Genomic DNA, 72,089 nt, shown 5'->3' on the forward strand with positions numbered 1-72,089 from the left:
AAATAGTCTGTTACTAATATTGTTCAGGTCTTTTCAAATGAGTCAGCTCTTTGCATCAGATGGCCCAAATATTGGACTTTCAGCTTCAGCATCAGTCCTTCCAATGAACATTCAGGACTGATTTCCCTTAGGATGAACTGGATGGATCTCCTTGCAGTCCAAGGAACTTTCAAGAATCTTCTCCAACACCACAGTTCAAAAGTATCAATTCTTCTGCACTCAGCTATCTTTATAGTCCAACTCTCATATCCATACATGACTACTGGAAAAACCATAGCCTGACTAGATGGACCTTTGTTGATAAAGTAATGTCTCTGCTTTTGAATACACTGTCAAGATTGGTCAGAGAAGGGAATGGGACTCCACTCCAGTACTCTTGCCTGGAAAATCCCATGGACAGAGAAGCCTGGGAGGCTGCAGTCTGTGGGGTCGCTAAGAGTCAGACATGACCGAGCGACTTCACTTTCACTTTTCACTTTCCTGCATTGGAGAAGGAAAAGGCAACCCACTCCAGTGTTCTTGCCTGGAGAATCCCAGGGATGGGGGAGCCTGGTGGGCTGCCGTCTATGGGGTCGCACAGAGTCAGACACGACTGAAGCGACTTAACAGTAGCAGCAGCAGGTTGGTCATAACTTTCCTTCCAAGGAGTAAGCGTCTTTTAATTTCATGGCTGCAATCACCATCTGCAGTGATTTTGGAACCCCCCAAAATAAAGTCAGCCACTGTTTTCACTGTTTCCCCATCTATTTGCCATGAAGTGATGGGACCAGATGCCACGATCTTAGTTTTCTGAATGTTGAGCTTTAAGAAAACTTTTTCACTCTCCTCTTTCACTTTCACCAACCCTGATGTTGGGAAAGATTGAAGGCAGGAGGAGAAGGGGATCACAGACGATGAAATGGTTAGATGACATCACCAACTCAACGGACATGAGTTTGGGTAAACTCCGGGAGTTGGTGATGGACAGGGAGGCCTGGCCTGCTGCGGTTCATGGGGTTATAAAGAGTTGGACACGACAGAGCAATTGAACTGAACTGAATATTGTTCCAATAATAAATCAATAAGGATACTTGGTGATTTCATACCTGCCAATTTTTGTAGGTAATATATATATATTTTTTGCCCAACAACTTACATTCTGTTGCTAGAGAACTTTGTCAGAGTAGCTGATTTCCCTTCTCTGGAGCCATATTAAAGTGTTAATTGGTTGATTGATTAATGCTGAGCAGCTTTGGTGAGGGAGATTTATCCTGCAGGAATCTTGCAGACCAGAGTCATCAGAGAGACATAGGAATCCCTACAAGTTGGGGGAAACTAATTAGTGTTAGCATCAGTCCTGACCTCATGGTTGTCCACACACTTCCCTCCTCCTGGGAAATCGGGATTAAACACAGCTCACTTTTTTTTTTTTGCAAGACCAGTGTTTAATCTCACATGATTCTCACAGAACCGAAAGGCCTTCCAGCCACACTCTCTGAAACATACATTTGAATTCTATCCCCCATCAGAAGCTGATTTTCTTAAGCTGAGATGTTTAAACTTTCTAAACTAAGTCAGTCTCAGAAAACGACACGGATCTGGGGTCAAGTGTGAGTTTTAATTTCCTGTCGAATTAAAACATGAAAGAAAAAAAGCAAAGAAAAAGACTAGCTTCCAGGTGAGTATGATAAGAAAGAGGTGCTGTATATATGCAATGGAATATTACTCAGACATAAAAAAGAATGAAATCATGAATGTGCACCAACATGGATGGGCCTAGATATTGTCACACCAAGTGTAGTAAGTCAAAAGGGAAAGATAAATATCACTCGATATCACTTACATGTGGAATCTATAACATGACACAGAGGAACTTATTTACAAAAAGAGAAACAGACTCACAGACGTGGAGAACAGACTTGTGGTTGCCAAGGAGAAGAGGGTTGGGAAGAGAAGGGAGGGGAGTTTGGGGCTGGCAGATGAAAACTATTACATACAGGAGGGATAGACAAGAACTTTCAACTGTAGAGCACAGGAATGTATGTGAAATACTCCACAAAACCCTAAATAGGAAAGGAATCTGAATAAGAATAGATATTAATGCATGTGCATAGAAACCACACTTTGTATTAGTATAAACTACTCAGTCTGCTGTACCCCTGAAACTAATACAGTATAATGAATCAACTATACTCCACTATAAAATAAAAATTAATAAATTGATTCTTGAAGCCCCAAAGGACAAAAGTTATGGGATTTAAGGTATATGCTCCCATCCCAGAGTATGAATGTGCATTCTGAAATCATAGCTCCTAGAATACAGCCCAATGGGAAAGACCACCCTGTAAGTACATCCTTGGGAAAATTCCACACAGACCCCCACAGCACAGAGGTGTGGAGTACCGAGGTCCACCAGGATTCTGTGCACTGGATCAGCTACCAGCTCCCTGTACCCTGGACAGCCTACTGCCTGAGGCTCACCCTTGTCAGACGTCTCACAGTTGACTCTACTAAACTTTTGGTCCTGTTCTATTCACCTAGAGAAAGAGTCCCTGAGACCATCTCATCTCTCCTGGTCACTAATCGTGTCTGGTCTGGTGGTGTTTTATTTCTGAGGGTTTAAATACATTGGTTAATTTACAGTCCACTTAGGTGTGTTTGTTCCTAAAGCCCCCATTGTCTAACACACAGAAATGCATATTAAACTTAACCATCCAAAACATATGCCTCAAATAGGTTAGCTGTCCCACCAGAGACAATGATGGAGTAAATAGAGATGTCCTAGAGGTGTCCAGGGGAGAAGGAGAAAAAGGACTGAGCAATCAAGGGTCAGGGGAAAGGGTTCTGATTCTCATACTGCAGTGGGAGGGGGCAGTCTGGTCAAGAAACACGTCCCCAGAGAGCATCTCATTCATAACAGGATGGGAACCTGAATTCCAGTCTCTGAGCTTCATAGACAGGAAGGGTAAGAAGCCATGGGCCACAGCTGAGAAAAAATGTGAATTCTGACAACACCAGCACTTATGCAGTTGAGCTGAAGGATGGATACTTCTTGACCTTTGGATCACTGGGAATCAAAGGTGGAGCAGCCCCCGAGCCTTGGTCAATTCATAGGACATGACCCAGGGCAGTGTTCACAGGTACCAGATGATTGACAGCTCAGTCAGGAAGTTGTGAGTCTTCATAGCATTTAAAGATGGTCTTCCCACCTCTTATGTTTCCAACACTGGTGGATGCTAGGATTTCCGAGGACTGGCATTCCCACCGTCCTGGGCAGAACACACTGGTCAGCTCCCCATGATGGTTGAGCTGTTTGCAGTCTACAAGAACTAGCCTCCTCAAGATACAGAACCGTGTCCAAAGGTTGGGGCCACAGCTCCAATATTTGATCTAAGAGATGGGAAAATAATACTAGAATTAACATAACAGAATAAATCCTTCTGATTTATTTCAGATCCTATATACACATAGCCTCCAAATGGGCTACAGCTGGCTGGCCGTTGTCAAAGAAACCAGTAATGAATCTTTGCATGGCTTCAGTTCAGTTCAGTGCAGTCACTCAGTCGTGTCCACCTCTTTGAGACCTCATGAACTGCAGCACGCTAGGCCTCCCTGTCCATCACAAACTCCTGGAGCCTACCCAAACTCATGTCCATTGAGTTGCTGATGCCATCCAACCATCTCATCCTCTATTGTCCCCTTCTCCTCCTGCCCTCAATCTTTCCCAACATCAGGGTCTTTTCAGAGTTAGCTCTTCACATCAGATAGCCAAAGGTTTGGAGTTTCAGCTTCAGCATCAGTCCTTTCAATGAACATTCAGGGCTGATTTCCTTTAGGATGGACTGGTTGGATCTCCTTGCTGTCCAAGGGACTCTCAAGAGTCTTCTCCAACACCACAGTTCAAAAGCATCAATTCTTCTGCACTCAGCTTTCTTCACAGTCCAACTCTCATATCCATACATGCCTACTGGGAAAACCATAGCCTTGACTAGATGGAGCTTTGTTGGCAAAGTAATGTCTCTGCTTTTGAATATGCTGTCTAGGTTGGTCATAACTTTCCTTGCAAGGAGTAAGCGTCTTTTAATTTCATGGCTGCAGTCACAATCTGTGGTGATTTTGGAGCCCAAAGAAATAAAGTCTGACACTGTCTCCACTGTTTTCTCATCTGCTTGCCATGAAGTGATGGGACTGGATGCCATGATCTTACTTTTCTGAGTGTTGAGCCTTAAGCCAACTTTTTCATTCTGTTTCACTTTCATCAAGAGACTCTTTAGTTCCTCTTCACTTTCTGCCATAAGGGTGGTGTCATCTGCATATCTGAGGTCATTGATATTTCTCCCAGCAATCTTGATTCCAGCTTGTGCTTCTTCCAGCCCAGCGTTTCTCATGATGTACTCTGCACAGAAGCTGGAGAGCTAAAATCACACATGCCTCAGAGGCAGAAAAACAAAAGATAAAACAGAAGCAAAATTGCCACAAATTCAATAAACAACCTAAAAATGGTACCTATACAAAACTTTTTAAAAAAGTGAACAAACTTGTAGAATTTTGATAGATACAACCAACCAAGGTGAACTTTCAAAACACGTGTGTGCTTTGTGTGTTTGAGTCGTGTTGTGGTCTTCTCACAGATACACACTAAACTCTCTCTTCTAACTATAGTCAGAGCATCACTCAAAACCTTCTCTATGGAAATATTCCTTCTTTCCAAAACAAGATCCAAACTCACTCAAAGTTTCCACCATTTTTATTCTTCACCCTACAACTTTGGAAACTGTTTCTTAGCTTCTGTTCATCTGTATCTGACTCCTTTCATGGAAAGATTGCTCACTGGACAAAGTACTGAGTCGCTCTGCTTCCTGCTGAATTCTGAGGCTTGGGCTCTTTTTGGGCAGTAAATCTGTATTTACTGAATTTAGGACAAAGTGGGACATGAGGAATCTTACAGAACACACGTTCTTAATGATGCCCATGTAGGTAAACATTTGCAGCACGTGGTACTGAACTGATTCTCCAGTCTGTTCCTGTCAGACAAGGGAGAAATCAAGGCCTTGTGCAGAGAACGAAACGCTTCCTTCACTCCGTGCACACACCTTGAGAAGGCCGGGTCTCAGATTTACTGCTTATATTGGCTCTTGTTTCCAACCTAACACTAGTTAAGACTCACCCTTTATTACATAGGTTGGAGGGTGGATAACTTGAATCTCTATAAATGGATATTAATAACACACTTGGATCAAGGAGTGAGTCACAAGGCTGACAGACTGAAATTTCCACAGAGGAATTAACTGTCCATCATTCAGTAAAACTAACATGCATGATGCAAAGAAAACAGACACTGACCCATAAATACCAGTACTGGAGCATAGAAACAAAGGTGCCCAGTGGCGAGGTACAATGGGACCTTTCTCTATGGGACCGGTCCTCTCTGACACGTGCAGGAAATTTCCTCCTGTCCACGTCAACCTGGAAGCCGAAAATTTTCCAAAGTATTAGGAAGGTCGTGGATTTGTCACTTTTTATTCACATCTCTCTGTTCCTGTCTACCTGGAGAGGTTCGGGAGGTTCGCAATGGCAAAAGGAGCTCAAAGGAAGCTCCGAGCGGTGAGAATTTCTAGCAGGAAATGTTGAGCTAAAGTATAGATGTTATCTCCTCTGTTCATATTGAGTGCTGACCTGTCTTTTATTGGACTCTGTAAACCTCAAAGTGTTTCCCTGATATTTAGTGGAAAACATGATAATTCTGTCCTTCGCCTAATGGGGAACCCTTGGAAGCTATGCTGAGATGTCCAGCCTGGTAACCATTTCAGGGGAAACTCTACTCTGTGCTTCTTGCTTCTAGGTGGGCACTCCTTAGAGAACACGATGGATGTCTTCCTTCTGTCCTTATACAATCCTGTTTGTCTAACGGGGCTTCCCTGGTGGCTCAGATGGGAAAGAATTCGACTGCAATGCAGAAGACCCAGGTTAGATCCCTGGGTTGGGAAGATCCCCTGGAGAAGGGAATGACTCCCCACTCCAGTATTCTTGCCTGGAGAGTCCCAAGGAGTAGAGCCTGGTGGAAGACAGTCCATGGTGTTGCAAAGAGTCGGACACAGCTGATGAGAAACACTGTCACTTGTCTGAACCTTTGATGACTGTCTTTCCCTGGTGTCACAGGCCTCAGGGACAATCAGTCAGTGTCAGGGTGCTGGGTATCTTCTAGAAACTCCTGGGCCAGTGTCCCCAGCCTTCTAGATCCTTCTTCTTTGTCTACTGGACAGAGCTGACCAGGACCCCTACTTTTGAATCCGCACTCCCATGAGTGTGCCTGGATGAACCTTGGACATGGCTCTGGATTCAGTGTCATTCACAGGTCCTTTGGTCTTTCTTTTCACCAAGAAATGGTCCTGTTATTCCCATGGCTGCCCAAATTTGCTCACCAGGAACAAAACCCCCAGGAAACACCCTGAATCAGGACTGCCCTGGTGGTCCCGGGGTGAAGACACCACACTTCCACTGCAGGGGCTGCTGGTTCAATCCCTGGTCAGGGAACTAAGATCCCTGCTTGAGAAAATGAGTAAGAACAGGTTCTTTGACTGTTTGAGTAACCTTGAAAATAACTAGGAATTTAGAATTTGCAAAATATTTTTCTTCTTTAAGGGAGAGGGTGGGATGATTTGGGAGAATGGCATTGAAACATGTATAATATCATATATGAAACGAGTCGCCAGTCCAGGTTCGATGCACGATACTGGATGCTTGCGGCTGGCGCACTGGGATGACCCAGAGGGATGGTATGGGGAGGGAGGAGGGAGGAGGGTTCAGGATGGGGAACACACATATGCCTGTGACGGATTCATTTTGATATATGGCAAAACCAATACAATATTGTAAAGTTAAAAAATAAAATAAAATTAAAAAAAAATCCTAGATATCACAAGAACTTCTGTCTTGCATTCTCACTTGCCTGAGAAATAACTGAGTCAATGAGTGAATGATACATTACACATATGATGGATTAAGGTGTGTCTGGGAAGAGAGAGATGAAAATGCTTTGCTGACATACCCTTTGAGAGCACATAAGGGGCAGTGCTCAGATCATCCTCTTGGTTACAAGGAGGACAGAACCCACTGTGGGGCAGGAGGGGGTGATTAACTTTGTGCTGATGTCCTCCTCACTTCAGAGAAGTAGGAGTCTTTCTAAGGTTCTCTTAGGAAATCATTTAACTTCATGAAACCACACACTCAGTTTTACTTTAAGAAAATAAACTTTAAACCACTTGCTCAGTGTTAAGGAAACATTAGGAAGCAATACAGCAGTAGGGGATGTGTGTCCTGGACACTTTATCCCATTTTGGATCTCAGAATAGAAAGGAAAATACATCCTCCTGACCTGAAATATGGGAAGTGTATTGTGATTTCTCACTCACTCTAAAGGTCAAATGTCCAGATTCACTCAACCTTCTCCTAAAGCAATATGCATGATTAAAATTACAAAATGTCGTTGAAGGTCATCCCTACCAAGGAGAATATTGAAGATGACTTCTGTGTAACCCTGGGCTTAGGAGGAACAATCATTGGTTCATGACGTCAAGCCAACGTGACGATCGTATAAAAAGTGACACCAATTCTCACCCTCTCCAACCACTGGGACACCCTCAGCCTCAACAGAAGAAAGTCCACAAGAGACACAAGATGAAGGTTGTGTTCCTGACTCTTCTCCTTGGTCTGGTTTGTGCTGCTCAAGAAGAGGATACTGCGGAAAGTGCCTCAAAGGTAGCAGGGATGGTCTGATCTGGGAGGAGGTCATGTGTGTGTGTGTGTGCCCTTTCTCTGGGTTTGTTATGTTCATCCATAAGCAAGTCGTGTGCCTCCCATGCAACACTGCTCCATTCACTGGCTCTATACCTGTTCTGTTTGGTCTATGCTCTCTGCTGTTTATTAATTGACTCGTACATTTTTTACTGCTCTTGTAACAGAGAAAGAGGATCAGAAAACGACTGTTGGATTTGAGGTCTTGCATTTGACATCAGAGCTTAAGCTATCTCTCAAATGTCTCAATTCCTTCTTTCACCCTGATTTCAGTTTTTACCTTATTTTATACATTCTGTGTTATTCAGTCAAGTTAGATACTGCCTGCTGATTTGCACAAAGGGTGGGAAACTCAAGAGGGAGGAGTCTGGATGAAATAAAAAGACAAGGAGGAAAGTCTCCAAGGTGAATTTTCTTGTTAGCTTTCAGGACAGTGGAGCGCCACGTACATTGCATCCAATGGCCTAGCGACGGCCGGTCAGAAAGCCTTCGTCATACCTCACAGGCTTTATATTGTGTTTTGCGGGAAATGCTTCATACTAATGTTCTACGTTTATGACTGGTAAGTAAAAATAACCTGCAAAGAACACACACAAACCCAAGGCTGAGGGAGGCTGTGGCTTCCCCGTCTGCAGGGAGCTCTCTGGGTGATGTTGAGAGCAGGACCTCCTGAGCTGTGGGGGTGAGCGGGGTCTCTGAGCTGGTGGGCAGCTCCCCTGAGAGCCTCCAGGTGATGTCCTGGAACCCACAGTCCCCGCAGGGACTTGACCCTTCCTGCGGAGTCTGTAAGAGACGGTTCCCACTGAGCGCAGAAGCTGAGGGCGGAGGGAGATCACACAGTGAGCTCTGCCCGTGGGGCACTGGGTGTACCAAAGCCTCGCTGCCCCAAGGACCACTCAGGGAGGATTATACTGCAAACACTTCGCTAACAACGTGGATGTGTATTGAGGAATAAACATATTTGTAAGCAAGGAATTATTACACAGCACAGGAAATGCAGCTCAATATTCGTCTATGGGGTCGCACAGAGTCGGACACAACTCAAGTGACTTAGCAGCAGCATTCTGTCGTAATGTAAATGGGAAAAGAATTTAAGAAAACAACAGATACGTGTATATGTGTGACAGAAACACTGTCCTCACATCTGACACTAACAAAGCATCCTTAATCAATTATGCTGCAGTATAATGAAAAAATTAGCCTTCACAGGTAGTTCCAGAGGTAAAGAATCCACCTGTCCATACAAAAGATATGAGAGGTGCGGGATTGATCCCTGGGTCGGGAAGATCCCCTGGAGGAGGGGATGGCAACCTACTTCAATATTCTTGCCTAGGAAAGCCCATGGAAAGAGGTGCCTGGTAGGCTACAGTCCATAGGGTTGCAAAGGGTCGAGCATGACTGAAGACATGCAGCCTGCATGCATAAAAATAAACAGAAAAATAAAAGAACTGAGAGGGTTATGCAATGAAAGACTGGTATATAAATAGATCTATAATTCATTATTTGTCACACATGAGATACAGTTGGGGCTTCCTAGATGGCTCATTGGTTAAAAAAAAAAAAAAAAATTCTGCTTGCCAATGCAGGAGATATGGGTTAGATCCCTGTGTCAGGAAGACTCCCTTGAGGAGGGAAATCGCAACCCATTTCAGTATTCTTTTTTTTTTTTTTAATTACTTTTTAACTGAAGGATAATTGCTTTATAGAAAGTTGTTGTTTTCTGTCAAACCTCAACATGAATCAGCCATAGGTTTACATATATCCCCTCCCTTTTGAAACTCCCTCCCATCTCCCTCCCCATCCCCTCTAGGTTGATACACAGCCCTTGTTTGAGTTTCTTGAGCCAAACAGCCAATTCCCCTTGGCTCTCTATTTTACATATGCTGATGGAAGTCTCCATGTCACTCTTTCCTTACATCTCACCCTCTCCTCTCCTCTCCCCATGACCATAAGTCTGTTCTCTATGTCCGCTTCTCCATTGCTACCTGTAAATAAATTCTTCAGTACCATTTTTCTAGATTCTGTATATATGTGCTAGAATATGATATTTATCTTTTTCTTTCTGACTTACTTCACTCTGTATAATAGGCTCTAGGTTCATCCACGTCATTAGAACGGACTCAAAGACGTTCATTTTTATGGCTGAGTAACATTCCAATTGTGTATATGTACCACAACATCTTCATCCATTCATTTGTCAATGGGCGTCTGGGTTGCTTCCATGTTCTGCTGCTGCTGCTGCTAAGTCGCTTCAGTCGTGTCTGACTCTGTGTGACCCCGTAGATGGCAGCCCACCAGGCTCCCCCGTCCCTGGGATTCTCCAGGCAAGAACACTGGAGTGGGTTGCCATTTCCTTCTCCAATGCATGAAAGTGAAAAGTGAAAGTGAAGTTACCCAGTCGTGTCCGACCCTCAGCGACCCCATGGACTGCAGCCTTCCAGTCTCCTCCATCCATGGGATTTTCCAGGCAGGAGTACTGGAGTGGGGTGCCATTCCATGTTCTAGCTATTGTAAACAGTGCTGCAGTGAACAATGGGGTACATGTGTCTTTTTCAATTTTGGTTCCCTCAGCGTATATGCCTAAGAGTGGGATTACTGCGTCATATGTGGGTTTTATTCCTAGTTTTTTAAGGAATCTCCATACTGTCTTTCATAGCGGCTGTATCAATTTACATTCCCACCAACAGTGGAAGAACATTCCCTTTTCTGCATTCTACACCCTCTCCCGCATTTATTGTTTGTAGACATTTTGATGATGGCCATTCTGACCATTATTTGACCTCATGTGAGGTGATATTTCATTGTAGGTTTGATTTGAATTTCTCTAATAATGAGTGATGTTGAGCATTTTTTCAAGTGTTTGGCAGCCATCTGGATGTTTTCTTTGGAGAAATGTCTACTTAGGTCTTTTGCCATTTGATTGGGTTGTGTGTTTTTCTGGTGTTGACTTGTATGAGCTGCTTGTATTTTTTGCAAGTTAATCCCTTGTCAGTTGTTTCTTTTGCTATTATTTTCTCCCATTCTGAGGGTTGTCTTTTCACCTTGCTTATAGTTTCCTTTGCTGTGCAAAAGCTTTTAAGTTTAAACAGGTCCCACTTGTTTAGTTTTGCTTTTATTTCCATTGCTCTAGGAGGTGGGTCATAGAGGATCCTGCTTTGTTTTATGTCATGGAGTGTTCTGCCTATGTTTTCCTCTAAGATTTATAATTTCTGGTCTTACATTTAGGTCTTTAATCCATTTTGAGTTGATCTTTGTGTATGGTGTTAGGAAGTGTTCTCCTGCTGCTGCTGCTAAGTCGCCTCAGTCGTGTCCAACTCTGTGTGACTCATAGACGGCAGCCCACCAGGCTCCCCCATCCCTGGGATTCTCCAGGCAAGAACACTGGAGTGGGGTGCCATTGCCTTCTCCGAGGAAGTGTTCTAACTTTATTCTTTTACCTGTAGTTGTCGAGTTTTCCCAGCACCATTTACTGAAGAGTCTGATTGTCCCGTTGTATATTACTGCCTGCTTTGCCAATAATAAGGTACCCATAGGTGCATGGGTTTATTTCTGGGCTCTCTATCTTCTTCCATTGGTCTGTATTACTGTTTCTGTGCCAGTGTCATACTGTCTTGATGACTGTATCTTTATAATGTAATCTGAAGTCAGGAAGGTTGATTCCTCTGGCTCCACTCTTCTTTCTCAAGACTGCTTTGGCTATTTGGGGTCTTTTGTGTTTCCACCTGAATTGTGAACTTTTTTGTTCTAGTTCTGTGACAAATGCCATTGGTAATTTGATAGGCATCACTTTGAATCTGTAGATTGTGTTTGGTAGTATAGTCAATTTCACAATATTGATTCTTCCTACCCAAGAACATGGAATGTCTCTCCATCTGTTTATGTCATCTTTGATTTCTTTCATCAGTTCAGTTCAGTTCAGTGCTCATTTGTATCCAACTCTTTGTGACCCATGAACTGCGGCAGGCCAGGCTTTCCTGTCCATCACCATCTCCTGGAGCTTGCTCAAACTCCCGTCCATTGAGTTGGTGATGCCATCCAACCATCTCATCCTCTGTGGCCCCCTTCTCTTCCTGCCCTAAATCTTTCCCAGCATCAGGGTCTTTTCTAAGTGCTCAGTTTCTTCAGTAACTTATCCAATCCTTTTTGGGTTCTTTCTGTTTGAATATTTGTTTATTGTGCATTTTTCATATGCACCAAATATGTGTATTTTTCTCATGTACGTGTAGAAAGAGATATATAAGACCACAAAGTTCTTTGTTATACAGGTGATATGCACATAATTATCAGATATTTGACTATCATTTACTATGTGAAATGTCATATGTACTTGGTATGTCTGTGTGTGTATAATGGGTCTGTACACACAGGTGTGTATAATATGTCTGTACACACAGACGTCCTTTCGTGTTAATTCTTCTTGAGCTGTTTTATTCATTTATTTCAAATTATTTTAGTTGTGCTGGGTGTTTGTTGCTGCACCCAGGCTTTCTTCAGTTGCTTTGAGTGGGGGCTACTCTCCTACTGTGATAAGCAAATTGCTCACTGCATCAGCATCGCTGGTGGGGGAACACAGGCCTAGGTAAGCTGGCTTTGACAGCTGTGCTGCCAAAGGCCTAGTCTGTCCTGCAGCACATGGGATTCTCCCTGACCAGGGTCAAGCTGTGTCCTCTGTATTGGCCGGCGGATTCATATCCACTGGACCACCACGGAAGTCCTCTTCTGCTGTTTTTATACAAGCAGAGTCTGTTTCTGATAAAATTTAGAAATGTTTTCTCCAATTTCTTGTACTTTTGGGCTATGATATCATCAAAGAATACACGGTCAGGGTTGCCACTCACCTAAGGTCTGTCTAGGTAGCTGTGCTTCTCAGGGTAAAGCAAAGGATTAAAGGCAAGGTGTTAACTTTTTTTCTTCCTTCCTAAAATTCTGGGTCTCTCCGTGTTTACTTGTTTGTAAACATGACTGAGTTTGTATTTGGAGTTAATCTTTGGAACTATGCTCAGATTTAATGCGTTGACATGACAGCATTGTCATTGGATACTTACTTGATGATACACATATTTCTTCTCTGGTGAATGTCATACTGTTCAGAGACACAACATGATATATGACACGGGGCGTTAGAAGGGTGAAACAAAGGACTTGTCATATTTTTATCAGTTTCATCCACCAACTTAAATATCTTTTGTTTTTAAGCAACTGGCACGTGTGGAGACCAGTATTCATTTGTGGAGTATGGAAAGGACCTTATACTTACACATATGAATGTAAGTATGAGTATTTCAGTGGTAAGCAAACGTTTGGCTGAAATCTTGGTTTAACTTCCCCCAGGAACTCCATATATCTGAATTCTAGGTTTACTCATGATTACAAGTTGCACCAGGCGCTGGTCCTAAATCTTCTGAGCACCTGATTTGTCCTGAACACAGTGTCCACTCTCAGAACTTGGACAGCCCCTCACAATGATGAGGGACCTGTTGCTGTTGTGGCTTCGTCTCTGAGTCATGCCCAACTCTTTGTGACCCCCTGGACTGTAGCCCAACAGGCTCCTCCGTCCATGGGATTCTACAGGCAATCGTACTGAAGAGGGTTGCCGTTTCCTCTTCCAGGGGATCTTCCCCACCCAGGGATCGAACTTGCCTCTCTTGTCTCCAGCCAGGTTCTTTACCACTTGTGCAACCTGGGAAGCCCATGAGCAATCTGAGGACGTGCATAATCTGACTTCAATGGTCCCAGTGTTACCCAAGCCTCATAGGCTCACTGCGGCCTTGGGCCAGCTGCATACACCTTGCTGGGGCTATGAGACTATAAAGCAGCTTCAGCTACTCATTTTCTCTTTCTCAAGTAGCCTAGCGAGAGTGTTTATAAACTGAGCAGTGCTGTTTCCATGTTTCGGGAACACAGGCGGGCGGTTTTTCTTCTGATCCTGCTGAGTGTTTGCGGGGAAGGTGTGGTGGACGCCAGGAAAGAGAGAATGGATGTAGACGGTGTAGAGGTGACACGCAGTAGGTCACGGTTGCTTCCTGTCCAGATACACAGCACTAAGCAGCTGGGCAGTGCAGAGAGGAGGGGCGGCCCTTCAGGTGGGGACGGAGCTCACCGCTAGGTGGTCACTGCCTGCATTTCCCAGCAGGTAAAATGTCTTCACACCAACACACAAGGCCGTGGGCTCTGTCATACCCCAGACTGAGGGGCAGAGAAAACATATCAATTAAAATAGTGTTCAGAAGGTTGCCTGGTCCAACATAATCGTGCAGGAACACAAGGTTAGGAATGGTAAATTGATTTTGGCCAGGAGAAATCAATTTCATGGCTGGGAAATAGAAATACAAAGACATTTTGAACCAGGTTTCGATAATATGCACATGCTGTTTAAAAAGCTGTTGGGAACTTCCCTGGTGATGCCGTGGTGAAGAATCCACGTGCCAGTACAGGGGAGACAGGTTGGATGCTTGGTCCGGGTAGATCCACATGACTTGGGGCAATGAATGCCGTGCACCACGGCTACTGATCCTGTGGTCTAAATCCCGGGGGTTGGGAATACTGACGCCCAACCCACAGCTACTGAAGCCTACGAGCCCTAGAGCCCATGGTCCGCGACAAGGGAAGCTCCCGCAAGGAGAAGGCTGTGCACTGCAGCTAGAGAGTAGGCCCTGCTTGCTGCTATCAGAGAAAGCCCGCGCAGCAGCAGAGGCCCAGGAAAGCCAAAAATAAACAAACCAACCGAAGACATTTAAAAAAGCTGCTAGGTCCGTTACACGTCATGTTCTAGAAAGCATCCTACAAGATAGCAAGAAGTCACTGGTTAACTGTAGGATTAGGTGGGGATGAGGAAATGTATTGCCTGCTCTCCTGTTGTCGTAAGAATGGTACTGTTCAGAGCACCCTCGAATTGACACACAATCGATAGAGCACGGACTGTTGCTAATGCCTGAAATAGGTGACAATACATCTAAATGACAATAAATTAATGCTGTTGTGCATATCTGACTTTTCTCTCTCTCACAGATAATGGTACAAATCAAATTGAATTTATTCATGTTTCCGAAAAAGCTCTGGTAGCAATCAATGTCAACTTGGATGAAACAAGCAAGAAGACGCAACAGATTCTACTATTCGGTGGGTATGACATCCCATAGTTCCCTCTGCCATTGTCACGCAGCAGGACCGCTGTCAGGACTTGAATTCAGAATCTCAGGAGGTGCTGCCAATATTCAGTATTCAGTGTATAAGACCTGCATCTTTCACAGTTAAGGATCCGGGAAGGTAATCTACCAAGAAACAGGTCATACGGTGCGGATGTCACATCATCAAACATTTCCAAATAGTTCCTACCTGTTGAAACTAAAAAAATTGATTGCTACTAGAAGTTGTTTTTAACATGTCAACTAATTGCAAGTTGTGACTGTAACGAGTCTGACCTCAGAGGCTTTATTTTACACAAGTTCCCCCGTGTACTCTAAGCCTTGGAATACAACCTTTTTATTTTTTACTTCTATTTTTTTAATGTTGTGTTTTTTAATGACAGTATTTTGATATTGAGGTATCATTTACATGTCACAAAATTCACCCTTTTAAGTGTACAGTTTTAAGTAGTTTTTCAGTGTATTCACAAAGGGGTGCATCCATCACCACTATCCAATTATCGAACATTTTCATGGCAATCACTTTCCATTCCCTCCTCATCTCAATAAAACCTTTTAAAATTAATCTTTATCCTGTTCAATTATCCAAATACAGTATCTCGTCCACACTGACATAATCTCAAATAACCACAAAGGAGCCTAAGTGGTGTGTGAACCAAAGGGCTATCAGGTGTCTATCAGAAAACGTACTGGATAGAATGCTGCAGTATTAAAGAATAAATCATCTCCCACGACTTTGTGTAATGTAGTAAATATGTCTGTCAGGGGAGAACCCTGTTTCCTATTTGTTTGGATTCAGAACAAGACCTGAGTGGTAGGTACAGACACTAGGAAGTTGGTCAAGGAGCAAGTTGGTTCCTTACCATGACAGAAGGAGCCCCAAATTCATGGAGCCCTATGAGTCTTTGAGGTCCTGTTTCTGATGCTGGGGGAGGGGAGGACTAGTTACAGAGCTGGATAGGGATTAATTTTTCAGAGAGACACCAGACATCTGTGTCATGGGAAATGGTAACTGAGACTTCTTAAACTATTCCAAGTGGAATCTGATAGGCACATTGTTTTCATTCTGTATGAAGACATTTTTAGGACTTTTAACACGCAAATTTCTACCTCTTGTATGTTGATATTCAGGCAAAGAAAATGAAGTTGATGAGGAATACTTAGAGATATTCAAGAAGGAGGCTCTAAGTCGGAAGATTTCAGAAGAAAACATTAAGGATTTAACCGAACCTGGTAACGGAAGTATATTTTTTCTGAACATACCTTTCACCTCATATGTAAATATACTGTCAGGAAACAAATCAAGTTACTGACAATATGTTCTTCCATAAGTAATCATTTATATAATCTCTAAATAAAAAAAAATCACTTGCAAAATTTAGGGAATGGTATTAATTGGTGGATTGTTTCTTTTTTTCCCCCCAGATAAATGTCTTGCTGTGGCATGAAAATAACTTCGAAACACCCTAATTGTAAGTAAGCATAATCTGTTATTTGTGCTGTTTCATCAAATAAATCACCAATTACACTTGGTGATTTCATACCTGCCAAATTTTGTAGGTAACACTCTTTTTGGTCCCAATAGCTTACATTCTATCACTAGAGACGTTTCTCTTACATTAGGTAATTTCTCTTCTCCTGAGTTATATTAAATCACAAAGGAGTTGGTTGATTCATGCTGAGCAGCTTTGGTGGGAAAGCCTTCACCTGCAGGAAGCTTGCAGACCAGGGTCATCAGAGAGAAGCAGGAATGGCCACGAGCTGGTGAAAACTAATTAGTATTACTGTCAGGCCTGACCTCATGGTTGTCCACACACATCCCTCCTTCAGAAGAACTGAAATTAAAGAGCTCACGTTTTCTGAAACACCTGTGTGTAATCTCACATGATTCTGACAGAACCTGTAAAGTCTTTCCAACTTCACTGTCTGAAACATGCATTTGAATTACATTCCCATTCAGAAGGTGATTTTCTCCAAGTGAGATCTTTAAACTTTCTCAACTAAGACAGCCTCAGAAAACAACACTGATATGGCTAAAGTGTGGCTTGTAATTTTCTGTGGAGAAAGAAAAATGAAAGAAAAACAGCAAAGGAAAACCATTGCTTCCAGGTGAATATGAAAAGAAAGGTGTGGTACATATATTCCATGTAATATTACTCAGCCACTGAAAGAATGAAATCATGCCATTTGCAGCAACATACATCAGCCTAAGAGACTGTCATACTAAGGGAAGTCAGTCAGACAGAAAGACAAACACCGTGTGATATCACTTATATGGGGAACCTAAACTGTGACGCAAAGGATCATATTTGCAACACAGAAGAGATGCACAGACACAGAGAAAACACTCGTGGTTACCAAGGGGGAAGGGTAGGGCAAGAGAAGGATTGGGAGTTTGAGGTATCAAATGCAAAGTATTATATGCAGGATGGAAAGACCAAAAACTCCTCCAGTATAGTACAGGGAGGTATATGCAATACTCTGAAAAAACCTAATTGGGAAAATCATCTGAAAAAGAATAGCTATATGTAGGCAGAAACTTCACACGATGAACACCTAAAACTCATACAACATTAATAACCAATTAGACTCCAATGTGGGCCTCCCTGAGAGCTCAGTTGGTAAGAATCAACCTGCAATGCCGGAGACCCTGGTTCAATTCCAGGGACAGGAAGATCTGCTGGAGAAGGGATAGGCTATCCTCTCTAGTGTTCTTGGGCTTTTCTTGTGGCTCAGCAGGTAAAGAAGAGTTAAAAAATTATAATTCTTGAAGACCCAAAAGACAAAACGTGTGTGATTAGAGGCATGTATTCCAATCACAGACCTGAACTTGCGTTCTGAAATCAGTACTCCTAGAATCCATCCCAAATGGGAAAAGTTGCCCCATATGTACATCCTGGGGAAATTCCACATGGACTCCCTCCTACATCACAGAGATGTGGAGTGTGAGGTCCACCAGGATTCTGACATTGGATCACCTACCAGCTCCTGTACCCTGGACATCGACTTCGTGAGGCTCACCCCTGTCAGCTGTCACACAGTCGACTCTACTAAACCTCTGGTTCTGCTTTTTCACCTACAGAGAGAGTCACTGAGACCAGACACATCCTCTTCCCCATGGAATCAAGAGCAACAACATGAAGATGACTTTCCTGGTTCCTGTTTATCATGATCCTTCTCTCTTCACACTCACACTCCTTTCCCATCTCATCTCTCCTGGCACTAATCCCATGCTTTGTGGTGGTATTTGATTTCTGCAGGTTTAAATAAATTGGTTGAATATAGACCAGATTTACTTGTGTCTTTGCTGAAAGTCTCTGTTTTAAAACACACATATATGCACAGTTAATTTAACCATCTGGAAACATATGCATTTCCTAAGATAGGTGTTTATCAGAGTCAATTCTGAGAAGGATTAACTGGATATGTGCTAGAGGTGTCCAGGGAAGAAGGAGAAAAAGGTCTAAAACCATCACAGGACAAGGCACAGAGATATGAACCTCCTACTGCGGAGGGAGGAGACAGTCTGCTCAAGAAGGATGTCCCTAGAAAGCAGAGTGCTCATTACAGGGGAAGGAGGTGGTGTCCTGCTCTCTGAGCTTCATAGAGAGGAAATGTAAGGTGCCATGGACCACAGCTGCGGGGAAACGTGTATTCTGGCAGCACCAGCTCTTCTGCAACTGAGCTGAAGGACTGATACTTCTTAACGATTGGATCAGTGGGAAGGAAAGAGTCCCTGAGACCAGACAGGTCCTTCTCTGCACAGAGTGGAGATTAACAACACAAGGACGACTTTCCTGGTTCCTGATCAACATGATCCTTCTCTCTTCACACTCACACTCCGTTTCCCGTCTCATCTCTCCTGGTCACTAATCACATCCGGTCTGGTGGTGTTTGATTTCTGAGGGTTTAAATGACCTGGTTAATTTACAATCAACTTATGTGTGTTTGTTCCAAAAGCCCGCATTTTCTAACACACTAAAATGCACATTAAACTTAACCATCCAGAAACATATGCCTTGAAGAGGTTAGCTGTCCCACCAGAGGCAATGATGGGGTAAATAGAGATGTCCTAGAGGTGTCCAAGGGAGAAGGAGAAAAAGGACTAAGCAATCAAGGGTCATGGGACAGGGTTCTGATTCTCATACTGCGGTGGGAGGGGGCAGTCTAGTCAAGAAACACATCCCTAGAAAGCATCTCATTCATAACAGGATGGGAACCTGAATTCCAGTCTCTGAGCTTCATAGAAAGGAAGCGTAAGAAGCCATGGGCCACAACTGAGGGAAAATGTGTATTCTGAGAGCACCAGCACTTCTGCGGTTGAGCTGAAGGATGGATACTTCTTGACCTTTGGGTCACTGGGAATCCAAGATGGAGCAGCCCCTGAGCCTTGGTCAATTCATAGGACATGACCCAGGGCAGTGTTCACAGGTACCAGATGATTGACAGCTCAGTCAGGAAGTTGTGAGTCTTCATAGCATTTAAAGATGGTCTTCCCGCCTCGTACGTTTCCAACGCCGGTGGATGCTAGGATTTCCGAGGACTGGCACTCCCACCGTCCTGGGCAGAACACACTGGTCAGCTCCCCATGGTGGTCGAGCTATTTGCAGTCTACAAGAACTAGCCCCTTCAAGATATAGAACTGATTTCAAGGGTTGGGGCCACAGCTCCAATATTTGATCTAACAGCTGGGAAAATAATACAGAAGTAATGTAACAGAATAAATGTTTTAGATCCTGCATAGACATGGCCTCCAAATGGACTATGGCTGGCTGACCATTTTCAAGACGCCAGTAATGAATCTTTGCATGGCTTAGTTGGTAGTAATGGAGTTCAAAGGCAGTGTTTAAATTCTCCCATTTGTATAGCACAGTGTATGCAGTTGGATTGTGACTATGGTCTTCACAGAATGTCTGGAAATGCTGGACTGGATGAGAGCATACATACAGAACAAATGAAGGTAAAGAAAGGGGCTGAGTGTCTTAAGAAACTTTGAAATGCAAGACCTGGCATGAACAGGTCAACAACTCTGAAATATCATATACACACATCTGTAATTATGTGTGTATATATACATACACACATCTATATGTATTTGTGTGACTGTGTGTATCTGTAAAAACTATATTAATAAAAATGGATTATTACCACAAACTTGAAAGATAGAGTATCAGTTCAGTTCAGTTCAGTCACTCAGTTGTGTCCAACTCTTTGTGACCCCATGAATTGCAGCACGCCAGGCCTCCCTGTCTGTCACCAACTCCTGGAGTCGAACAAAACCCATCTCCATCAAGTCGGTGATGCCATCCAGCCGTCTCATCCTCTGTCGTCCCCTTTTCATCCTGCCCCCAATCCCTCCCAGCATTAGAGTCTTCTCCAATGAGTCAGCTCTTCACATCAGGTGGCCAAAGTATTGGCATTTCAGCCTCAGCATCAGTCCTTCCAATGAATATTCAGGACTGATGTCCTTTAGGATGGACTGGTTGGATCTCCTTTCAGTCCAAGGGACTCTCAAGAGTCGTCTCCAACACCACAGTTCAAAAGCATCAATTCTTCGGTGCTCAGCTTTCTTCACAGTCCAACTCTCACATCCATACATGACTACTGGAAAAACCATAGCCTTAACTAGATGGACCTTTGTTGGCAAAGTAATATCTCTGCTTTTTTTTTTTCCTGTTTTTTTTTAATTTTTAAATTTTATTTAATTTTTAAACTTTACATAATTGTATTAGTTTTGCCAAATATCAAAATGAATCCACCACAGGTATACATGCTTTGTAATATGCTGTCTAGGTTGGTCATAACTTTCCTTCCAAGGAGTAAACGTCTTTTAATTTCATGGCTTCAACCAGCATCTGCAGTGATTTTGGAGCCTCCCAAAATAAAGTCTGACACTGTTTCCACTGTTTCCATCCACTGAGAATGGATGTAGGCAGTGTAGAGGTGACATTCAGTAAGTCAGAGTTGATTCTTGTCCAGATACACGGTGCTGAGTAGACGGGCTGGGCAGAGAGGAGGGGCAGCCCTTCAGGTGGGGATGGAGCTCACTGTTAGGTGGTAGCTGCCTGCATTTCCGAGCAGGTAAAATGTCTTCACACCAACACACATCCTCTATTGTCCTCTTCTCCTCCTGCCCTCAATCTTTCCCAACATCAGGGTCTTTTCCTCTCCACCTGGAGAGCTTCGAGAGGTCCTCAATGGCAATACAACCTCAAAGGCAGCTCTGAGCGGTGAGGATTTCTAGCAGGAAACTTTGAGATATAAAGTATAGATGTAAAGCGTAGATGTTACCTCCTCTGCTCACATTGAGTGCTTACCCTTTGCTTGGGCTGTGTCCACCTCAAAGTGTTTCTCTGACATTTACTGGAAAATTGTAAATCTGTCCTGAGTGAGACTGATGAGGTACCTTTGGAAGCTATGCTGAAATGTACAACCCGGGTAACTATTTGTGAGGAATTCCTACTGTGTGTTATTCTGCTTCTAGGTGGGTATTCCTAGAGAACAAACGGAGGTCTTCCTTCCATGCATATACATTCCTGTTTGTCTAACTGGGCTTCCCTGTGGCTCTAACGGCAAGGAATCCTCCTGCAGTGCAGGAGACCCAGGTTCGATTCCTTCTTCCCTTGAAGAAGGGAATGGCAGCCCACTCCAGTATTCTTGCCTGGAGAATCACATGAGCAGAGGAGTCTGGTGGGCTGCAGTCCACAGGGTTGCAGAGAGTCAGACATCACCGAGGGACAAAGGCTGTCAATTGTCTACCTGAACCTTGATGTCTCTCTTTCCTTGTCACCACAAGTCTCAGGGAAATCAGTCGTCGGGGTGTAGGGTGTCTTCTAAACACACCTGGGCCAGTGACCTTGGGCTTTCTAGAGACTTCTTCCTTGTCCACTGGACAGTGCTGATCTTAACCCCGTCTTTTAAACCCACACTCCCCTGTATGTGACTAATGACTCTTGGACATGTCTCTGGATTCAGGGTTCTAAACAGGCCCTTCAGTCTTTCTTTTCACCGGGAAATGCCCTGGTTATACAAATGGTTGCCCAAATTTGCTCATCAAGAACAAAAAAACCCAGAAAACACCCTGAATCAGGAATTCCCTTGTGGTTCAGTGGTTAAGGTGCTGCACTTCCACTGCAGGGGCAGCTGGTTCCACCCCTGGTCAGGGAACTAAGATCTCTGTTTGAGAAAAATGACGAAGAACAGATACTTTGTCTGTTGGAGTGACCTTGAAACTAACTTTCAGGTCTTTAGAGTTAGGAAATTTTTTCTCCTTCAAAATTCTAGAAATTACAAGAACTACTGTCTTGCTTTCTCAGTTGCCTGAGAAACAACTGAGTCAGTGAGTGAATGATACATTACAGATTGGATGGGTAAAGGGATGTCTTCACAGGGAGAGATGAAAATGCGTTGCTGACATACCTTTTCAGGGCATGTTAAGGGGCACTGGTCAGATCATGCTCTTAGTTATGAGGACAGAGCCTGCTCTGGGGCAGGAGGGGGTGATTAACTTTGTGCTGATTGATGTCCTCACTTCAGAGAAGTAGGAGGCTTTCTAAAGTTCTCTGAGGAAATCGTTGAACTTCATGAAACCACACACTCACTTTTACTTTTAGAAAAGCAACGTTAAACCGCTACCTCAATGTTAAGGAAGCAATACAAGAGTGGGGGGTGTGTGTCCTGCACACTTTATCCCATTTTGGATCTCAAGATACAAAGGAAAATAAGTATTCCTGACCTGAAATATTGGAAGTGTGTTGTGATAACTCACTGTAAAGGTCAAATGTCCAGATTCATTCAACTTTCTCCTAAAACAATCGGCATGATTAACACAGAAAATGTCATAAAAGTACATCCCTGTGAAGCAGGATATTGAAGATGACTCCTGTGTAACGAGGCCTCAGGAGGGACAATCATTGGTTCATGACGTGTCACGCCAACACGCAATGATGCTATAAAAGTGACACCAATTCTCATCTTCTCCAACCACTGGGACACCCACACCTTCTGCAGAAGAAGGACCACGAGAGACACAAGATGCTGGTTCTGTTCCTGACTCTTCTCCTTGGTCTGGTTTATGCCGCCCAAGAAGGTGACACTCCGAAAGACGCTGCAGAAGCACCCAGGATGGTCTGCTCTGGGAGGAGGTCTTGGGTGTGTGTGTGTGTGTGTCTGTGTGTGTATCTTTTGTGGTTTTGTTGTGTGGATCCATAAGTAGAGCCATGTCCCTCCAACTGAACACTGTTCCATTTACTGGCTCTACACCTGTTCTATTTCGTGTCTGCATCATCTCTACTGTGTATTAGTTGACTCTTAATCACTTTTTCCTGCTCTTGTAACAGAGAAAGAGGATCAGCCAAACAGCTGTGGAGTTCTTGCATTTGACACTGGAGATCAAGCTCTCTCAAGAATGTCTCAATTCCTTCTTCTATTCTGACTTCAGTTTTACATTATTTTATCAATTCTGCTTTGAACAGTCAAGTTAGAAAATGCCTGCTGAGTTGCACAAGGGGTGAGAAACTTAGGTGGCATGATGCTAGATGAAATAAAAAGGTGCAAAAATTTCTGGTGGGATTTTTGCTGTTAGCTTTCAGGAAGATGGAGAGTCATCTACTTTGGATCCAGTAACCCAGAGAGGGGGCCAATCAGGGGTTTTTTTTTTTGGTATCATCATGTGTTTGATGATGAAAAAAAGGGCACAATAGAGTTCAATTTATGTGACAGGTAAGTAAAAGCAATCCAGAAGGAAAACAACTGCAAACCCCAAGCATGAAGGGAGTATATGTGGCTTCCCGGTCTGCAGGGAGCTTTCTGGGTGATGTTGAGATCGTGATGCCCTGAGCTGTGGGGATGAGCAGGGTCTCTGAGCTAGGGGAGCAGTTCCCCTTTGAACCTGCAGGGAATGTCCTGGAATCTTTGCCTAGATGGGGGTCCCAGAAGCTCCACTGGCATCAACTCATTACAGGAAAGAGGGACGTGGCAGCGGGAAGAGGCTTGTGTCCTGGAGCCCACAGTCCCCACCAGGGGCTTGACCCCTTCCTGCAGAATTTGTAGGAAACGGTTCCCACTGAGCACAGAAGCCAAGGGTGAGGGGAGAGCATACAGTGAGCTCTGGTCTCGGGGTTCCTCAACAGAGATTTCATCAACGCTGAGTTTACTGAAGTTGTCAGAGTTCCAGGTAACACTCAGGGAGTGTCCACTACAGTGCAGACGGTTTACTAAGAACATGCAAACTTGGGGATGTATTTTGAGGAACAAAAGCATTAAGAAAAAACAGCTAAGAAGTTTATGCTTGGATAGATTGGTTTATAGATATGTAAAGGTATAAATGTTTATATGTTGTATTTGTATATATTTGATAGCATACTTATCATCATGTTACAACCACACGTATAGATACAGACTCACAGACACACAGACAGGTATATATTCTATCCCAGGAGACATACAAGTCCGTTTTCACAAGTTCTTTTAAGGAAACCATGTTATCTTCCTCTGCCATTTTTACAGTTTTTGAAATCTATGTTTGGATTTCTAGTGGCGACTCTGAAATCGACTTTACTCAAGTATATTTATGTGTATGTATATACATCATTGTGGAGGGCATAGTTCAGTGTATTTCTCCAGAAGCATACCTTTTTCACCACCTTCACAGTCCAGATCTAAAATTCCTGTATCTTGGCCAAGAATCTCCTGATCCTCAGCATTAATGTCTACCCCTTGAGCCACTGGTAACATGGATCTGCTTATTCTCTCCTGTTATAGAACTTTAGATCACAAGATTTTCAGTCTTGTATCATATCCCCCTGTTCCTATCACTCAGCATAATGCTTTAAAATTTTATCTCTGGATCTGCATATGCAGGGACTCACATCTTTCAACCCAAGTGAAAGGATATGGCTTGCATATAAGAAATTCTGTATATTTTGCAATTATTGGAAAATGGTTTTGTTCTGGGTTGTTCTTTTGAGTGACATCAATGCAGTTTAATGACTAAGGACAACGAATGCAATTCATTTTGGACACTCTTTTTCCACTCTGTCCAAAAATTAACCCAATTCTTTTTTGGGTTATTTCGCTTTTGATATTTCTTTCATGTGCCTGCTTCCTATGTGACAAACATAGCTTTTACACACATGATGTAATGTCATATATGAAGTCAGCGAAAGTCTCCTGTTACTTGGCAGGCAACTTATGTATAATATATATATTATACTTATATATATAATTTCTTTATCTCATGTAAGCATATCATGTTTGCTTCTGTGTGTATATTTGTTGATATAGGTGCATACATTCATACGTCCTTAAGTGTTTAATCATCTTATGGCGTTGTAATGGAAAAAGAATGTGTGTTTTGATTACAATGAAACATTTTATCTTAATTTTTAGTGATTTTTCCTATCATATTATCTAATGAGTCATTGCCAAGGGTTTTTAGAATCCACAAGGTCTGTCATGATGGCTTCACCTCTGTTTCCAAAGTGTTTTTTATAAAAGGTGTTCTTATTTTTTTCCTAAATTCTAGATTTCTCCATGTTTATTTGGTTTTCAACATGACTTGCTTTGTATTTGCAGTTACTATTTGGAGCTACTGCACAGATTTAAAGTGTAGACAAACCATCCTTGAGCCTTGATAATGACTTGACCTTAGAGAACATATTCTCTTCTGAACATCACATTGCTCAAAGTCACTAAAGTGACATCAAACACTTAATCTTTGGGGTTAAACAAAGAAAATCCTCTTTATACGTCAAATGTTTTCATTATTTTAATTACCCACCTTGAGTATATATATATATATATATTTTTTTAGGTTGAATGAAAACCAGGAAGTAATACACATCACGGGAGCAAAGCAAGATGATGGAACTTATGTTGTTGACTTGTAAGTAAGAGTGTTTCACTGATCAGAGTACGTTTGGGTGGAAATCTTTGCACAACATCCTTCAATAACCCCACACACCTGAATTCTGCTCCAATTAACAACCAGAGGGGTGAGCAGGCTGCAGTTCCCAAGTTTTCCAAACATTTTTCTTTGTCAGGAGCAAGCGGTCAAGCACACAGCTTGGAGGTCTCCTCTCAATTGTGAGTGTGACTCAATGAGACAGAGGAGCCTGGTGGGTCACACTCCATGGGGTCAAAAAGAATAAGACATGACTGAGCGACTAAGCACTCATGTACTCAATGAGAAGAACACGTGCAGACCTGTATTTCATATCGTTCTAACAGCTAATTTTTTCCAAACCAAAGTCTCAAGGGTGTATCATTGGGTCTCCTTTGTGGCTCAGTTGATAAAGAATCTGCCTGCAATGTGGGAGACCTGGGTTTAATCCCTGGGTTGGGAAAATCTCCTGGAGGAGGGAACAGCTACCCACTGTAGTATTCTGACCTAGAGAATGCCATGGACTGTAAATCCATGGGTTCACAAAGAGTCAGACATGACTGAAAGACTTTCCCTTTCACTTTCTTTCACTTACGAACCTGTCTCAAGAGTGTATCCTGAGTCTGCATATCCATGTCATTCACTTTTTCAAAACAATCTTAAAACATCTTAATGCTCCCAAGGTATGGTGGATGAAGTTGAATCCAAGGAAATCATCCTGAGTTCAACCATAAAGGCAGCTTTTGTTCAGAACAATGGGAATGCTGCTAAGATTTATATCTCTAAAGGCTGATAATGGACCTAAGCAACATTTCTGATTTTACACGGCCTGTATTTGACTGCATTTAAATGTATCAGATCTATTGTATGAAGAGGTGGGAATAAAAAATTCTTGCCTGCTGTCCTAGCTGTCAGAACAACTGTAGCATTCAGCCCATCGACGGCGTGAGGCACAGATCAGTACAGGATGCCCCATTGCTAATGCCCTCACTTGGCCACAGTAAATAGAATTGGCAATACATGGAGACGGGCTTGTATGTAAGTATCTTTTCTCTCTCACACAGACGAGTGGATAAAAGAACTTATAGTTTGAGTGCAACACTGTTCAGATACAGTGTATTGGATACGTGAATGAAGAAGGCGTGGAGACACAGCTGGTTGAAGTATTTGGTATGTATGACATCCTCATATTCACGTAGACATTACCATGTGTCATTTCCACTGTCATCACTTTTGTCCATAAAATCAGGATGTGGGGACAATATCCATTATTCAGTCTGCACACCTCGGTCTTTACGTTCACTGTGTTAGGACCCTGGAATGTAATCTACCAAGAAAAGAGAGGTTTGTAGGGGTCAGGGGGCTCAGATCATCAGACATTTACAAAAAACTCAAACTAGTTGAACGTTTTTTAAAAAGTTAGTTCTACTAGAAATAGCTTATTTTTTTGTATCTTTAATTAGAGGAAAATTACATATTGTGTTGGTTTCTAGTTTCTTTAAAACAACTCAGTTTCTAGCCATGGCTATAATGAGGCTGGTCTCAATTTCTTTGGTTTATACCAGTTTCACAATGCACTCTAAGCCATGGTATAGACACTTTTATAATAAGTCTTCATCCTGTTCAATGTTTCGAATGCTTTGTTCTTACGAATGCTCTCGTCACCCCAAATCCCCACATACAAGCACTGAGAGGTGTGAATACCATTGGAACAACATGCATCTATTTAAGGCAAGGTACTGGATACAATCTTGAGTGGCTTAATTAAAGAATAGATCCTCTGCCATTATTATTGGAGGAGGCAATGTCAACCCACTCCAGGATTCTTGCCTGGAGAACCCCATGGGCAGGGGAGCCTGGCAGGTTACAGTCCACGGGGGTCACAAAGAGTCAGACACGACTGAGCGACTACGCACGATTATTATGTGTGCCGTGGTGAGTATGTGTCTGATAGGGGAAAACCCTCTTTCCTATTTATTTGGGTCCAGAAGAAGACCTGAGGGCCAGGTACAGATACTAGGAAGTTGGCCAAGCAGTAGGTCCATTCCATACTGTGATGGATGGAGCCCCAACTTCATGAAGCTCCTGCAAGTCTTTGGGATCCTGCTGCTGCTGCTGGCAGGAGTCTGGTTACAGAGTTGGATGGGGATTAATTGTTAAGACAGACAACAGACATCAGTGTCATGGGAAATGACTCTTTATAACAAGTGAAGATCTGACTTGCACACTCAACTTCCTGTTCTGTATTCAGGAATTTTTCTGAGTTCTAAGGTGGCATGCATTCTACTTTGTGCATGGTGCTTTTCAGTTAAAGTAAATATTGAAGATGAAGCCTTGGAGAAGTTCAAGAGAAAGGGATTGGAGAGAAAGATATTGTGAATTTCATCAAAAGGGATAAGCGGATTATGCATTTCACAAATATATTGTTCCCCTGATATGTAAATATACTATCTGGAAACAAATCAGTTTATTTAAAATTTCTATCTCCATAAATCATGTTTTATATGAACCCTTACTTCAAAGAGAAACATCCTTGAAAATAGAGGAGAATGGTTGTAACCGCTGGATCTCTTTTTCCTGTCCTTTTGATCTTCCCCCAGATGTCTGGGCTCCCTGTGGACAGCAAGGGCCATAACAATAACGTAAGTGACAGTCATATGTTACTAATGTTGTTCAATTAAATAAAGCAATAAGGACACGTGGGGATTTCATACCTACGAAATTTCCTAGATAATAATGGGTTTTTTTGTCCCAACAATTTACATCCTACCACCGGAGGACTTTGTTATATTAGGGACTTTCTCATCTCTTGGGACATTTTATATTGACAATTGGTTGATTTATGCTGAGCAGCTTTGAAGAGAAAGCCTTATCCTGCAGGAATCTTGTAGACCAGAGTCATCAGGGAGAAACTCTGGTCTTGTAGACCAGAGTCATCAGGCCACAACTTGGTGGAAATTAATTAGTGTTCCCGTCAGTCCAGACCTCATTGCTGTCCAGGTGAATGGGGATTAAAGAGAGTTCACCTTTCCGGCAAGTACATGTGTTTATTCTCACGTGTTTCTGACAGAAACAGTAAAGGCCTTCCAGCCACACTGTCTGAAACGTGCATTTGAATTATATTCCCCTTCAGAAGGTGATTTTCTTACAGTGAAATCTTTACACTTTCTAAACTAAGACAGCTTCAGAAAACAAGACTGATCTCAGCTAAAGAGTGGGTGTTAATTTTTTATTGAGAAAGAAAAATGAAAGAAAAAGTACAAAGAGGAACACCAGCTTCCAGATGAATATGATAAGAAAGATGTGGTACATATATTCAATAGAGTATTACTCAGCCACAATAAAGAATGAAATCAGGCCATTTGTAGCAAAAATACATGGACGTAGAGACTATTATACTGAGTGAAGTAAGTCAGAAAGAGAAAAACAAATACCACATGTTGAACAGTGCTGTGATGAGCATTGGGGTACACGTGTCTCCTTCAATTCTGGTTTCCTTGGTGTGTATGCCCAGCAGTGGAAGCAACCTAGATGTCCGTTGGCAGACGAATGGATAAGAAAGCTGTGGTACCTATACACAAGGAAATACTACTCAGCCATTAAAAAGAATGCATTAAATCAGTTCTAATGACGTGGATGGAATTGGAGCCTATTATACGGAGTGAAGTAGGTCAGAAAGAAAAAAAAAACCCATACAGTATATTAATGCATACATGTGGAATTTTAGAAAGATGGCAACGATGACCCTATATGAGAGACAGCAAAAGAGACACAGATGTATACAACAGACTTTTGGACTCTGTGGGAAAAGACGAGGGTGGGATGATTTGAGAGAACAGCATTGAACCATATATACTACCATACGTGAAATAGACCACCAGTCCAAGTTTGATGCATGAGACACGGCACTCAAAGCCGGTGCACTGGAACAACCCTGAGGGATGGGACGTGGAGGGAGGTGGCAGGAGGCTTCAGGATGGGGGACACTGTACCCCTGGCTGGTTCATGTCAATGTATGGCGAAAAGCACTATAGTATTGCAAAGTAATTAGCCTCCAATTAAAATTAATTAATTAATTAATCAAAACCACAATGAGTACCATTTCACGCCAGTCAGAATGGCTGCGATCCAAAAGTCTACAAGGAATAAATGCTGGAGAGGGTGTGGAGAAAAGGGAACCCTCTTACACTGTTGGTGGGAATGCAAACTCGTACAGCCACTATGGAGAACAGTGTGAAGATTCCTTAAAAAACTGGAAATAGAACTGCCTTATGATCCAGCAATCCCACTGCTGGGCATACACATTGAGGATACCACAATGGAAAGAGACACGTGTACCCCAATGTTCATCGCAGCACTGTTTATAATAGCCAGGACATGGAAGCAACCTAGATGTCCATCAGCAGATGAATGGATAAGAAAGCTGTGGTACATATACACAATGGAGTATCACTCAGCCATTCAAAAGAATACATTTGAATCAGTTCTAATGAGGTGGATGAAACTGGAGCCTATTATACAGAGTGAAAACACCAATACAGTATACTAACGCATATATATGGAATTTAGAAAGATGGTAACAATAACCCTGTGTACGAGACAGCAAAAGAGACACTGATGTATAGAACAGTCTTATGGACTCTGTGGGAGAGGGAGAGGGTGGGAAGATTTGGGAGAATGGCATTGAAACATGTAAAATATCATGTATGAAACGAGATGCCAGTCCAGGTTCGATGCATGAGACAGGGTGCTCAGGGATGGTGTACTGGGATGACCTAGAGAGATGGGATGCGGAGGGAGGTTGAAGGGGGGTTCAGGATGGGGAACACATGAACACCCATGGCAGATACATGTCAATATATGGCAAAAACAGTACAATATTGTAAAGTAATTAGCCTCCAATTAAAATAAATAAATTTTTTAAAAAGTGAACACATTTGTAGAATTTTGAGAGATACAACCAACCAAAGGGACCTTTCAAAACACATTTGTACTTTCTGTTCTTGATTTGTATTGCGTCCTTCTCACAGATACACACTAACCTCACTCATCCAACTCTCCTCAGAGCATCACTCAAAACCTTCTGTATGGAAATATTCCCTCTTTCCAAAACAGGACCCCAAACACACTCTAAGTTCCCACCTTCTTTATTCTTCATCCTGCGACTTATAAACAAGGATCTATTTGTCAATTCTTTCTTTCTTCTATTAATATTTCTTGTCTCCATTCGCAGGAAGACTGGCCGCTGTACGATATTCTGAATCTCTCTGCTTCCTGCTGAATTCTGAGGCTTGGGCTCTGGTTGGCACTAAATCTGTCTTTACCGAATTCAGGCCAAAGCATGGACACGAGGAATCTTATAGAACATACATTTTTTTATGATTCCAGTACTTTGGCCACCTCATGCGAAGAGTTGACTCATTGGAAAAGACTCTGATGCTGGGAGGGATTGGGGGCAGGAGGAGAAGGGGATGACAGAGGATGAGATGGCTGGATGGCATCACTGACTCGATGGACATGAGTCTGAGTGAACTCTGGGAGTTGGTGATGGACAGGGAGGCCTGGTGAGCTGCGATTCATGGGGTCACAGAGTTGGACACGACTGAGCGACTGAACTGAACTGAACTGTAGGTACACGTTTATAGCACATGATACTGAGCTTATTTTCCTGTCTGTCCCTGACAGATAAAGGAGAAATCAAGACATGGTGCAGAGGATGAAACTCTTCTTTCACTCAGCACACACAGCTTGAGAAGGGCAGGTGTGGGATTTCCTGTTGATATTGGCTCTTGTTTCCAACCTAACATTAGCTAACACTCACCTTTTATTACGTAGGGCATAGGGGTGGAAAACTCGCATCCCTATATACTTGAAAAATAACACACTTTGATCAAGGACTAAGTCAAGCGACTGACATCTGAAACACCCACAAAGGAATTGACTGTCCATCATTTGGTAAAACTAACACACAGGATTGAAAGAAAAGAGTTGCTCACAGATGAACATCAGTACTGAAATATAAAAACAAAGGTGCCCAGTGGCAAGATACAATGGGACCTTTCTCTACGGGACCGGTCCTCTCTGACATGCGTAGGAAATTTCCTCCTGTCCATGTCAACCTGGAAACCTCAAAGTTTCCAAACTATGAGGAAGGACATGGATATGTCACTTTTCTTTTTTTTATGTCACGTCTCTGTGTTCCTGTCTAGCTGGAGAGCTTGGAGAGGTTCTCAATGGCAACATGAGCTCAAAGGAAGGTCCCAGTGGTGAGGACTCCTGGCAGGAAAACTCGAGACAAAATATAGATGCTACCTCCACTGCTCACATTGAGTGTTGATCTGTCCTTTGCTTGGGCTGTGTGCATCTGAAAATACTTCCTAGACATTTAGTGGGGAAATTATACATCCATCCTGACTCAGACTAACGGGGACACCGTTGGAACCTATGCTGAGATGTGCAATCCAGTGACCCATTTCAGAGGACTCCATACTCTGTGTTACCTGCTTCTAGGACAAACGGATGTCTTCCTTGCATCCTTATACATTCTTATTCGTCTAACTGGTCTTCCTGGGCGGTTCCAACAGTCCAGCAGTAAAGAATCTGCTTGCAATGCAGAAGACCCAGGTTCGATCCCAGGGTTGGAAAGATCCCCCTGCATGAGGAAATGGCAACCCACTCCGATATTCTTGCCTAGGAGATCCCATGGACAGAGGAGCCTGGCAGGCAACAGTCCCTGGGGTCACAAAGAGTTGCCTACCAGGCAACTGTCCTCTGTCGTACACAACTGCAGACCTTGTCCTACGCAGCAATGTCACTTGTCAGACTGAACCCTGATGCCTGTCTTTCCCTGGTGTCACAGGTCTCAGAGACAAGCAATCACTGTCTGGGTGCTCAGTTGAGTTCAGTTCAGTTGCTCAGTTATGTCCGACTCTTTGCGACCCCATGGACTGCAGCACACCAGGCCTCCCTGTCCATCACCAACTCCTGGAGTTCACTCAAACTCGTGTCCACTGAGTCAGGGATGAGTTCAAGACCTGCCTGGGCCAGTAACGCCCTGGCTTTCTAAAGCCTTCCTCCTTATCCACCGGACAGTGCTCAGGACTCCTTCCTTTGAACCCACACTCCCATGCATGTGCCTGAATAACCCTTGGAAAATGGCTCTGCATTCAGGGTCCTTAACAGAGTCAGACCCGACGGAGTGACTGAACAACAACAAAAACATGTCCTTTGGTCTTTCTTTTCACCAAGAAATGGCCCTGTCACATACATGGTTGCCCAAATCTGCCCATCAAGTACAAAATCCCCAGGACACAACCAGAGTCAGGTCTACCCTGGTGGTCCAGTGATTAAGAGTCCAGCCGTTCACTGCAAGGGTGCTGTTTACATCCCTGGTCAGGGAACGAAGATCTCTGGTTAAGAAAAAATACAGAGAACCGATTCTTTGACTGCTTGAGTGACCTTGAAAATAAGCAGGTGTTTAGAGTTAGGAAGCCTGCTCTTTTTTTCCTTCAAAATTCTAGAAATTTCAAGAATGATTCTCTTGCTTTCTCGCTTGTCTGAGAAACATTTGAGTCACTGAGTAAATGATACGTTACAAAGTGGATAGGTCAAAGGGTGTCTGGAAAAGGAGAGACAGAAATGAACTGGTCCCCTGGCTTCTTCAGATGAAGTTAAGTGGCCTTAACTTCACAGAGGAATGGATCATCCTCTTACTTAAAACAAAGACAGAGCCTGATGTGGGGGAGGAGAGGTGATAAACCCTCGGTGGTGATCTTTTCACCACGTCAGAGAAACAGGAGGCTTTCCAAGGGTCTCGAAGGAAACCATTTAACTGTGTTAAGCACACATTCAATTTTTGAAATTCAATATATAGGAAAATATATTTAAAAGTATCCCTTCAATGTTATAGAAAGAATACAGGGTCAGAGATATGTCTCCTGGGCAGTTTATCCCACTTTGGATTCCAAGATATAAAGGAAAGTAAATATCCCTGACCTTAAATATCAGACGTGTATTGTGATTTCTCACTCACTCTAAAGGTCAAACGTTCAGATTCACTTAAGCATCTCTTAAAACAATCCCCATGATTACAGTGACAGAATGCCATGAAAGTTCATCCCTGCCAAGCAGGATATTGAAGATGACTTCTGCGCAACCTTCCTGTTAGGAAGGACAACCATTGGTTCATGACGCAACATGCCATCAAAGCAATCCTATAAAAGCGGCACCAACTCCCATGCTCTCCAACCTCTGGAACACCCTCAGCTCTTCCAGAAGAAAGACCACGGGAGACACAAGATTAAGGTTCTCTTTCTGGCTCTTCTCCTTGGTCTGGTTTGTGCCGCCCAAGAAGAGGAAGCTGAGCAAAGTCTCTCAGAGGTACCAGGGATGGTCTGATTTGGGAGGTCTTTTTTGTGTGTGTGTGTGTGTGTGTGTTTTGTGATTTTGTTATGTAGATCCATAAGCTGAACCGTCAGCTCTTTTCCATTTCCTGGCTTTATACCTCTTCCATTTGGTCTCTGCAGCATCTCTGCTGCTGCTGCTAAGTCGCTTCAGTCGTGTCTGACTCTGTGCGACCCCGTAGACGGCAGCCCACCAGGCTCCCCCGTCCCTGGGATTCTCCAGGCAAGAACACTGGAGTGGTCTCTACTCTGTATTAATTGACTCTTGTTGTCACAGAGAAAGAGGATCAGCCAAACAGCTGTTGGAGTGCTTGCATTTGACATCAGAGCTCAAGTTATGTCAGACATGTCTTAATCTTTTCTTTCGCTCTGAGTTCAGTTCTAAATTTATTTTATCAGTTGCTTTCTTCAGTCAAGTCAGATAGCATGTGCTGATTTGCACAAATGTTGGGAGATTCATGAGGGATGATTCTGGATGAAATAAAAAGACAAGGACTGAAAATTCGAAGGGGAATGTTGCGGTTAGCTTTCAGGAGAATGGAGAACCTTCTCCATTGCCTCCAGTGACAAGGCAAAGACCGCTGAGAACTCACCTTTCAGGGTATATGAACTGTGTCATATTGTGTTTGATGATACAAAGAGCACAGTAGACTTCTACTTTTTTGTCAAGTAAGTAGAAATAACCCAGAGGGAAGACACCTACAAACCCTTAGCCTGAGGGAGAGTGTGTTTTCCCATCTGCAGGGAACTCTCTGGGTGATGTTGAGAGCATGATGCCCTGAGCTGTGGGGCTGAGCAGAGTCTCTGAGCTGGGGGTTGGGGGGCAGTTCCCCTGAAAGCCTCCAGGGAATGTCCTGGAACCTTTGCTTAGAATACAGATGGGGTTGGGGGGAGGTCCCAGAAGCTCCACTTATGTCAACTCATTGAAGGAAAGAGGGACACAGCAGAGGGAATAGGCTTGTGTCCTGGAACCCACAGTCCGCATCAGGGGCTTGACCCCTTCCTGCAGAATTTGTAAGAGACACTCCCCACTGAGCCCAGATGTGAGGGCAGGGGGAGATTACACAGTGAGCTCTGCCTGCGGGGCTTCCTCATGGGAGGTTTCATCACTGAGTTTACTGAAGACTCACAGCCCCAAGGACCACTCAGGGAATGTCCACTGTACAGCAGACGGTTTACTAAGAACATGCAAACTCAGGGATGTATAGGGAGGAATAAAAATATGAAGAAAAAAACAACTAAGATATTTTTGCTTAGAGAGATTGGTTTAGAGACATATTAACATATAAATTTTATATATCAAGTATTGCATATGTATATGTCTATAGTACATATGCAATTTATGATATACTCCCTGGTGGCTCAGACGGTAAAGCGTCTGCCCGCAGTGCAGGAGACCCGGATTCGATCTCTGGGTTGGGAAGATCCCCTGGAGAAGGAAATGGCAACCCACTCCAGTACTCTTGCCTGGAAAATTCCATGGACTGAGAGGCTGAGAGGCTCCTCATAGCCTGGTAGGCTACAGTCCATGGGGTTGCAAAGAGTCGGACATGACTGAGTGACTTCCCTTCACTTCACTTCATGTCTATTGTACACTTGAAAACAAACTACAACCACACATATAGATATAGATGCACAGACTTATATATATCCTATATCAGGAGATATAACAGTCTGTTTTCACTAATTTTTTTAAGAACACCATATTATCTTTCTCTGTTGTTTTTGCAAGTTTTGAGTTTTGTGTTTGCATTTGCATGAGGCTGCTCTTTCTGAAATCCGCTTTACTGAAGTGTATTTAGGTGTTATTATCTGCACCTTTGTGGAGGGCATAGTTCATTGTGTTTTGTCAGAAGCACACCTTTTTCATGACCTCCACAGTCCAGATCTAAAATTCCACCATCTCTGCCAAAAACCTCCTTTTCCTCACCATTAAATATCTACCCTTTGAGCCACAGGTAATAATGGATCTAACTATTCTCTCCTCTTCTAAAACTTCAGATGACAAGATTATGAGCCCTGCATCATTTTCCCCATCAGCATGAATATTTAAAAGTTTTTCTCTGCGTCTGCATATGTAGGGAGTCACATTTTTCAAGCCAAGTGAAAGGATATTGCTTGCATAGATAACATTTTGTGTATTTTGCAGTTATAGCAAACTGGGTTTTCTTCTGAATTTGGTTGTTTTGAGTAACTTCAATGCCGTCTCATAATCAGTAATAACAGTGCACACAGTTCATTGTGGAAACTATTTTCCAAGGTATCTGACCAAACGTTAATCCAATTTTTGTTGGGTTATTGTCCATTTAATATTTGTTTCATGTGTGTGCTAGGTGACAAATATACCTTTTTTTCACACATGATTATATGAAGTGAAAGTCTTTTGTTATATAGTGAAAATATATATTTATTGTATATTATATATATATTTTCCTTATGTCATATAAGCATATCATGTGTATTTGTGTGTTTGTCTGTTTTTGTCAATGCGCATATATACATACATGTGACTTTCAATATTTAACCCTCTTATGGTGTTGTGATGGAAGAATAGTGTGTGTTTTGATAAAATCAAACGTTTCTTTCTCTAATTTTTATTTTTTCTTAGTATATTCTCTGATGAATCACTGCCTGGGTTGTGAGAACCCACAATGTATGTCATGGTGGCGATACATGTCTGTTTCCAGGGACTCATTTTTAAAAGGTGTTTTCTCTTAATTTTTTCTTAAAATTCTACATTTCTCCATGTTCACTTGGCTTTCAGCACGACTTGCATTGTATTTGCAGTTTATCTTCGGAGCTGCTGCTCAGATTTAATGTGAGCACAAACCATCCTTGTCACTTGATGGTGACTTGACCTTAGAGAACATATTTCTTTGCTTTGAAAAGGTCACATTGCTTACAGGCACTCTGGTGACCCCTCACACATAATCTTTGAGGAGAAACAAAGAAAATTCTATTTATATGTCAAATGTTTTCATTACTGTGATTAAGCACATTGCATATGTGTTGTTTTTAAGGGTGAATGGAGAATGGGTAGAAAAACACTTCAGGGGAACAAAGAAAGCCGGCAACACTTACACTGTTGAGTTGTAAGTGTGAGTGTTTCATTGGGCAAAGTATGTTTGGGTGGAAATTTTGGCACACCTATATTCATTAAGCTTAAACATCTGATTTCTACTCCTATGAACAATCATAGGGATGAGCAGGCTGCAGTCCCTAAGATTTCCAATCAATTTACTTTGGCATGAGACCAGGATTCAAACACACTGCTTGGAGGTCTCCTCCCAATTATAAGTGTCACTCATTAAGAATAAATTGTGTAGACCTCGATTTCCTTCGGTTCTCATAGACAATTTACAACAGCCTTACAAACTGACATCTCAAGGGTCCATTACGAGTCTGTGCATCATTGTCATTCACTTTTTAAAGACAATCTTAAAATATCTTCATCCATCCAAGGTAAAGTGAATGAACCTGAGCCCAGGGAAATCCTCCTGAGTTCAACCATAAAGGTAGCTTCTGTTCAAAGCCATGGGGATGCTGGCTAAGATTTATGTCCCTACATTCTTTATAATGACATAAACAACACTGCCAATGTTACATGGCCTACTGCTAAGTCGCTTCAGTCGTGTCCGACTCTGTGTGACCCATAGACGGCAGCCCACCAGGCTCCCCCATCCCTGGGATTCTCCAGGCAAGAACACTGGAGTGGGTTGCCGTTTCCTTCTCCAATGCATAACAGTGAAAAGTGAAAGTGAAGTCGCTCAGTCGTGTCCGACTCTTAGCGACCCCATGGACTGCAGCCTACCAGGCTCCTCCGTCCAGGGGATTTTCCAGGCAAGAGTACTGGAGTGGGGTGCCATTGCCTTCTCTGGTTACATGGCCTAAGGAGTACATATTGGACTACAATTTACCTGTATCAGGTCGATTGTATGAGAAGGTGGAATGAAAAAGTCTTGCCTGTTTTCCTTGATGTCATAACAACTGCAGCATTCAGCCCACACACTGAGTGAGAGATAGATCAATACAGGATGTACCATTGCTGATATCCTGAATTTGCCACCATAAATCTGATTGACAGTAAATGAAGGTAGGGTCATGTATATATATGTATCTTTTCTCTCTCTCCCAGATGAGGGTACAAATGTATTTGAAATTGTTTACAAGTCCACCAAAATTGGGTAGCATGTGTTAACAATGTGTATAAAGATGTGAAGACAAGATTTGCTGTAATATTTGGTATGAATGATACTGCCTTATTCACATCGAAATTCTCATGTAACATTTCCATGGCCAGTACTTTTATTCAGAATACCAACGTTTGGTGAAAATATCCGTTGTGTAGTCTACAAGGCCTGTCTCTTTGTTCAGTGAGTTAAGGACCCTGTAACAAAATCTACCAACAAAAAGGAGCTTGTATGGATGGGGAGAATCAGATCATCAGCTATTTCTAATACTTTTCACTCTCAATATTAAAACATAAAAAATTGAGTTTTACTAAAAATATTAAATTTAAAAAAAAAATTTTAATAGGTTAACTGCAATACTGTGTTGGTTTCTTGTTTTTCCTTTTTAACACTGTAATTTCATCGATGGCAACAATGAGGCTTCTCTCAATTTCTTCATGTTATACCAGTGTTCCAGTGCACTCTAAGCCTTGGAACAGAAACTTTCATAATAAATCTTCATCCTGATCAATTTTTTCAAATGCACTGTTCTTATAAACATTGACATGACCCCACATAAGCACATAGAAGTACTGAGAAGTGTGCATACCGGTAGCAGAAGATGAATCTACTTCTGAACAGGTATTGATGCATTAGTTAATTAACCAATAAATTATCTCCCATTATTATGTGTGACATGGTGAGTGTGGTTCTGTCAGAGCAGAATGGTGTTTCTTATTTATTTTGGTTCAGAACAAGACCTGCACGGCAGATACAGGTTTTAGGAAGTAGGTCACCGAGCAAGCAGGATCCATCCTGTGATGGATGGGACCCCAAATTCATGGAGCTCCTTTGAGTCTTTGGGGCCCTGCTGTTGACGCTGGTGGGAGGCTAGTTAAAGTTCGACAGGGATTAATTGCTAAGACAGACAGCAGACATCTGTGTCATGGGAAATGGAAACTGTTTGAGGCTTAATTTATATCAAGGGAAGATCTGACTTGCACACTTAACTTTTTGTTCTGCGTTCAGAAGTTTCTCTGGGTTCTAAGGGGCAAAAATTCTGCTTTCTGTGTGATGTTTTTCAGTTAAGGTAAATGATATTGAAGCTGAAACCTTGAAGAAGTTCAATGAGTTGGTAAAAGAAAAGAAGATTGAAGATAAAAATGTTTTGAAGATCATTGAGACTGGTAATGGAATTATACTTTTTCCTAAATATATAATTTCCTTGACATGTAAATATACTAACAGAAAACAAATCAATTTATTCAAATTTTCTTTGTTCATAGATAAAGCTTTTCATAATCCCTTATTTAAAAAAAAATAAAAACAGCCTTGGAAATCCAGGGAAATGGTAGTAATTGGTGGATCATTTCTTTCTGTCCTTTTGATTTTCCACTAGATGAGTGTCCTCCCTGTGCAAAACTACAGAGTTCAAAACAAGCTGAGTGTAAGTGAAAATGGTCTTTTACTAATGTTGTTCCACTAAATAAGTCAAAAAGCAAATGTAGTGATTTCATACCTAGAAAATTATTCAGGTAAAGATTATATCCCAAACACTTACATTCTACCCTAAAGAACTTTGTCTGTTACATTAATTAATTCTCTGCTCTTGAGCCATATTAAATTGCAGATGGGTTGGTTGATTAATGCTGAGCAGCTTTGGTGAGAGAGCTTTATCCTGCAGGAATCTTGCAGACCAGAGTCGTCAGAGAGAAGCAGAAGTCCCCACAAGCTGGTGGAAACTTGTGTTACCGTCAGTCCTGACCTCATGGTTGCCCACACACTTCCCTCATCCAGGGGAATGGGATTAGAGAGAGCCCATAATTTATTTCTACAAAATCAGTGTTTAATCTCACATGATTCTGACAGAATCTAAAGGCCTTCCAACCACACTGAAACATGGATTTGAATTCTATTCCTCTATCAGGGGCTTCCCTGATAGCTCAGTGGGTAAAGAATCCGCCTGCGATGCAGGACACCCTGGTTTGATCCCAGGGTTGGAAGAGCCCCTGGAGAAGGGAAAGGTTACCCATTCCAGTATTCTGGCCTAGAGAATTCCATGGGACTCTTTACTCCATGGGTTAGCAAAGACTCGAACACAACGGAGCGACTTTCACTTTCCCTTTAAGGAAGTGATTTTCTTAAAGTGAGAGCTTTAAACATTCTAAACTAAGACAGCCTCAGAAAACCAACCTGATCTAGACTAAACTGTGGCTTTTTAAATTTCTGTTGAGAGGAAATTTGACCAAAAAAAAAAAAAAAAAAAAGCAAAAGAAAACCCACTAGCTTCCAGATTAATATGAAAAAAAAATGTGCTTCATATATTCAATAAAACATTACTCAGCCATAAAAAAGAATGAAATCATACCATCTGCAGCAACATGGATGGATCTACAAATTTCAACCTGAGTACGTCTGAAAGGGAAAAGACAAGGAAAAGACAACCCACCTATATCACAGAGATGTGGAGTAGTGAGGTCCACCAGGATCCTCACATTGGATCAGCTACCAGCTCCTGCACCCTGGACAGCCTCCAGCCTGAGGCTCACCCCTGTCAGCCATCACACAATCAACTCTACTAAACCTCTGGTTCTCTTTTATTCACCTACAGAAAGAGTCACTGAGACCAGACACGTCATCTTCTGCGCGGAATCAAGATCAACAACATGAAGACGACTTTCCTGGTTCCTGATGAATGTGATCCTTCTCTCTTCACACTCATACTTCCTCTCCCATCTCATCTCTCCTGGTCACTAATCATGTCCTGCTTGGTGGTATTTGATTTCTGAGTGTTAAATAAACTGGTGTAATACACACCTAAGTTATTTGTGTCGATACTGAAAGCCCCCGTTTTAAAACACACAAATAAGCACATTAAATTTAACCATCCAGAAACGTATCTCTTTGAAAGACGGGTGCTCCATAAGAGACAATTCTTAGGAGGAGTAAAAGGAGATGTCCTAGTGGTGTCCAGGGGAGAAGGAGAAAAAAGACTAAACCATCATGGGACAGGGGACATGGTTATGGATGCTCTTACTACAGTGGGACAGAACAGTCTGCTCCAGAACAATGTCCCCAGGAAGCATCTTATTCATTACAGGGAAAGGAGCTTGTGCTCCACTCTCTGATCTTCATAGAGAGGAAGTGGAAGATGCCATGGGCCAAGACAGGATAAATCAGTATTCTGACAGCACCAGCACTTCTGCAACTGAGCTGAAGGACTGATGTTTCTTACCTTTCGGATCACTACGAACCAAAATGGGCAGGAGCTGAGCCTTGGACAATCCACAAGACCATGAAGTCCATGCAGTGTCTGCAAGAACAAGATGATTGGCAGATTCATTCAGGAAGTTGTAACTGTTCACAATATCTGAAGATTGTCTTCCATCATCTTCCATCCTTCTCATAAGAGGATGAGAAGTGGATGCTAGGATTTGCAAGGACTGGGCATCCCCACTGTCATGGATGGAGAAAGCTGCACAGCCCCCATGGTTCTCGAGATGCTTACTATCTAAAAGATAATGCACCCACAAGATTTAAAACATATTCTAAGAGTTGGATGAAAGCTCAGAGATTTGGTCCAAGTCCTGAGGAAATAACACTATACCTGAGTGATAGTTAGCAGAATAAATATTTTAGTTCCTATGGAGACACAGCCTCCAAATGTCTACAGCTGGCCACTGTCAAATGCATCAGCCATAAATGTTTCTATGCTTTAGTGCATAGTAATGGAGGTCAAGGGCTTTCTTCAAGTTCTCCCACATGTATAGCAGAGTGTATACAGTTGGAGTTCTGACTTTGTCTTCACAGTACGTTGGGAAATGCTGAATTGTATGGGTGGATACACGCAGAGGCAACTGCACCCAGAGTAAGGGCATAAAACTCTTAAGGGATATTGAAAGATAAGACCTCACATATACAAGACAAAAATACTGATATATCTTCTCTCTCTCTCTCTATATATATATCAGTATTTATATACTGATATATCTTATATATATCAGTCACATATGTGAGTGACTGTGTGTGTTAAGATAACTGTATTTATTATATAAGATACTGATATATCTTATATATATATATAAATACTGATATATCTTATATATATCAGTCACATATGTGAGTGACTGTGTATATTTAGATAACTGTATTTATTATATAAGATGCTGATATATCTTATATATATATATGAATACTGATATATCTTATATATATCACTCACATATGTGACTGTGTTTATTTCAATAACTGTATTTATTAAAAAAAAAAGAATTTTCACCACATACCACACAGATAAAGAGGATGAGAAAACTATAAACAGGTTTATGTTATTGGAATTAATGCTTCTGATGAAATGGACACATTACTTGAAAGATGTATTACTGAAATTCATACTTGATAAACAGAAAATTTCTACAGCCCTTTATCTGTTAAAGAAATTTAGTAGAATGCTCCATAAAGTTGAAAGCTAAGATGACTGGATTCCATGAAGAGCAGTCTTTTTTTAAACATGCATGAGATTTAAACTATAAAGAGAATCATATTTCTGCTTAGGGACTACTATTTCTACAGATTGTATTGACTTAGAGGTCTAATTTATGAATCCAAGATCTATATTTCCCATTATGAATGTATCATAGCTACCAGATGGTTAAATTTATTTCTAAATGCTTCAACACCACAATCAACACACCAAGGAATTTTTTTATTATTATCAACTGTGTCATAATTTCTTCAAATGGAATGCCTTATCAAAGTGTACACAATGGAGTATTACTCAACCATTATAAAGAATACATTTGAATCAGTTCTAATGAGGTGGATGAAACTGGAGCCTATTATACAGAATGAAGTAAGCCAGAAAGAAAAACAGCAATACTGTATGCTATGCTATGCTATGCTATGCTAAGTCTCTTCAGTCGTGTCCGACTCTGTGCAACCCCATAGATGGCAGCCCACCGGGCTCCCCCGTCCCTGGGATTCTCCAGGCAAGAACACTGGAGTGGGTTGCCATTTCCTTCTCCAATGCATGAAAGTGAAAAGAGAAAGTGAAGTCACTCAGTTGTGTCTGACTCTTAGCGACCCCATGGACTGCAGCCTACCAGGCTCCTCAGTCCATGGGATTTTCCAGGCAAGAGTACTGGAGTGGGATGCCATAGCCTTCTCCGTATACTAACGCATATATATATAATTTAGAAAGATGGTAACAATAACCCTGTTTGCGAGACAGCAAAAGAGATACAGATGTATAGAACAGTCTTTTGGACTTTGTTGGGGGGGGGATGATTTGGGAGAGTAGCATTAAAACATGTATAATATCATATAAGAAACAAATCACCAGTCCAGGTTCAATGCAGGATACAGGAAGCTTGGGGCTGGTGCACTGGGATGACCCAAAGGGATGGTACGGGGAGGGAGGTGGGAGGGGGGTTCAGGATGGGAAACACGTGTACACCTGTGGCGGATGCATGTTGATGTATGGCAAAACCAATACAATATTGTAAAGTAAAAAAAAAAACTATAATAATAATAAAATTAAAAAAAAAAAAAAACCAAAGTGAACACACTTCTGTGGACTTCCCTGATGGTCCACAGGAAAGTCATTACACTTTCCTTCCAAAGTAGGGGGTGCTGGTTCAACTCCTGATTGGTGAGGTAAGATCCCATATGCCTTGCAGCCAAAACACCAAAATATAAAAACAGAAGCAATGGTGAACAAATTCCATGTGTGTGTGTGATGTTAGTCACTCATTCACGTCTGACTCTTTGTGACCCCATGGACTGTAGCCTGCCAAGCTCCTCTGTGCATGGAGAATTCTCCTGGCAAGAATACAGGAGTGGCTTGCCATTTCCTTTTCCAGGGAATCTTCCTGATCCAGGGATAGAACCTGTGTCTTCGGCATTGCAGGCAGACACAGTCTGAGCCACAGGGAAGCCCATCAAATGAGATTGGGCACGTTCAGGGTGGTAAGTGCATAGAATTTTGATAGATACAACCAACCAAAGGGATCTTTCAAAACAATCTGTATTTTTTCTCGAGTTGTACTGTGTTCTTCTCACTGCTTCACACTTTACTCACCCTTCCAACTATCCTCAATTCAGTTCAGTTCAGTCACTCAGTCGTGTCCGACTCTGCGACGACATGGCCCACAGCATGCCAGGCTTCCCTGTCCATCACCAACTCCTGGAGCTTGCTCAAACTCATCAGGAGGCCAAAGTATCAGAGCTTCAGCTTCAGCATCAGTCCTTCCAATGAATATTCAGGACTGAGTTCCTTTAGGATGGACTGGCTGGATATCCTTGCAGTCCAAAGGACTCTCAAGAGCCTTCTCCAACACCACAGTTCAAAAGCATCAATTCTTCAGGGCTCAACTTTCTTTATAGTCCAACTCTCACATCCATATATGACTACTGGATCAACCGTAGCTTTGACTAGATGGACTTTTGTTGGCAAAGTAATGTCTCTCTTTTAATATTCTCTCTAGGTTGGTCATAGCTTTTCTTCCTCAGAGCATCACTCAAAACCTTCTCTATGGCAACAGTCCCTCATTATCAAACAGGAGCCCAAACACACTCTAACTTTCCACTTTCCTTTTTTTTTTTTTTTTAATTCTCATCCTACAACTTCTAAAGAGGGATTTACTTGGCAATTCTTTGTTAGCTTGTATTCATATGCATCTGGCTCCTTTCACAGGAAGCAGCTCACTGGACAATGTACTGAGTCTGTCTGCTTCCTGCTGAATTCCGAGGCTCAGCTCTTGTTGGCACTAACTCTGTATTCACCGAATTCAGGTCCAAGTGCGGACAGGAAGAATCTTACAGAATACATGTTGTTTATGATGCCTCAGTTCAGTTCAGTTCAGTTGCTCAGTCCTGTCCGACTCTTTGCGACTCCATGAATTGCAGCACAGCGGGCCTCCCTGTCCATCACCAACTCCCGGAGTTCACTCAAACTCACGTCGAGGTAAATGTTTACAGCACAGTGTACTGAACTTATTTCTCATCTGTGACTGTCAGAGGAACTGGAAATCAAGACCCTGTGCAGAGAAATGAAGCTTTTCTCTGCCTCCTTGCACACAACTTGAGAAGGGCCAGCCGGGGGTTTACCATTGCTGACGACGGCTCTTATTTCTAACCTACCATTAGCTAACGCTCACCCATTATTACAGTAAGGTGGAGGAGGCGGAAAACTCCAACTGCTTATTGATGTTAACCACACACTTTGATCAAGGAGTACGTCAAGAGGCTGATTGATTGAAATATCCAAAAAGGAAGGAAGCATCCATCATTCAGAAAACTAACATGTGTGATGAAAAAGAAAACATGTTTCAGCGCCATTCTCCCAAATCATCCCCTGCCTCCCTCTCCCACAGAGTCCCAAAGACTTCTGTACATCTGTGTCTCTTTTGCTGTCTCTCATACAGGGTTATCGTTACCATCTTTCTAAATTCCGTATACATGCGTTAGTATACTGTATTGGTGTTTTTCTTTCTGGCTTACTTCACTCTGTGTATTATCATATAAGAAACGCATCGCCAGTCCAGGTTCGATGCAGGATACAGGAAGCTTGGGCCTGGTGCACTGGGATGACCCAGAGGGATGGAATGGGGAGGGAGGGGGGAAGGGGGTTCAGGATGGGGAACATGTGTACACCTGTGGCAGATTCATGTTGATGTATGGCAAAACCAATACAATATTGTAAAGTAATTAGCCTCCAATGAAAATAAATAAATTTAAATTAAAAAAAGAAGATAACGGACACTGATTGACAAATACCAGTGTGGAAACATAAAAACAAAGGAGCAGAATGGTGAGATACACCGTGACCTTTGTCTATGGGACCGGTCCTCTCTGATATTTGTAGGAAATTTACTCCTCCTCAAGTCAACCTGCAACAAGCCAAAAAGTTTCCACGAGTATTAGGAAATTTATGGATATGTTACTATTTTTTTCTTTTCATCTCTCTCTTTTCCTCTTCTCCTGGAGAGCTCCGACAGGTTCTCAATGGAAAATATGAGCTCAAAGGAAGCTCTGAGTGGTGATGATTTTTAGCAGGATCACTTGAGGCAAAGTATACATAGCACTGCCTCCACTCCACTGAGTGTTGATCTGTCCTTTACAGGGGCTCTGTGTACCTCAAAGTGTCTCCCTGACATTTAGTAACAAACACCCCGTCTTTCCTGAGTGAGACTGATGGGGCAGCCTTGGAAGCTCTGCTGAAATCTACAGCCTGGGTTGACCATTGAGAGGGGCCCCTCCTCTGTGTTACCCGGCTTCTAGGTGGGAACTCCCTAGAGACCAACATGCAGTTCTAGCTTCCATCTCTGTACATTCGAATTTATCTAACTGAGCCCTGATGGCTCTCTTTCCCTGACACCACAGGTCTCAGGGACAGTCACAGAGTTGGGGTGTGGGGTGACTTCTAAACTCACTTGGGGCCAGTGTACTCAAACCTTCTAAGCTTTCTTCCTTGTCCAATAGATGGTGTTAACGAGGACCACTTCTGCTGAAGCCATGCACCCATGCGTGTGACTGAATGACCTTTGGCTCTGGAGCCAAGATCCTTCACAGGCCCAGCTGGAAATAAATCGCTGACAAACTTCCTCAGGCATGAGGTTAAGGAGCATTGATTAGGTGAGGTTAAGGAGCGTTGATAAGTGAGGTTAAGTGGCTTCCCTGGTGGCTCAGACGGTAAAGCGTCTGCCTGCAATGTGGGAGACCAGGGTTCGATTCCTGGGTGGGGAAGATCCCCTGGAGCAAGAAATGGCAATCCACTCCAGCACTCATGCCTGGAAAATCCCATGGATGGAGGAGCCTGATAGGCTACAGTCCACGGGGTTGCAAAGAGTCGGACACGACTGAGCGACTTCACTTTCACTTTCAAGGAGCGTTGATCAGGTGAGGTTAAGGAGCCTTGATTAGGTCCTCCTCTTAATTATAAGAAGTACAGAGCCCGCTGTGAGGCTGAAGGAAGGGATAAAGACTTTGTTTTGACATGTTTGTCATCCCAGAGAAATAGGAGGCTTTCCAATAGTCTCGTGGGAAATATTTTCAAGTTTATTAAATGATACACTCAATTTAATTTTAGAAAAAACATTTTAAAATATCTAAATGTTAAGGAAACAATACAGGAATGGGGGTATATGTACCTTGGACAGCACATTCCAGTTTGATGTCAGAATATAAAGGAAAATAAACATTCCTGACCTTGAACTATCAGATGTGTTTGTGAGTTCTCATTCACTCTAAAGGTCAGATGTCCAGATTCCCTCAAGCTTCTCCTAAAACAATCGTCATGATAACAATGATGAAATTACATAAAAGATGGCTCCTGCCAAGCAGGATACTGAAGATGACTCCTGTGTAACCTTGGTCTCAGGAGGAACAACCATTGGTTCATGACACGTCACGCCAACATATCAGCCCTATAAAAAGTGGCGCCAGCTTCCATCCTCTCCAGCTACTGGAATACCCTCAGCCTTGACAGAAGAAAGACCACGGGAGCCTCAAGATGAAGGTTTTGTTCCTGAGTCTACTTCTTGGTGTGATTTGTGCTGCCCAAGAAGAGGAAGCTCAGCCAAGTCTCTCCGAGGTACCAGGGATGGTCTGATCTGGGAGGAGGTCTTGCAGAGAGAGAGAGAGTGTGTGTGTGTGTGTGTGTGTGTTCCTTTTGTGATTTTGTTATTGTGGATCCATAATGTGAGCCATCTCCCTCCATCTCAACACTGCTCTATTTACGGGCTCTATGCCTGTTCTGTTTCATCTCTACTGTGTATTAGTTGCCTCTTATGCACTTTTTTTTTCTGCTCTAGTAACAGATCAGCCAAACAGCTGTTGGATTCGAGATCCTGCATTTGACATCAGAGCTCAAGCTCTCTCAGAAATGTCTCAATTGCTTCTTTCCCTCTAACTTCACTTTTCCCTTATTTTATAAACCCTCCTTTTTTTTCAGTCAGTTCTGATTATGTCTCTGACTTGCAAAACTGATGGGAAACTCATGCCTGATGAGGCTGGATGAAAGAGAAGGACAAGGACTACAACTTCTGAGGGGAATTTTACTGTTAGCTTTCAGGGCAATGGAGAACCGCCTACATTGCATCCAGTAACCTGGGGAAGATCAAGCCCAACGGGCCATTCAGGGTTTACCTCCACAAACTTCTGTTTGATGATGAACAGGGCACAGTAGACTTCTACTTCTTTGTCAAGTAAGTAAAAATCACCCAGAAGGAAAACACATGTAAACCCCGAGCCTCAGGGAGGGTGTGTCTCCCCCATCTGCAGGGAGCTCTCTGGATGTGTTGAGACCATGACACCCTGAGTTGTGGGGCTGAGCAGGGTCTCTGAGCTGGGGGTGCAGTTCCCCTGTGAGTCTCCAGGGAATCTCCTGGAGCCTTTGCTTGGGGGCGGGGTGTTCCAGAAGCTCCACTCGCATCAACTCATTAAATCGATGAGGGACACATATACAATCTCCTTATGTCACATAAGCATATCATGTGTACTTGTGTGTTTCCTTGTAAGTGTATAGGTCTTAACATTTGTGTCTTTCAGTGTTTAATCCTCTTATAGTACTGTGATGGAAGAAGAGTGTGTGTTTTCATAAAATTAAATATTTCTTTTCCTAAGTGGGTGATTTCCCCCCCTATTATTTAATCAATTATTTCCCAGGTTATGAGAACACCCAAGGTCTGTCATGATGACAACCATCTGTTTACAGGAAGTATTTTTTAAAAACAGGTATTCTTTTATTTTTCTAAAATTCTAGATTCTTCCATATTCTGCTTTAAACATGATTTACCCTGTATTTGAAGTTTATCTTTGGAACTACGGCTCAGATTTAATAGACAAGCCCTCCTTGTCACTTGATACTGACTTGCCCTCAGAGAACATGTTTCCTCTCTTTTAAAGGTCACATTATAGCGGAACCCGCGGGCGCGCGTCCCGAGGCGTAGGCTACGTCGTCACGTCAGCGCGGGAGAGAGAAAGACAGGAGCCGACTCGGCAGGGACTGGGGGACGGGAAAGAAAAAAAAAAAAAAGAAAAAGAAAATAAAGGTCACATTATTACAGGCATTAAGCTTACCTGTCACACTTAATCTTTGGGAAGAAACAAAGAAAATCCTAATTTTATATCCATTTTTTTCATGACTTTAATCCACCTGCTTGAATGTGTTTTTGTTTTTAAGACACAAGGGAAAATGGGAATATAAACACGTCTCGGGAATAAAGCAAGAGGATGGTACTTATGCTGTTGACTGTAAGTATGACTGTTTCACTGGTCAGAGTATGCTTGGGTGGAAATCTTGGCACAACTTCCTTCCGGAATCCCACACAGCTGAATTCTACTCCTACAAACAGTCAGAGGAGTGAGCATGCTCCTGTCCATAAGATCTCCAAGCATTTTATTTTGTCAGGAGACAAGGGTTCAAACATATGGCTTGGAGGTCTCCACGCAATTATGAGTGTTACCCAATGATATAGCATGTGGAGACCTGTATTTCATATCGTTCTCACACATAACTTACAACAACCTTATGAACTGATGTCTCAGGAGTCTTAAGTATGCACATCAGTATCATTCACTCAAACAAAAAAAAAATCTTAAAACATCTTAATATATCCAAGGCTCAGTGGATGAACATAAATCCAAGGAAATGATCCTGAGTTCAATCATCAAGGCAGCTTCTGTTGAAAGCCATGGGGATGCTGGCTAACACTTATATCCCTGCTGCTGCTGCTGCTAAGTCGCTTCAGTTGTGTCCGACTCTGTGCGACCCCATAGACAGCAGCCCACCAGGCTCCCCCATCCCTGGGATTCTCCAGGCAAGAACACTGGAGTGGGTTGCCATTTCCTTCTCCAATGCATGAAAGTGAAAAGTGAAAGTGAAGTCGCTCAGTCGTGTCCGACTCCTAGCGACCCCATGGACTGCAGCCCACCAGGCTCCTCCGTCCATGGGATTTGCCAGGCAAGAGTCCTGGAGTGGGGTGCCATAACAGCCCCAAAATACATTCCTCTTTTTATGGGGCCTAAAGGGTATATATTTGACTACAACTTAAGTGTATCCAATTAACTGTATGAAAATTAGGAAAGAGAAAAGTCTTGTCTGTTTCGCTCGGGGCCATAACGACCATCGCGTTCAGCTCACCTGCGGAGTTAGACAGAGATCTATATGGCACGTACCGTGGCTGCTACACTCAAAATGTCACAATACGTCCAATTGACAAGACATTAAGGCAAAGTTGTACATATGTATCTTTTCTGTCTCTCTCACAGACGAGGGTAAAAATGTATTTGAGGTTAGTCATGCGTCCAACAACATTCTAGTAGCACATAACACCAACGTGGATGAGCACGGCAAGAAAACAGTACTGACTGGGCTATTTGGTATGTATGACATCCTCCTGTTCACATGGACACCATCGTGGAACATTTCCTTTGTCTGTATATTTGTCCATAAAATCAGGATATGCTGACTATATCCATTACTCAGTCTATGGGACCCACTTCTTTTCGTTCAGAGTGTTAGGGACTCTGGAAAGTAATCTACCAGGGAAGAGGAGCTTGTAGGGCTATGGGGATCAGATCATCAGGAATTTAAAAATAGTTCTCACCTGTGGAAATTTCGAAATTAACTGAATTTTACTAAAAACAGCTTAAATTTTTTTTTTAATTTTAATGGGAGGAAAATTACAATGGTTTTTAGTTTTTTTGTTTGTTTTGTTTTTTTTAAACACCTCAATTAAGGTCAAGCCATGGCTAAAATGAGGCTACTCTCCATTTGCTCAGTTGATACCAGCTTCTCAGTACTCTCTAAGCGTTGGAACAGAAACTTTTACAATAAAACTTCATCCCTTTCAAATGTTCACATGCGTTGTTTTTATGAACACTGATAACACCCCCAAATAACCACACTGAGAAGTGTGAAGCACCTTCTTAGTGAGAAGTGGGAGAGGTATGTGAACCAACAAGATATCAGGCGTCTACTCCAAGAAAGGTATAGGGTAGAGCGGTGTATTATTACAGAATAGTTCGTGTCCCATTATCATGTATGACGTGGTGAACACGTCTCTCTGTCAGGGGAGAATCCTGTTTCCTATTTATTTGGGTCCAGAACATGACCTGAGTGGCAGCTGCAGATATCTGGGAAGCTGGTCATGGAGCAGGTCATTTCCTCATTGTGATGGATGGGCCCCCAAATTCACTGAGCTACTGCGAGTCTCTAAGGGTCCTGTTACTGATACTGCTGGGGATCTAGCCACACAGTTGGACAGAAATTAATTCCTAAGACAGACAGCAGATTTCTGTGTCATGGGAAATACAAATTGTTTGAGGCTTAATTTGTAACAAGCCAAGATCTGACTTGCACACTCAACTACTTTTTCTGCACTGAGGAATTTCTCTGGGATCTCAGAGGTAAACATTCTGTTTTCTGCATGGTATTTTTCAGTTAAAGTAAATATTGAAGACGAAAGCTTGCAGAAGTTCAAGGAGCTGACTCAAGAGAAAGGGATTGAAGAGGAAAATGTTGTGAATTTCATCGAAACTGGTAAATGAATTATATACTTTTTCCTAAATATATCATTCACCCGATAGGTAAATATTCTATTAGTAAGCAAATCAACTTATTGAAAATTTCTTTCTCCAGAAATAATATTTTCCATAATCTCTTACTTAAAAACAAACCACAAAACCAGCCTTGTAAATCCTTTGGAATGGTAGTAATCTGTGAATCTTTATTTCCTGTCCTTTTCATCTTCCCCCAGATGACTAGCTTCCTTGAGGAAAACTATGCATTTCAAATCAGTCTCGGGGTAAGTGAAAAACATTGGTTATTAATGGTGCTGCATTAAATAAATCGATAAGGACACATGGTGATTTCATACCTGTCACATTTTGTAGGTAATGGTTTTTTTGCCCCAACAACTTACATTCTATCACTAGAGAACTTTTATTGTTCCATTAGCTTATTTCTCTTCTCTGGAGCCATATTAAATCGCAAGTGGGTTGCTTGATTAATGCTAAGTAGCTTTGGTGAGAAAGCCATATCCTGCAGGAATCTTGCAGACCAGAGTCATCGGAGAGAAGCAGGAATGACCACAAGTGGGTGGAAACTAATTAGTGTTCCCGTCAGTCCTGACCTCACGGTTGTCCACACACACCCTTCCTCCAGGAAAACTGGGATTAGAGAGAGCTCACGCTTTCTGTAAGACTAGTGTTTAATCGCATATGTTTATGACAGAACCTAAAAGGACCTCTCACCATGTGTCTGAAGCATGCATTTCGAGTATATTCCCCTTCAGGAGATTTTCTTAAAGTGAGACCTTTAAACTTTCTAAACTAAGACAGCTTCAGAAATTGTCACTGATCTCGTAAACTGTGGCTTCTAATTTTCTGTTGAAGAAAAAAAAGAAAGACAAAAATCAAAGAAAAACTCCAGCTTCTTAGTGAGTGTGATAAGAAAGATGCGGGGCATATAGTCAGTGGAATATCACTCAGTCATAAAAAAGAATGAAATCATGCATTTGCACCAACATGGATGGACCTGGAGATTCCATACCCAGTGAGGTAAGTCAAAAGAAAAAGATAAATATCACATGATATCACTTATATGTGGAATCTGAACCATGACATGGAGGAACTTATTTACAAAATAGACCCAGTGATGTGGAGAAGAAACCTGTGGTGGTCAAGGGGGAGGAGGCTGGGGAAGAGAAGGATGGGGCGTTTGGGTTTAGCAGATGCAACTATTATCTATCGGATGGATAGACAACAAGGTCAAACTGTGTCTCATAGGGAACTGTCTGCAGTACTCTGTAGAAACCTACATAGGAAATTAATCTGAAAAAGAATAGATGTTTATATGTGTACATACAAATCAATCAATTTGCTGGACTCCTGAAACTAAAATAGCATTGTCAATCAAATATACTCCAACATAAAAACTAAAAAATTGATTCTTCAAGACTGAAAAGATAGAACTTGCTGCATCAGAGGCGTGTGCTCCAATCACAACCCTGATCAGGCATTATGAAACTGTAGCTCCGAGAATTGACCCAAATGGGAAATGCTACCCCATATGTACCTCCTGGGGAAAATTCCACATGGACCCCCACCTACGTCAGAGAGATGTGTAATATTGACGTCCACCAGCATTCTGTCCATTGGGTCAGCTACCAGCTCCTGTACCATGGACAGTCTACCGCCCGAGGCTCACCCCTGTCAGCCGTCACACAGTTGACTCTCCTAAACCTTTGGTTCTGTTTTACTCACCTACAGAAAGAGTCCCTTGTCTCCATGGAATCAAGATCAACAACATGAAGACCACTTTCCTGGTTCCTGATTAACAGGATCCTTCTCTCTTCATACTTACATTCTCTTTCCCGTCTCAAGTCTCCTAGTCTGTAATCACGTTCTGTCTGGTGGTATGTGATTCCTGAGGATCTAATTAAATTGGTTTAATATACACCTGACTTATGTGTATCTGTAGAGAAAATCTCCTTTTTCAAAAGATGCACCTTAAATTTATCCAGAGACATATGCCTTTAACGGAGAAGGCAATGGCACCCCACTCCAGTACTCTTGCCTGGAAAATCCCATGGATGGAGGAGCCTGGTAGGCTGGAGTCCATGGGGTCGCTAGGAGTCGGACACGACTTAAGGACTTCACTTTCACTTTCATGCATTGGAGAAGGAAATGGCAACCCACTCCAGTGTTATTGCCTGGGGAACCCCAGGGACGGGGGAGCCTGGTGGGCTGCAGTCTCTGGGGTCGCACAGAGTCGGACACAACTGAAGTGACTTAGCAGCAGCAGCATATGGCTTTAAATGGATAGCTGCTCCATTAAAGATACTTATGGAGTAGAGATGTCCTAGAGGTGTCCAAGGGAGAGAAGAAAAAAGACTAAGTCTTCAGGGGACAGAGGATAGGGTTCAGAATCCTCTAACTGGAGGGAAGGGGACAGTCTGGTCAAGAAAGATGTCCCTAAAAAGCATCTTTCTTCATTACAAGGAAAGCAGCAGATATTCTACTCCCCGAGCTTCATGGGGAGAAAGTATAAGATGCTGTGGGCCACAACAGGATCAGTGGGTATCCTGATAGCACCAGAACGTCTGCAATTGAGCCAAAGGGCTTGATGTTTCTTCCCTTTTCGATCACTACGAATCCAAGGTCGGCAGGCATTGAGCCTTGGTCAATTCAGAGGACCCTGCAGTCAGTGCAGTCTCTGCAGGAGCAAGACGATTGACAGAAAGGAGTCACAGCTGTTCACAACATCTAAAGGTGGTCTTCCATCCTCATCTCCTTCAAAGAGCAGGGGGTGTTAGTGTTTCCACCCACTGTCACTAGGGGAGCACACTGCTCAGCTCCCCACGCTGCTCGAGGGCTTTACAATCTACAAGATCTAGCAGCCTCAGGATGTAGGACTTATTTCAAGGGCTGGGCCAAAGCATAGAGATGCAGCTTAAGAGCTGGCAGAATAAAACTAGACCTAGTGATATGTAACAGAATTAATGTCTTAGTTCCTACAGAGACTTGACCTTTAAATGAGCTACAGCTCAGTTGAGTTCAGTTCAGTCACTCAGTCATGTACGACTCTTTGCAACCCCATGGACTGCAGCACGCCAGTCCTTCCTGTCCATCACCAATTCCCAGAGTGTACTCAAATTCATGTTCATTGAGTTGGTGATGCCATCCAATCACCTCATCCTCGGTCGTCCCCTTCTCCTCCTCCCTTCAATCTTTCCCAGCACAGGGTCTTTTCAAATGAGTTAGCTCTTCACTTCAGGTGGCCAAAGTATTGGAGTCTCAGCTTCAGCAGCCGTCCTTCGAATGAATATTCAGGACTGATTTCCTTTAGAATGGACTGGTTGGATCTCCTTGCAGTCCAAGGGATTCTCAAGAGTCTTCTCCAATACCACAGTTCAAAAGCACCAATCCTTTGGGGCTCAGCTTTCTTTATAGTCCAACTCTCACATCCATACATATGACTACTGGAAAAACCATAGCCTTGACTAGATGGACCTTTGTTGGCAAAGTAATGTCTCTGCTTTTTAATATGCTGTCTAGGTTGGTCATAACTTTCCTTCCAAGGAGTAAGTGTCTTTTAATTTCATGGCTGCAGTGATCACCTTCAGTGATTTTGGAGCCCAAAATAATAAAGCCTGTCACTGTTTCCATTGTCTCCCCATCTATTTGTCAGGAAGTGATGGGACCAGATGCCATGATCTTTTTTGTTTTTTTCTCAGGATATAGGACTTTTTAAAATAGTTGGGCCAAAGCGTAAAGATTCAGCCTAAGAGCTGGCAAAATAAAACTAAATCTAAGTGATATGTAGCAGAATTAATGTTTTAGTTCCTACAGAGACTTGGCCTCCAAAGGAGCTACAGCTGGCCAATGTCAAAGGCACCAGTAATGAAAGTTTCCCTGGCTTAGTTGGTAGTAACAGAGGTCAGGGACAAGGTTTAAATTCTCCCACTTGTATAGCACAGAGTATGCAATTGAAGTCATGACTATGATCTTCACAGAACGTCTGGGAATGCTGGACTGATGGGTGGATACACACAGAGGCAACTGAACACAGAGGAATGGGGTGAATTTCTTAAGAAATTTTGAAGTGCAAGACCTGTCATGAACAAGTCAACAATTCTGAAATATCATATACATATATATGTATTTATGTGTGTGTATATATATACCCATATATACACATACACATATATACTCAAATATATATGTGTGTGACTATGTATCTGTGATAACTATATTAATAAAAAATGGATTAGCACCACAAAGTCAAAAGATACAGACTATGAGGAAAGTATAAACAGATATATGTTTTTGGAATTAATACTCCTGACAAAAATATACACATTACATGCACGATGGGTTACAAAAATTAATATATGATAAACTCAAACATTTCTAATATCATTTGTCTATAAAACAAATGGATAATACTGTTCCTTAACTTGCAGGCCTAGTATATTTAATACAAAATTTAGAAGAAATATCACTAAATTTAGAGAAAGCCGTCTACAGACACACGGTCATATGTGGTGATGGTGGTGGTTCAATCGCTAAGTTGATTCCAAGTCTTGGGACCCTGTGAGTTCATAGTAAAGTTTTTTTCCGTTCTAATTTGCTACTTAATTCTTTAAACAGAATTAGGTACCTCCGACAGATTTCTTTAAACTCTATAAGCCCAGGTGTCCTGTGTTCAGTCGCTCAGTCGTTTCCAACTCTTTACAACCCCATGGACTGTACCCTGCCAGGCTCCTCTGTCCATGGGATTCTCCAGGCAAGAATACTGGAGTGGGTTGCCATGCTTTCCTCCAGGGGATCTTCCCAACCTAGGAATTGAACCCAGGTCTCCCACATTGCAGGTGGATTGTTAACCATCTGAGCCACTAAACCTATGCTGCTGCTGCTGCTGCTAAGTCGCTTCAGTCGTGTCCGACTCTGTGCGACCCCAGAGACATCAGCCCACCAGGCTCTGCCGTCCCTGGGATTCTCCAGGCAAGAACACTGGAGTGGGTTGCCATTTCCTTCTCCAATGGATGAAAGTGAAAAGTGAAAGTGAAGTCACTCAGTTGTGTCCGACTCTTATCGACCCCATGGACTGCAGCCCACCAGGCTCCTCCACCCATGGGATTTTCCAGGCAAGAGTACTGGAGTGGGGTGCCATTGCCTTCTCCGGATATATGCTATGGAACACTATTTAGTCATTTGCAGAGAAGTGGGTGGACCTACAGACTGTCAGACAGAGTGTAGTAAGTTAAAGACATAAAAACAAATATTGTCATTAATACATGTATGTGGATTTTAGAGAAATGGTACAGATAAACTGAATTCCAGAGCAGACATAGAGAGCAAACATATGGATACCAAGGGAGAAGGGGAGGATGGGATGGATTGGGAGATTGGGATTGACACAGTATACACTATGGATGTTGTTCAGTTACTAAGTTGTGTCCAACTCTTTGTGACCCCATGGACTGTAGCACACCAGGTTTCCCTGTTGTTGCTATTTCCTTGACTAGAGGAGAGGACTAGACTAGCCATCTAATCAAGGCTATGGTTTTTCCCGTAGTCATGTATGGATGTGAGAGTTGGACTATAAAGAAAGCCGAGCACTGAAAAATTGATGCTTTTGAACTATGCTGTTGGAGAAGACGCTTGAGAGTCCCTAGGACTGCAAGGAGATCCAACCAGTCCATCCTAAAGGCAATCACTCCTGAATATTCATTGGAAGCACCGATGTTGAAGCTGAAACTCCAATCCTTTGGCCACATGATGCGAAGAGCTGACTCATTTGAAAAGACCCTGATGCTGGGAAAGATTGAGGGCAGGAGAAGGGGATGTCAGAGGATGAGATGATTGGATGGCATCACCAACTCAATGGACAAAAGTTTGAGCAAGCTCTGGGAGATGGTGGTGGACAGGGAGGCCTGGCGTGCTGCAGTCCTTGGGGTTGCAAAGAGTCGGACACGACTGAGTGACTGAACTGACTGAACTGACTTGCTATCTCCTGGAGTTTGCTCAAAGTCATGTCCACTGAAGTGGTGATACCATTCAACTATCTCATCCTCTGTCAACTCCTTCTCCTCCTGCCCTCAATCTTTCCCAGCATCTTTCCCTTCTTCTTTTGATACTATTGATACTACATATAAAACAGGGAACTATGGAAAGCCTACTGTGCAGCATAGAGAACTCCCCTCTACTCAATGCTCTGAGGTGACCCAGTGGGAAGGACATCTGAAAAAACGTTGATATATGGATATGGATAACTTATTCCCTTTGATTAAGCATAAACTAACACAGCAATGTAAGGAAACTAATCTCCAACAAATTTTATAACAATTCTATATACGTATTCATGCTTTCTCATTATTGCTGCTGCTGCTAAGTTGCTTCAGTCGTGTCCGACTCTGTGCGACCCCATAGACGGCAGCCCACCAGGCTCCCCTGTCCCTGGGGTTCTCCAGGCAAGAACACTGTATAAACACACAAGCATACTGGAGAGCAGTTGTTTGCTTTACACATACGTGAGAATTAAAATATAAAGAGCATCATCTTTCTGTTTATTTCAAATAATAATAATTTTACAGATTGTGTTGATTCACAGAGAACCTAATTTATGAATCCAATTTTCTGTATTTTCCACTATGAATCTGTAACAACTACGAGACTGTTAAATTTATTTCTAAGCGTTTCAGCAGCACAATCAACAATCCCGTTAACACTTTTTGTCTGTATGAATTGTCTCATAATTCTTTTAAGTGGAATGCCTTATCAAAGGGAATGCACTTCAAGGGACTTCCCTGATGGTCCAGAGGTGAGCACCTTTCAATGTGGGTTTGATCTGTGGTTGGGGAGCTAAGATCCTACATGCCTTGGAGGCAAAAAACCAAAGGATGAAACAGAAGTAAATATGCAACCATTTCAATAAAATGTTAAAACACAGTTTCTATTAAAAAAAAAAAACTTTTTTTAATAGATTAAATGATTTCCATTTAATTATACTTGCAGATTACAATTTGCCATCTTTTTCCCAAGTTTTTCTCTTTATTTAAATTATTTTTTAGATTTTATTTATTTAATTTTTGGCTTTAGCCAATTGAGTATTTTTTTTTCTATTTTTTAAAAATCTTATTTTATTTTTAAACTTTACAAATTGTATTAGTTTTGCCAAATATCAAAATGAATCTGCCACAGGTATACATGTGTTCCCCATCCTGAACCCTCCTCCCTCCTCCCTCCCCATACCATCCCTCTGGGTCATCCCAGTGCACTAGCCCCAAGCATCCAGTATCGTGCATTGAACCTGGACTGGCAACTCATTTCATACATGATATTGTACATGTTTCAATGCCATTCTCCCAAATCTTCCCACCGTCTCCCTCTGCAACAGAAAAAAACTTTTAAAAAAGTGAACACACTTGTAGAATTTTGAGAGATTCTACACCCAACCAAGGTGACCATTGAAAACATATTTGCATTTTCTGTTCTCAAGTCGTATTGTGTTCTCACAGATACAAACTAAACTCACTCTTCCAACTATACTCAGAGCATCACTCAAAACCTTCTCTGTGAAAATATTCCTTCTTTCCAAAACAGGACCTGAAACACACTCTAACTTCCCATCTTTGCTAATTCCTCACCCTGCAATGTAGAAACAGGGATTTATGCGGCAATTTCTTGCTTCTTGTATTAATACATACTTGTGTTCTTTCACAGGAAGACAACTTACTGGATGCTGTGCTGAGTCTGTCTGCTTCCTGCTGAATTCCGAAGCTTAGGCTCCTGTTGGCACTAAATCTGTATTTACCGAATTCAGGCCAAAGCGTAGACAAGGCGGAATCTTACAGAACACACGTTCTTTATGAGGCACACGAGAGCACGAGTTTACAAATCATTGCACAAAAATTATTCTCTAGTCTGTTGCCATCAGGTAAAGGAGAAATCAAGACAGTCTGCAGAGATTGTAACTTTTCTCTCACTCGTGCCCACACGTTGAGAAAGGCTGGTCTGAGGTTTGCCATTGGTGATGCTGGCTTTTGGTTCCAACCTAACATTAGCTAACAGTCACCCATTATTGCATAGGCTGGAGGTGGAAAACTCTAATTCCTATATAATTGATATTAATAATAACACACTTTGAAAAAGGACTAAGTCTAGAGGCCGACTGATTCAAATGCCCACAAAGGAATTAAATTGTCCATCCTTCAGTAAAACTAACATGTGTGATGGAAGGAAAACAGACGCTGATCAATAAATAACAGTACGGGAGGATGCAAACAGAGGTGCCCAGCAGTGACAAACAATGGGACCTTTCTGAATGGGACCTGTCCTCTCTAATATCTACAGGAGATTTCCTCCTGTCCACGTCAACCTGCAATCCTAAAAGTTTCCACAAGTATTAGGAAGGTCATGGATACATCAGCTTTCTGTTCCTGTCCACCTGGAGGGCTTCGAGAGGTTCTCAATGGCCATATGAGCTCCACAGAAGTTCCGAATGGTGAGGATATCTGGCAGGAAAACTTGAGACAAGGTACAGACGTTACCTCCTTGGCTCACATTGAGTGTGTATCCTTTGTAAAGTGTCTCCCTGACATTTAGTGGAAGAATGATCCATCTTTCCTGAGTCAGACTAATGGGGCACCATGGAAATCTCTGCTGAAATGTACAACCCGGGTAACTATTCAGAACAGTCCCTGCCCTGTCTTACCCTGATTCTAAGTGGACAGTCCCTAGAAAACAAGAGTGGGTATATTCCTTCCCTTCTTACACGTTCCTGTTTGTCTACCTGGGCTTTCCTGGTGGCTCAGACAGTAAAGAATCTGCCTGCAATGCAGGAGACTTGGGTTCTATCCCTGGGTTGGTAAAATCCCCTGGAGAAGGGAATGGCAACATACTCCAGCATTTTTGCCTAGGAACTCTCATGGGCAGAGGAGCCTGTTGGGCTACAGTCCATGGGGCCGCAAAGAGTCAGACACGACTGAGGGGCAAACATTGTCATTTGTCTAAGTGAACCTGGATGTATGTCTCTCCCTGTTGTCACAGGTCTCAGGGACACTCACTGTCAGGCTGCTGGGTGTCTTCTAAACACACCCGGGCCAGTGCCTCCTAGTGTTCTAGAGCCTTCTTTCTTGTCCACTGGACAGTGCTTCCCAGGACTCCTTCTTCTGAACCTACACTCCCGTGGATGTGACTGAATAAACCTTGGAAATGGCTCTGGATTCTAGTCCTTAACAGGTCCTTTGGTCTTTCTTTGCACCAAGAAATGCCCCCGTTATATACATGGTTGCCCAAATCTGCCCATGAAGAACAAACCTCCCCCCCCAGAAGACAACCTGAGTCAGGACTACCCTGGTGGCCCAGTTGTTCAGACTCCACGCTTAACAATGTGAGGTATGCTGGTTCCATTCCCAGTCGGGGAATTAAGATCCCTGGTTGAGAAAAAAAAAAATACAAAGAAGAGATTCTTTAACTTTTTGAGTAAAATAACTAGACATTGAAAATAGTTGAAGATCCAAACTAGTTGAAATTAACTAGGCATTTAGAGTCAGGGAAAAAAAAATTTTTTTTTCCTTCAAAATTCTACAAATTGCAAGAACCACTGTCTTGCTTTCTTTCTTGCTTGAAAAAGAAGTCAGTCAATGAGTAAATGATACATTACAGATGAGATAGGTAAAAGTGTGTCTGGAAAAACAAGTGATGGAAATGATGTACAGACATGCCATCCTCAGATGGCGTGAAGGGGCATTTGAATGGATCTTTTTCTTGGTTATAAGGAGGACACAGCCCACCGTGAAGCAAGAGGAGGTGATAAACACTTTGTGCTGACAGGCTCCTCAACTCAAGGGAAATAGGAGGCTTTCCAAGTGTCTCTTAGGAAATATTTTTGACTTTGAAAAAACACACACTCAACTTTTAGTTTTAGAGGGTAAATTTTAAACCTTTGCCTCAACGTTAGGGAGACAATACAAGAGTGGGGACTGTGTCTCCTGGACAGTTTGGATCTCAGGATGCAAAGAAAAATAAATATTCTAACCTTGAAATATCAAATGTGTATTGTGATATCTCACTCAGTCTACAGGTCAAATGTCCAGATTCAGCTGAGCTTGTCTTAAAACAGCTGACCTTTGCCAAGCAGGATATTGAAGACCATGTCTCTGTAACCGTGATCTTAGAAGGGACAACCACAGGTTCATGACGTGGTATACCAATGTAACGATCCTATAAAAAGTGGCACAACTCTCATCCTCTCCAACCACTGGGACACCCTCAGCTTTTCCAGAAGAAAGACCATGAGAGACACAAGATGAAGGTTCTGTTCCTGACTCTTCTCCTTGGTGTGGTTTGTGCTGCCCAAGAAGAGGAAGCTCAGCCAAGTCTCTCAGAGGTACCAGGGATGGTCTGATCTGGGAGGAGGTCTTGGTGTGTGTGTGTGTGTGTGTGTGTGTCTGTCTGTCTGTCTATGTGTGTGTCTGTGTCTGTGTGACTCCCTTTTGTAGTTTTCTCATGTGGACCCATAAGCCAATCCACCTCCCTTCAACTCAACACTACTCCATTCGCTGACTCTATACCTGTTCTATCTGGTCTCTGCATCATCTCTTGTGTGTACTAATCGACTCTCATGAATTTTTCCTGCTCTTGTAACAGAGAAAGAGGATCAGCCAAACAGCTGTTGGTTGCTCGCATTTGACATCAGAGCTCAAGCTCTCTCAGAAAGGTCTCAATTCCTTCTTTTCCTCTGACTTCATTTTTTTAAACAGTATTTCGTACATCCTGCTTTGCTCAGTCAAGTTAGATAATCTGTGCCTCTCTGCACAAGGGAGGGGAAACTTGTGACGAATGATGCTGGATCAAAAAAAAAGACAAGGATGAAAACTGTAAATGGGTGTTCTACTTTTAGCTTTCAGGACAATGGAGATCAGGGTACATTGGATCCACTAACCCAGAGAAGATCCAGGAGAACGGGCCATTCAGGGTTTACTTCCGTCAGCTTGTGTTTGATGATGTAAAGGACGCCTTAGACTTCTACTTTTGGGTCAAGTAACTAAAGCAATGCAGAAGGAAAACACCTATAAAACCCCGAGCCTGAGGGAGAGTGTGTCTCCCCAGTCTACAAGGAGCTCTCTGGATGGTGTTGAAAGCATGATCCCCTGAGCTGTGGGGCTGAGCAGGGTCTCTGAGCTGGGGGGACAGGTCCCCTGTGAGCCTCCAGGGAATGTCCTGGGGTCTTTGCTTATGGGAGGAGGGGCCGTCCCAGAAACTCCACTGCATCAACTCATTAAAGGAAAGGGGGGACATTGCAGAGGGAAGAGGCTCATGTCCTGGAAGCCACAGTCCTCACCAGGGGCTTGACCCCTTCCTGCGGAATCTGTAAGAGACGGTTCCTACTGAGCCCAGAAGCCAAGGGCAGGGTTGGGGGGAGGGGGAGACCACACAGTGAGCTCTGCCCTCGGGGCTTCCTCACAGGAGGTTTCATCACCACTGAATTTACTAAAGACTCACAGCCCCTAGGACCACTCAGCGAATGTGCATGACACGGCAGACAGTTTCTGAAAAATATGCATTTTAGGCATGTATTTTAAGAAAAAACAACCAAGAGTTTTCTGCTTGGAGAGACTAGTTTACATATATATAAATGTATAAATGTTGATATTATATATCATATATGTATATAATCGGTAGTAAACTTGCAATCAGATTGCAACTACATATACAGGTACAGATGCACACACACACACACACACACACACACACACACACACTGTATCCCAGGAGATATACCTGTCCAATAACACTAATTTTTTAAAGAATATTATATTATCTTTCGTTGTGTTTACAATTTTGGTTTGAATTTTGTTTCCCTGGCTCAGAATGTAAAGAATCTGCCTGCAATGTGGGACACCTGGGTTTGATCCCTGAGTCAGGAAGATCCCCTGGAGGAGGGCAAGGCCACCCACTCTAGGATTCTTGCCTGGAGAATCCCCATGGACAGAGGAGCCTGGCAGGCTACAGTCTATGGGGTCACAAAGAGTCGGACAGGACTAAACATCAGCAAACACGCTCAGATGCTTGAATTTTCATGAGCCTATGCTTTCTGACGGAGAAGGCAATGGCACCCCACTCCAGTACTCTTGCCTGGAAAATCCCACGGACAGAGGAGCCTGGTAGGCTGCAGTCCATGGGGTCGCTGAGAGTCGGACATGACTGAACGACTTCACTTTCATTTTTCACTTTGATGCATTGGAGAAGGAAATGGCAACCCACTCCAGTGTTCTTGCCTGGAGAATCCTAGGGACGGGGGAGCCTGGTGGGCTGCCGTCTCTGGGGTTGCACAGAGTCGGGCACGACTGAAGCGACTTAGCAGCAGCATGCTTTCTGAAAACTGTACTGAAGTGAACGTATGTGTAATTATATGCATCCTTGTGGAGGGCATAGTTCAGTGTGTTTTGACAGGGCACACCTTTTTCACAATCTCCACAGTGCAGATATAAAATTCCTTCACCTCTGCCAAAAATCTCGTTTTCCTCACCATTAAATGTCTACCCCTTGAGCCACAGGTAAGAAAGGAACTGTTTAATCTCTCCTCTCCTAGAACTTCAGACAATACATGTGTCCTGCTTCATTTCTCCAGCTTCTATCATTCAGCAGAATAAAAATTTATCTCTATCTGCTTATGCAGGATGTCACATTTTTCAAGCCAAGTGAAAGGATATTCTTTGCGTATATAAAGTGTTGTAAATTTTGCAGAATGGCGAAATGGTCTTGTTCCCACTTTGTGGTTGTTTTGAGTAAGTTTAATGAATTTTTGCAGTGCTGGTGACAGTGAACACAATTCATTGTGGAAATAATTTCTAAGGTGTCTGTTAAAAAATTGATCCAGTTCTTGTGGGTTTATTTCCCTGTTAATATTTGCTTTGGGTGTGTGCTTCCTATGGGCCAAATATACCTTTTTTCATACATCACGTATATGAAGTCAGTCAAAGTCTTCTGGTATTTAGTTGACAATATACACTTATCATAAATTTTACATACATACATACATATATGTATACACATATGACTTCCTTTTGTCATAGAAGCATATCATGTGTACTTGTGTGTTGGCCCCTGTGTGTATATGTGTCAATGTGTGTGTGCATATACATCTGTCATTCAGTGTTCAATCCTCTTAGGTATTGTTATGCAAGAAGAATGTGTGTTTTGAGAAAATTTAACATTCCTTTCTCTAATTTTTTGTGATTTTTTTTCCTATCGTATTGTCTAAAGAATCATGGTCTATACCTCTCTGTTTCCAGGAATTATTTTTTGTAAAGGCTTATTCTTTTAATTTCTCCCTAAAATTCTAGATTTCTCCATATTTCAGTTCACTTCAGTTGCTCAGTCGTGTCCGACTCTTTGCAACCCCATGAATCACAGCACGCCAGGCCTCCCTGTCTACCACCAACTCCCAGAGTTCACTCAAACTCATGTCCATCAAGTCGGTGATGCCATCCAGCCATCTCATCCTCTGGCATCCCCTTCTCCTCCTGCCCCAAATCCTTCCCAGCATCAGAGTCTTTTCCAATGAGTCAACTCTTTGCATGAAGTAGCCAAAGTATTGGAGTTTCAGCTTTAGAATCAGTCCTTCCAAAGAACACCCAGGACTGATCTCCTTTAGAATGGACTGGTTGGATCTCCTTGTAGTCCAAGGGACTCTCAAGAGTCTTCTCCATGTTTACTTGGTTTTAAACATGACTTGCTTTGCATTTGCAGGGTATCTTCGGAGAAAGTGAAAGTGAAATCCCTCAGTTGTGTCCGACTGCCTTTCCCTTCTCCAGTGAATCTTCCTGACCCAGGAATCAAACCAGGGTCTGCTGCACTGCAGGCAGATTCTTTACCAGAGGAGCCACAAGGCAAGCCCAAGAATACTGGGTTGGGTAGCCTATCTCTTCTCCAGCGGATCTTCCCAACCCAGGGACTGAACCCAGGTCTCCCGCATTGCAGGCAGATTCCTTACCAGCGGAACCACCAGAGAAGCCCATATGTTTGGAAGTACTGTTCAGATTTCATGTGTAGACAAGCCATCCTTGTTCCTTGATAGTTACTTGATCTTAGAGAACATATTTTTTCTCTTTTGAAAGTCAAATTGCTCACAGGCACTAAGGTGACACCTCACATTTAATCTTCGGGGTAAAACAGACAAAAATCCTAATTATACGTCAAATTGTTTCATTATTTCAACCACCTTTCATATGTTTTGTTTTTAAGGCGGGATGGAAAATAGAAATATGTACACGTCACGGGAACGAAGCGAGAGGATGGCACTTATGCTGTTGACTGTAAGTATGAGTGTTTCACTGGTCCGAGTATGCTTGGGTAGAAATCTTGGCACAACTACCTTCGATAACCCCACACACCTGAATTCTACTCCTACTAACAATCAGAGGGGTGACCAGGCTCCAGTCCCTAAGATCTCCAAGCACTTTGCCGTGAGACAAGGGTTCAGACACATGGCTTGGAGGTCTCCCCGCAATTATGAGTGTTACTCAATAACCGGTGTAGACCTGTATTTCACAGGGTTCTCACAGATGACTTACAACAGTCTTACAAATTGACATCTCAAGGGTCCATTTTGAGTTTGCACTTCATTGTCTTTCACTTTTTAAAAACAATCTTAAAATATTTTAATCCATCCAAGGTCTGGAGGATGAACTTGAATCCATGGGAATCATTCTGAGTTCAACCATAAAAGTAGCTTTCATTCTAAGCCATGGGGATGCAGCTAAGATTTTTATCCCTAAGTTCTTTATAACAGCCCTAAGCAACATTTCTCGTTTTACATGTCCTAAGGGATACATGTTTGACTACAATCTAAGTGTTATCAGGTCAACTGTATGAAAAGGTTGGAATAAAAAAGTTCTAGCTACTTTCCTTGCTGACATTGCAACTTTGACATTCAGTTCACCCATGGAGTGAACACAGATCAATACAAGAGGAGCTGTTGCTAACGCTCTCAGTTTGCCACGATCAATCATCCTGACAATAAATCAAGGTGGTGTTGTGTATAAGTATACTCTCTCTCTCACAGATGAGAGTAAAAATGTATTTGAAGTTAAATATGCATCCAGAAAGATTCTGGTAGCACATACTCACAACGAGGACAATGACGGCCAGATGACAGAGTTGGCGGGAGTATTTGGTAAGGGTGACATCTTCATGTTCACATCGACATTGTCATGAAACATTTCCATTGTAAGCACTTTTATCCATAAAGTCGGTAGGTGGTGATGCGGATTATGCAGTCTAGGGGACCTAGCTTTTTTATGTTAACTGAGTTAAGGACCCTGAAAGGTAATCTACCAGGAAAGAGGAGCTTATAGAGGTGGGGAGGATCGGGTCATCAGACATTTCTAATTCCCACCTGTTGACATTAACAAATCAAAAATTGAGAGTTACTTTGAAACACTTTTCAATTTTTTATTCATAACTGGAGGACAAATGAAATATTCTGTGGTATGTATATTTTTTAAACTTTAATTTCAAGCCATGGCCTAATGGGGTGACTCTCAATGTCTTCAATTCATACCAGTCTCTCAATACACTCTAATTTTTGGAACAGAAACTTTTATACTAAATCTTCGTCCTGTTCAATTTTTCAAATGCATTGTTCTTATGAACACTGACATCACCCCACATGACCACATAGAGCCCCTGAGAGGTGTCAAAACCACTGGAAAAACGTGTGTATATTTCAGCAAAGGTACTGGGGAGAACAGTGGGTTAATTAAACAGTAAATCAACTCATGTTATTATATGTGACCTGGTGAGTGTGTCTGTCACAGCAGAACCAGGTTTCCTATTTTTTTGGATTCAGAACAAGACATGAGTGGTAGGTATAGGATTTAGGAAGTAGGTCATGGAGCAGGTAGATTCCATACTGTGGTGGATGGAGCCCCAAATTCACGGAGCTTCTGCAAGTCTTTGGGGTCCTGCTGGGATGCTGAGGGGCCGTCTATTTACAGAGTTGGATGGGATTAATGCTTAAGTCAGAGAAGCAGACATCTGAGTCACGGGAAATGGTAGCTCTTTGAGACTAGTTTCTATCAAGTGAAGATCTGTCTTGCACATTCAACTTCTTGTTTTACATTCAGATATTTTTGAGGAGTTCTAAGAGGCAAATGGAGAAGGCAAAGCACCCGACTCCAGTGCTCTTGCCTGGAAAATCCCATGGACAGAGGAGCCTGGTGGGCTGCAGTCCATGGGGTCGATAGAGTAGGACACGACTGAGCCACTTCACTTTCACTTTTCACTTTCATGCATTGGAGAAGGAAATGGCAACCCACTCCAGTGTTCTTGCCTGGAGAATCCCAGGGACAGGGGAGCCTGGTGGGCTGCCGTCTATGGGGTCGTACAGAGTCAGACACGACTGAAGTGACTTAGCAAAGAGCAAATATTCTACTTTCTGCATGGTGTTTTGTGGTTAAAGTAAATGATATTGAAAAGGAAGCATGGCAGAACTTCAAGATTCTGACAAGAGAGAAAAAGATTAAAGAAAATAATATTGAGAATTTCTTCAAAAGTGGTAATGAAATTTTACATATATACACTATATATATATATTTACTAAATGTATCATTCCCCTGATAGGTAAATATACTCTCAGGAGACAAATCAATGTATTTAAATATTCTTTTTCCATAAATAATCTTCTTTATAATTCCTCACTTAAAAAAAAAAGTCTTGAAATTCCTTGGGAATGGTAGTAATCGGTGGATCATTTTTTTCCTATCCTTTTGATCTTTCCCCAGATGGGTATCATCCCTGTGGACAAGAGACTTCAACCACCTTAGAGTAAGGGAAAACAGTTTACAAATGTCACTCCTGTCAATAAATCAATAAGGAAACATGGTGATTTCATACCTGCCAAATGTTGCAGGCAATGGTTATCTCTCCCAACCATTTACATTCTATCCTAGAGAGCTTTGTCTGTTACATTAGGTACTTTCTCTTCTCTCGAGCCATATTAAATTGCAAATGTGTTCCTTGATTCACACTGAGAAGCTTTGGTGAGAGAGCCTTAACCTGCAGGAATCCTGTAGACCTGACTCATCACAGAGAAGCAGGAATCACAAGTTGGTGGAAACTACTTAGAGTCCCCGTCAGTCCTGACTTCACGGTTGTCTACACACATCCCTCCTCCAGGAGAACTGGGATTAGAGAGAGCTCACGTTAACTACAAGATCAGTGTTTAATCTCATGTAATTCTGACAGAACCAGTAAAGGCCTTCCAATCACACTGTCTGAAACATGCATGTAAATTATATTCCCTGTCAGAAGAGGATTTACTTAAAGTGAGATCTTTAAACTGTCTACATTAAGACAGCCTCAGAAGATGACACTGATCTAAGCTAAAGTGTGGCTTTTAATTTTCTCTTGAGGAAAAAAAAAAAGAAAGAAAACTAGCTTCCAGGGGAATATGATAAGAAATTTGTAGTACATATGTTCAATGGAATATTACTTGGCCATAAAAGACAATGAAATTGCACCATCTACACCAACATGGATGGACTTATAGACTGTCATATTAAGTGAAGTAAGATGAAAGAGAAAGATAACTATACACGATATTACTTAAATGTGGAAACTAAAATATGGCATGAAGGAACTTACTTACAAACCAGAAACAGACTCACAGACGTAGAGAACAGAGTTGCGATTCACAAATGAAAGGGGTTGGGGAAGAGAAGGATTAAGAGTTTGGGGTTCAGTTCAGTTCAGTCGCTCAGTCGTGTCCGACTCTTTGCGACCCCATGAATTGCAGCACGCCAGGCCTCCCTGTCCATCACCAACTCCCAGAGTTCACTCAGACTCATGTCCATCGAGTCGGTGATGCCCTCCAGCCATCTCATCCTCTTGCATCCCCTTCTCCTCCTGCCCCCAATCCCTCCCAGCATCAGAGTCTTTTCCAATGAGTCAGCTCTTCGCATGAGGTGGCCAAAGTACTGGAGTTTCAGCGCGGATGCAAAATGTTGTATACAGGATGGATAGAAAACAAGGTCAAACTCCATAGCACCTGGAACTATACTCTGTAAAACATAAATAGGAAAGGAATGTTTTCTGTAGAAACATAAATAGGAAAGGAATGTGAAAAGAACAGATATTAATATCTGTGTGCATAAATTACCCACTCCAGTGTTCTTGCCTGGAGAATCCCAGGGACGGGGGAGCCTGGTGGGCTGCCGTCTATGGGGTCACACAGAGTTGGACACAACTGAAGGGACTTAGCAGCAGCATGCATAAATTAATCACTTTATGGCATACATGAAACTAGTACAACACTCTAATCAAGTACACTCCAATAAAAAATAAATAATTGATTCTTGAAGACCCAAAACAAAAAGTTTATGGGATTACTGACACGTGCCAATCACAGAGTCTGAACATGCATTCTAAACTCATAGTTTGTAGAATCCAACTATAATGGGAAAGGTCTCACCATATGTACATCCTTGGGAAAACTCCCCCACCTTCATCACAGAGATGTAAAGTGTTGAGGTCCACTGGGATTCTGACATTGGATCACCTACCAGCTTCTGTATCCTGGACAGCCTACTGCCTGAGGCTCACCCCTGTCAGCCAGCACACAGTGACTCTACTAAACCTTTCATTCTGTTTTATTCACCTACAGAAAGAGTCCCTGAGACCAGGCACATCCTCATCTCCACGGAATCAAGATCAACAACACAAAGATGACTTTCCTGGTTCCTGATTAACAGGATCCTTCTTTCTTCACACTCACCCTCCCTTTCCCATCTTATCTCTCCTGGTCACTAATCACATCCTGTCTGATGGTGCTTGACTTCTGAGAGTTTAAATAAATTAGTTTAATATATACAAGACTCATGTGTGTCTTTACTGAAAGTCTCCATTTTAAAACAAACAAATGTGCACATTAAATTTAACTACCTAGAAATATATACCTTTGTTAGTATATGTGTTCATCAGAGACATACCTTTAAGAGTATAAGTGTTCATCAGAGACATTTCTGATGTTAATTAATCACAGATGCCCTAGAGGTGTCCAGGGCAAAAGGAGAAAAAGGACTAAACGTCATGGGACAGGGGACAGGGTTATGGATCCTTTTGCTGTAGTGGGAGGGGAGAGTCTGGTCAAGAAAGTCGTCCCTAGTGAGCATTGTATTCATCACTGGGAAAGGAGCTTGTGTTCCACTCACTGAGCTTCATAGAGAGAAAGTATTAACATGCCACGGGCCACAACTGAGGGGAAAAGGGTATTCTGACAGCACGATCCCTTCTGCAGCTGGGCTGAAGGATTAATATTTCTTAATGATTGGATCACTATGAATCAAAGAGGTGGGCAACAGGTGACCCTTGGTCCATTCGTAGGACCATAAAGTAGGCGCATTGCTTACAGGAACAAGATGACTGACAGCTAAAGCAGGAAGTTGTCACTGTTCACAACATTTAAACCATGGAAAGCATGATCTTCCATCCTCTTATGCTTCAAATAACAGTGGGTGCTAGTAGCTTGAAGAAGAGGCCATTTCCATGGTCATGGGCAGAGAACACTGTTCTCTCACCCATGGTGTTTGAGCTGTTTACAATCCTCAAGATCCAGCAAATACTCAAGATGTAGAACTTATTCCAAGCATTGGGCCAAAGCCCAGAGATCTGGTCCAAGTCCTGAGAAGACAATACTAAACCTAAGTTATTAACTGAATATGTGCTTTAGTTCCTACATAGGCATGACCTCCAAATGGGCTACAGCTGGCCAATGTCAAAGGCACTAGGAATGAATGTTTCCTGGTTTAGTTGGTAGTAACGGAGGTCAAGAACACCATTAAAATTCTCCCACTTGTATAGCAGAGTGTATGCAGTTGGACTTCTGACTCTGGTCTTCACAGTCAGTTTGGAAACGCTGGATTGGATGAGTGGATACTCAGTTCAGTTCAATTCAGTCACTCAGTCATATATGGTTCTTTGCTACCCCATGGGCTGCAGCATGCCAGGCTTCCCTGTCCATCACCAACTCCCAGAGTTTACTCAAACTCATGTCCATTGAGTCAGTGATGCCATCTAACCACCTCATCCTTTGTCACCCCCTTCTCCTCCTACCTTCAATCTTTCCCAGAATCAGAGTCTTTTCCAATGAGTCAGCTCTTCGCATCAGATGGCCAAAGTATTGGAGTTTCAGCTTCAACATCAG

General features: G+C 42.4%; 2 protein-coding genes and 1 long non-coding RNA gene across 3 annotated transcripts; all 3 read left to right on the top strand.

The window, feature by feature from the left end:
- The first annotated feature begins 7,580 nt into the window (after positions 1-7,580).
- Positions 7,581-18,209, top strand: LOC100847998 (allergen Bos d 2-like). Its single transcript, XM_059884236.1, has 7 exons — positions 7,581-7,737; positions 8,196-8,335; positions 12,970-13,040; positions 14,782-14,892; positions 16,050-16,151; positions 16,344-16,390; positions 18,001-18,209. Exons 1-6 carry the CDS (start codon positions 7,657-7,659, stop codon positions 16,364-16,366), a joined length of 528 nt encoding a protein of 175 aa, XP_059740219.1. The 5' UTR covers positions 7,581-7,656; the 3' UTR covers positions 16,367-16,390; positions 18,001-18,209.
- A 15,821-nt stretch (positions 18,210-34,030) lies between these two features.
- LOC104969972 (uncharacterized) lies at positions 34,031-41,122 on the top strand. The gene is made up of 3 exons (XR_009493655.1): positions 34,031-34,179; positions 39,457-39,558; positions 40,983-41,122. It is a non-coding gene; the product is annotated as an uncharacterized lncRNA (long non-coding RNA).
- A 6,722-nt stretch (positions 41,123-47,844) lies between these two features.
- Positions 47,845-53,831, top strand: LOC104969973 (odorant-binding protein-like). Its single transcript, XM_059884056.1, has 7 exons — positions 47,845-47,963; positions 48,437-48,576; positions 49,554-49,624; positions 50,642-50,752; positions 51,816-51,914; positions 52,132-52,179; positions 53,645-53,831. The coding sequence occupies exons 1-6, from the start codon at positions 47,883-47,885 to the stop codon at positions 52,137-52,139; spliced, it is 510 nt and encodes a 169-aa protein (XP_059740039.1). The 5' UTR covers positions 47,845-47,882; the 3' UTR covers positions 52,140-52,179; positions 53,645-53,831.
- The last annotated feature ends 18,258 nt before the right edge of the window (positions 53,832-72,089 follow it).

Source organism: Bos taurus, chromosome Y (genome assembly GCF_002263795.3).
Source record: "Bos taurus isolate L1 Dominette 01449 registration number 42190680 breed Hereford chromosome Y, ARS-UCD2.0, whole genome shotgun sequence".
In the NCBI taxonomy this organism is placed as follows: domain Eukaryota; kingdom Metazoa; phylum Chordata; class Mammalia; order Artiodactyla; family Bovidae; genus Bos; species Bos taurus.

What these genes read in the sequence shown, in the direction of transcription:
- LOC104969973 (XM_059884056.1), top strand. Translation starts at nt 47,883, where the DNA reads ATGAAGGTTTTGTTCCTGAGTCTACTTCTTGGTGTGATTTGTGCTGCC. An exon ending in TGGTACTTATGCTGTTGACT is followed by an intron (nt 49,625 to 50,641) that starts GTAAGTATGACT and finishes TCTCTCTCACAG; the next exon opens with ACGAGGGTAAAAATGTATTT. An exon ending in AGTACTGACTGGGCTATTTG is followed by an intron (nt 50,753 to 51,815) that starts GTATGTATGACA and finishes GGTATTTTTCAG; the next exon opens with TTAAAGTAAATATTGAAGAC.
- LOC100847998 (XM_059884236.1), top strand. Translation starts at nt 7,657, where the DNA reads ATGAAGGTTGTGTTCCTGACTCTTCTCCTTGGTCTGGTTTGTGCTGCT. An exon ending in CTGCGGAAAGTGCCTCAAAG is followed by an intron (nt 7,738 to 8,195) that starts GTAGCAGGGATG and finishes TTTTCTTGTTAG; the next exon opens with CTTTCAGGACAGTGGAGCGC. An exon ending in ATGTTCTACGTTTATGACTG is followed by an intron (nt 8,336 to 12,969) that starts GTAAGTAAAAAT and finishes TTTGTTTTTAAG; the next exon opens with CAACTGGCACGTGTGGAGAC.